The 66,188-nt window shown below is 30.8% G+C and overlaps 2 protein-coding genes across 2 annotated transcripts; both read left to right on the top strand.

The window, feature by feature from the left end:
* The first annotated feature begins 29,780 nt into the window (after positions 1–29,780).
* LOC130821612 (uncharacterized) lies at positions 29,781–30,879 on the top strand. The gene is made up of 3 exons (XM_057687401.1): positions 29,781–30,132; positions 30,194–30,597; positions 30,682–30,879. The coding sequence occupies exons 1-3, from the start codon at positions 29,781–29,783 to the stop codon at positions 30,877–30,879; spliced, it is 954 nt and encodes a 317-aa protein (XP_057543384.1).
* An 8,719-nt stretch (positions 30,880–39,598) lies between these two features.
* Positions 39,599–42,608, top strand: LOC130821613 (protein FAR1-RELATED SEQUENCE 2-like). Its single transcript, XM_057687402.1, has 3 exons — positions 39,599–40,148; positions 40,231–40,436; positions 42,564–42,608. Exons 1-3 carry the CDS (start codon positions 39,599–39,601, stop codon positions 42,606–42,608), a joined length of 801 nt encoding a protein of 266 aa, XP_057543385.1.
* The last annotated feature ends 23,580 nt before the right edge of the window (positions 42,609–66,188 follow it).

A 66,188-nucleotide genomic window follows, 5' to 3' on the forward strand; every position in this document is an offset into this window, starting at 1 on the left:
AATCACCCTAATTGTTCACATATTTTGTAATTAGAAATGAATACTTTATTTAACTAAAAATTTAACATTTTTCCTACCACATGGAAAAATTAGAAGCTCAGGGTAACTACGTGGATTTATTATATACCACGTGGAGAAGGCAAAAACTCAGGTTCATCGTATGAAATTTTCTTACATTATAATTATAAATTGAGCTGAAAATGTTGTCATTGTCAGCTTGTAATCGGAGAAATACTAGATGAATACAATTCATAAGCCATGTTGCATATTATCCCAAAACCATAAGGCAATGGAAGAAAAGACGTACATTATTTTTAATATATCGGTTTAAGATAAATTATTCCAACTTGTATTATAAAAGAATCTCTCATAAAAGCTCAGAACAATTTTCAAAATTTTTTAGGAGGTTAAAGAATTAACATCTGAGTGAAATCAGGGAATTGCAGCAACTAAACAAAAAAACTAGGAATATAAGATAGAATATACTCATAATATATCTAACTAGGATAGAAACCCGTGCAATGCATGAATTTTTGAATATATTAATATTTTACTGAAATTTTAGATTGCAAACCATACTTTACATTTTTTCTAAAATTCAAAATTATAATTATGGTAGTACAACAATATAAATGATTGATTTTAATGATCAATTAATTGAATTTTATGTCATTTTAGTTTTAAATAACAATTGATGGAAAAAGAAGCTATTATGTAGTTCAAGTAATATCCTAAATTGCTGTATAATTTTATATACAGTGTAATTTTTCAGTATAATTTTCTAAATTGTGTAATTCCAATTACACTGGAATAAATGTAATTTATTCTGTAGTATAATTTTCTACGCGTGTAATTCCATAATTTTATCGGACAATATATAATGTTCTACGCAGTACATTATATATTTCCCGTTATAATTTTTTAAACAATGCATTTATATACAACAGTGTAATTAGAATAATTGTGATTTATTCCATCCATTAATATATGAGGTTTTTCAAAATTTCCCTACATTATAATTATAAATTGAGTTGGAAGTATTGTTAGTGTCAGCATGTAATCGGAGAAATACTAGATGAACACACTTCATAAGCCATGCTGCATATTATTCTAAAACCATAAGGCAATGGGAGAAAGGAATTTAATAACTTTTAAAGCGTAAACGTCTTTTTAATATATCGGTTTAAGATAAATTATTCAACTTATATTATAAAAGAATCTCTCATAAAAGCTCAGAACAATTTTCAAAATTTTTTAAGAGGTTAAAGAATAGCATCTGAGTGAAATCAAGGAATTGCAGCAACTAAACAAAAAAACTAGGAATATAAGATAGAATGTACTCATAATATATCTAATTTTAGGTTGCATGAACCATCATTACATCTTGGGTGTTATTTGGTCTTAATTTAATCCCAATTGTCATTTATGGTGTACTATAAGGCGCTTATGCTCAATAGATAGAGCATTAGTATATGAAGTAGAAGATTTGGGGTTTGACTCTTACTAGGTGCAGGTATCAGTTGGAGGGTTTCTTAACTGCGTGCATCTTTCTTTACTCCATCTTTGAAAAACGGGTAAGATTTATCCGCATCTTTCAAGAATAAAAAACCCTACCCGAATCCTGACTTGGGCGGAATATTGAAATTTGTCATTTATGGTGAGTTATACACTTTGTTATACTTGGGTAGGTTTGGAGAGAATCTTTAGTAAAGAAAAGAGAAAAAGAAAATAATATGGTGAAAATTAAATTGTTGCTAGAAAAGTTAAAATATACCTTAATTATTAGAATAAATTATAATTGTCGTAAGTTGTATACACTTATACTACCCCAACCTAGCTAGATATTGGAATTGGTGTCGTTGCAAAAAATAGATCTTAATCCAATTTTTTGTCATTAAGTTCTATAAACAATGTTTTTTAAATTTGTAGAAGAGATTAAGCTATGTTAAGTTAACCTAATTTTTTTTATTGAATTAAATTTAACTATTTTAAATTAATTCAATAATTTTTTTACTTTTTCGTAGAAAGTGTGAGAGGTGGAAATGGATGGTGGCCACTGAAATGTTATGTGATTAAAATATACTCCTAAAGTTAAAGAGCAAATTTTTTCTTAGTTTAAATAAAAACGAATAAATTCGTAAAAATACATGGTACAAATAGTCCCGATGGTGACATATATGATTTCGAAGTAACATATCTTCTTATAGGGGTGAAATTTACACTTAAATATGAATATTCACACCTCAAATTTTCATGTTCTTTTTTGGCTGAAACATGAGTGATACCTTTAACAAAGTATGACATTGTCAAAACAATATTTGTCACCCCTAAAACACTCTAGCCTACTATTTGTACGTTTTTACCAACTTAGGTACTCCCTCAAGATGAATCTAATAAAATTCTACTTGATTAGTACTCCTCTATTTTATTTAATCTTCTCATATATTTTTTTGCAGATCCCAATGCAAATTTAATAGTCAATTATATATATATATATATATATATATATGAGAATCATACTTAAAGTTTAACATTAAACTATTTTTACAATTTGGTGAAAAAGTTTGAGATAAAACTAACCAATCAATAAAGTTTAAAATATTTTTTCTCCATACAAAATTTCCTAAAATCAACTGGGCCAAAATTTTCGCCAAAAAAGAATACGTAATTGAATGTTGATAGGAGGAAATTAGGAGACAATAGACATGGCACACATGGGGGCATTAAATAAAGAGTACCATAACGGCGTAACAGTCTGGTTAAGTTATGGGATTCAATGCATGCAATTGCCTCCCCCTCACTATTTAACTACTCACTTATGCTTCATTCATTGTTTTTTGGACTATAAATTATACTTCCACTCCCTACCAAAAACATCTTTCACTTAACACTAGTGATTGTCTAATCAATTATTTATACATATAAAATTTCATCTGATTGATTTTTTTACGACAAATATTTTTTTAATCTATATGGTGACTTTTAGCTTTTAACTTTTTTACATGGTAAACAAAAAGAAATATTTTTTGTTAACTTTATTCTATTTTTTCTAAATATAATGAATTTTTTTCAAAAAAGTAGACATCCAATCACCCTAATTGACCATATAATTCGTATTCCAGTCGAAATGAATGCTTATTTAACTAAAAAATTAACATTCTTTTTGGAAAAATAGAAAAGTTAAAAGCTCAGGATCACCACGTGGATTTATTGTCTACCACGTGAGCCAAAAACTTACGTATTTTCTTTTTTGAGTGTTTTTTTTTGGTTGCCTTTAGAATCTTTTCTTTTATAAAAAACTTTTCTAATTGGTTAGAGAAAATAAATGATGGAATCTCATTGGTCTATTAATTTAATAAAAGATAGGAAAATTTTTTAAAATTCCTTATCCAAATAACAAAATCAAAAATTAATAAATTTTATGTCAAACTTAATTTCTAATTCCAATATAAAACATGTGCCTTAACACTTTAATCTTAAGGCTTTATAGAAAAGTTAGATGCATGCTAGAGTAGTAAAAAAACCCAATCCTTAAAGTTCGCCACCCCTTTTCATTTTTTCGCCACCCCCCTCCCCCCTAAAATTACGTATTTGCCCCTGTAGTTTAAAAAATTACAAAAATCCCACTCCTTACAAATTTCTTATTTATAATAATAATAATAATAATAATAATAATAATAACAACAATAATAAAATTAAATAATAATAATAAATAAAATTAATAATAATAATAACAGTAATAATAATAATAATAATAATAATAATAATAATAATAATAAAAACAACAATAATAAAATTAAATAATAATAATTATTATTCAAAAAAAAAAAAAAAAGTTGAGTCGCCCAAAATTGGGCGACTGAACCATGGTCGAGTCGCCCAAAATTGGGCGACTGAACCATGGTCCAGTCGCCCAATTTTGGGCGACTCAATTTTTTTTTTCTTTTTGGATAATAATAATAATAATAATAATAATAATAATAATAATAATAATTTATAGATTAATGTGGTCTATTAGCTCAGTTGGTTAGAGCGTTGTACTAATAACGTGAAAGTCACAGGTTCGAGACCTGAACAAGGCATTATTTAATAATTATTAATTTTTTATCATATTGTTCGAGACCTGAACAAGCCATTATTTAATAATTATTAATTTTTTATTATAAATATGATAAAAAATTAATAATTATTAAATAATGGCTTGTGCAGGTCTCGAACCTGTGACCTTCACGTTAATAGTACAACGCTCTAACCAACTGAGCTAATAGACCACATTAATCTATAAATTATTATTATTATTATTATTATTATTATTATTATTTTCCAAAAAAGAAAAAAAAAATTGAGTCGCCCAAAATTGGGCGACTGAACCATGGTCGAGTCGCCCAGATCTGGGCGACTCGACCATGGTTCAGTCGCCCAATTTTGGGCGACTCAATTTTTTTTTCTTGAATAATAATTATTATTATTTAATTTTATTATTGTTGTTTTTATTATTATTATTATTATTATTATAAATAAAAAATTTGAAATGAGTGGCAAAATTGTAATTTTTAAAAAATCAGGGGCAAATTCGTAATTTCATTTGGAGGGGGTGGCGAAAAAATAAAAAGGGTGGCGAAGTTTAGCAACACCCTAAAAAAATATGGGATTATAGGCTCCATTTAGTTTATGTCTTAAGCCTATATATAGAAAGCTAGATGGTAACTGCACGTAAAATATAAATATAAATATAATTGTACATAAGAGAAATAAAAAAATATGAATTCTTTTTTAAGATCATTTTATCGTGAGACGGCTTAATATGAACTGGTCCAAAAGCTAAAAATGTTGGCTATCTTTTCAATTCTATTAATTTTTTCTTTAAATTATTATAGTTTAATGTTTTGGGTTGTTTGTATGGACATATCTCACGATGAAACGGTCTCATATAAAAATTGTCGTTAAAATAAATAAAGTGGTAGATAAATTACCTAAATTGAAATATTGCAAAACAAAAAAAAATATATTAATATAAATGTCGGCTAATTCATAAGTAACGATCGAGTAAGTTTATGTATTTTTAATAAATAAAGGCGTGGGATTATGTATATTAATATAGATCATTGGATTCTTGTAAGATGTAAGATTAATGAAAATCCCAAAGGACAAATGCAAACAACATATAAGTCATCCTTTTTGCATGGAATGGCAAGTTAAAAGACCTAAAATATCCAAAACAAGTAAAAAGGATAGTAGTAGTACAAATGCCATAAATTCGATGCCGTATATGGTTAAACTATAAAAAGAGCAACATTTCACGTGTTAATGTTATCATTCTCTATAGTATCATAAAATGATCATTTTTCCATCATTATTCAATGAAAAATTCTTAAATGAGACGGTATATTATAAGATTATTTTTATTAGATTGACCTAATATACATTTATAATTTCAAATTAATTACTTATATTCTTAAAGTGATCACTTATAATCTTAAAATGATTGGTTATAGCTTAGTAATCACTTACAATCGCTCAGTGATCAATCAAAGAAATAGGTTGATTATACGAGCTCGTCTCATGGTGAAATAATCTCATACAAGATTTGTTGTTATCTATTTATACTTCTCTATTTATCCCTCCACCTATGTCTTTTAGCATTATTTTTCATTTCAGGTTGCTCCTGATCTTTTTCATCATTTTTATTTTTAGACAAAGGTAGTGGCGAAGTGAAGGTGTCATGGTAGTCAAGTGAAATCACTTAAATTTGAAAAACAAATAGTAAAAGTATTGAAGTCTAAATGGACTGAGTTGGTTGACTATCTATTTTTTAGCCATTTGATCGGTGGTTCAAGCCCCAACAACTACCTTTATTTTTTTCTTTCTCCCTTCCTTTACTTACATTACTTTTGCTCTTAAAAACCGAAGAAACCATTAACCCATTTTGCCATTCACCTATTTTTACCCTTTTAAGTGATATTAATTATTTTTTTTCTTAATCCGCCCCTGGACAAAGATCTACTATTTTCCTTCAATTTCAATAATATATTTTAACCGTCTTTTAATTTCATCAAATCTTTTTTCATTAAATTATTCCCATATATTACATTTTTCTTAAAAACAACTCAATTTTTTTTACTATCATAAAGTTACCGAGAGACAATGGAGTGGTAATTAGTAATGGGAGGAGTATATAATTCGTGCAATGCAATAATGGATGTAGGTCGTTGTCAATCTTAACAAAGTACAATAATGATGCATGTAAATGTGTTGTGTTTCTGTCAACACAAGTATATTTTGTTGCCTTATGTACAATTAGTACCACTCTTTATATTATTGCATAAGGACTTAAATTCACTTGGCCGAAAAAATAAATTATTCAAAGGGTAGGTGGAATTTGCAAGGAAGAAATTACAATAATTATTTTATATCCCACGAAGGATGGATAAAAATTTTTTGTAACTTTTTAGATTCCGTTTATTTTACTATATCTTCTCATAAATTTTGGGAGAAAAATAAGTAATTAGATTATTAAAATTAAATTTATCATATAAAATAATAGAGTATAAATTAATATTTTTGATGTTTGTTTATTAGTGTTCTAAGCCATCAAACACTTTAAATGTTCAAAGTGAATGTCAATTATATGGAACTTTTTCTATCAATGAAACATCAAATGTGAAAAGATTTGTTTCCCAATCAGATTGGATCTACTCATATTTAATCAGTGCTAATGGCTTGTTTCCTTTCATCATTGGTCAATCATAATCATCTCTATAAACATTACTTATTAGTACTAAACATAATTAAGTTGTTTTTTTTTCTATATATAGCTATCAATTATCTAATGAAATAAATTGTTTTTTTTGGCTAAACTAAACTTATTTTGTAATTTTTTTTTATTAAATTTTTTATTAGTATAAAACTTATTTATGAAATCTGATATTTTCAACAAGAATAATGTTGTCATTTAAAGCCTATAATAGTTATCGAAAATGATGAATCAATTAAATCAAATTAATTAATTAAATAAATAATTTATTGGAAATATCAGAGTAGGTGTTTGTGGGCTGTGGGGGGAGGTACCATGTTTTGATCACCCAAAAATAAACAAAGTTTTAACTTATTCCACTATGATATTAATGTTATTTGTCATGATTTAGACAAACGTGTAAACGGTATAGTTTAAAGATACTCATATTTGTGATGTTTAAGCCAAAGTTGTGCACAAACAATCTAGTCTGATTGACAAGTGGCTTGTATAAAGTATTGATAGTCGAGTGTAACTTTGATAATGCTATGACATCTAATTGAGGCAAAGCCGAAAATTAGTGTTTATCAAAGAAGGGATCCCATTTATTGACTATGTAAACAAAGTTTAAAGTTAGACAAAGTATTCATACTAAGTCTAGGAATTTCTAGGTTTAATAAAATTGGTACATGCCCATTCTTCAACACCGTGAGTGAAACCCAATTCGACGCTAGAAGAAACATCTAGTCTTGAAATCAATGTGGATTGATCACTTATCAGATGTTCGGAAGCAACACTTAAGTGATCCTTAGTTGCTTTGTTCGTGATGTTGAAAAACGAGGCAGTAGAGTAGTCCCTCGAGGTCTCAAGTTTGTAGAGTTTTGAAGATCTAGATTGAGTGCTTTATTCACAAAAGCATGGTAAGCAGGAGAAACTACCTAGATAAGTTCGGGGTTTGGCCGCCTCAACAAAGTCAAGGGGCATACTTATGACCTCATTGGACTTATGAATAGATATGGACACATGGCCTTTAAGGTGTCACAGATGTGAGTATAATGAATTATTTTATGTGTACTACTCCTTCAATTGTTTGGATATACCTGCTTAATTCAATTCGGTAAGGACATTAGGGGATATGATCGATAGTAAAGATGTGTAGTACTAGCTGTCAATTCAAATCCTAGGAACATTGGCATTGATGCATGAAATGGGTTGAAGATTATGGATCGCAAAAGAGGAAAAGGATTATACACTCTAAATGGGGGAGGATTGTTGTCATTTAGAGCGTATAATGGTCATCAGAAATGATAAATCAATGAAATCAAATAAATAATTAATTGAAAATATCCCAAAATTGCAAAAGTTTCTGTTTTGGTATATGCTCAAGTCGTGGCTCGCGACATAGCGACATTACTCACGGCTCGCTACTTTTGTCGCAGCCCGTGACTTTTGCGTTGGTTTTTGCAATGTTCATTTTATTCGGTTTTGTTAGTTATGCTATAACCACGCACCTACGGTTAATATGGTTATATTAACTGAATGTGTTGGGATGAATTGATTTATGATCGACATTGATTCGTGAATCAATGTTGCGGTTCATGAAGTGAAATATTACTTCATAAATGGTTGTATACATTTCTATAAATATAGAAGGCTTGGGTAAGTTATTCTTACATGAAACATACATGGAAAATACATGCATATTTTCTGAATTCTTCTCCTCTTTAGCACTTTACATAGAGAACTTTTGCAATCATCGATTGTAAATTTCCGTTTCTTCTTCCGTTTATGTTTTCTCATGTCGTTCTAATTTCCTTGTGCTAGGAATTTAGTGAAATTCTTTGTATCTCAAAATATATTTCCGGTATACATTCCTAATCATCGTAGTAGGGAGAAAATGATGTTTCAGGAAGAGAGTCTCGCCTAGAATTTATATCAAGTCACATACAAAATCTTCTTGTTACTATGTTCAATATATGGTGATTTCCGATGCTGAAGTTCACATTTGGTGTATGTTAAGCAAAGGTTTGAACTTGTCATATGTTTTTGTAACCTGTTATGTTTATGTAACTTTATTTTATAAGTTTGATTATTGATTTAAAGTCACAATATACAACAAATAATACTCCTTGTTTTGTTGTGAAACTTAGAACACAAATAAAAGGCGTGAAAGTAAATTGTACTTGACTAAATTAAAGGTTGAATTATAAAACAAAAGATTGAGATATTGATTGAAGAAGACCCATGATTGATGGTATGAGCTCCAAAGTTTAAGAGATATGTTCCAAATGTCGGATATCAATGATATGTCTTAGACCTGAAATCGCAAGGGAAAACTTGCTTAGGAGAAGATCTCCTTGAAAACCCTATCGACGCTCAAGTCAGTTTGAGAATCCGAATGACAAATAAGGAGATATAAAGAGAGATGATTCAACTTTCTAGGTGATGGTCAAGTTTCTTGACTTGGGATCACTTTTTGGCATGAGGTCTTTAAAGAGAAAGAACATAAACCAAAGCTTTGTGTATGATTAGATCATATTAAGTAGGTCAAATGTTACCTCAAGATGAGTATTTATTGATGTACAAAAAGGAAATATTTTGGATTAATGATGATGATATGGCGAGCTTTGAATGGTTAAAAGGGAGAATGTCGGGTTTCATTTGATGTTGCCAATTGTTGGAAAATTATTGGTTGTCAGCTATCATGTCAAACCTAGGAATTAGACCCCAATGATTACCTCTATGTTAACACAAATTCTCAAATGAGACTTAAAGTGATCGATTAAAGAAATTAGCCAATTTTATGGGCTCATCTCATAGTGAGACGATGATCTTTCAGACAAGACGAGTTGTTAAGGTAATATCCTTTTCAGATGGGCTTTCAATGCTTATCTAATGATGTATTTTGGATTTGGTATTACTTATAACCTTACGACCCGTTTGGTTAGTGGTACTAAATAGTGGTAGTGGGGATGATTTATAGTGTAAACTTTCATTAAAAGTTCCATGTCATTCCCATGGTGATGAAACTTTGATCACAAAAAATTTTTTGTTTACAAATTTTCATTGTCACCTAATACCACCTCTCCTAATGGTAATATACTGGAATGAATTTTACGAAGAAAATGAGATTTGTCAACTAAAATTACACTAGTTTTTCATTCCTATTATCATCATTTATTACCACCTACTAAACGGGCCGTTAAAATAACTACCTCCCTTTCTCTATCTCTTCTCCTCCATTACTTTGACCTACTATGTAAAAAAGTGAATAATAAACATATAATTCAAAATATTATTAGAATAGAAGAACACAGAAAGCACTTAATTATTATTATTAATCCTTGAATTCTCATCATCTACAGTCTATCGATATCTCATTGATTAATAGAAGTATAGAACTCATTAGTGAAGAAAAAAAGTACATATATATTTCTTAATTAGGAGTATATGCAATTATTATGTGTCCTGCTAATAATCTTATCTTATTAGAGAAATCTAGTCTAGTAGGATAAAATAATTACAGAGTACTTCCTGCATTACACTATATTTGCTAGGTTTTAGTTTATTACGCAATCAATGTATTATTTTAATCATTTAAATTTTGAGTTATGCATAAGTACAAATTATAAAAAATGTTATTATGAATATACATAATTAGACGATTTAAAAAAATCTCACTTGACTATATTTTTCTTATATATTAACCATAATATATAAAATAAGCTTGAATAATAAACAATACAGAGAGTATTTAAGACATAATTTTCTTTCGTTTTAAAATATAAAAAAAACTCATTTCAGGGAATGACACTTGATTAAATATAGTTGTGATAATTAGGACTGGAGTATATATAACTATCATGCCTATTGTTCAGACAAACATGGCCCAGCTGAATTGAGACACATTCGTCCCAGCAAAATTTAGCCTCGGTACGAGTACGACCCACCACTATTTTGCATTTTTGCTATTTATTTAGTCATGGACAGATTCGTGTTAACTATTACTTTCATGAAAATTATAAAATAAAGTTACAATTTCTTATTCACTATCTATTTTAGATTTCAATTAAAAATGATTAACTTAAAAAATATTTCAAAAAAAAATATTTTTATTTTTATCATAGGTGTATAGAATTATACTAAAAAAAAATTACCTAGAATAATCCAATTTTTCCTTGATTTTTCTACAATAATCTCACAAATTGATTAACCATGAATAATCCAATTTTAGGGGTATTTGCCTAAAACAAAATTTGGGTAACCAGATGACCTATGTAGGTAATTTACCAAAAATGTAATCTGAAAATTAATTTAAATTAGAAAAAAACTTTGAAAATTTACATAAAGAATTCTGAATAATAAAAAAAATAGGAAAAAAATTTTTAATATTTTTTTTTACATTTTTTGACATTTTATATTAATTATCTTTTTGTTTTTTTTAAAAAAATAAAAATTGTTATAGCAAGTCATCCAATTACCGGGTTTACTGTAGCAAATACCCTAAAGTTGGGATTATTTATGGCTAATCAATAGGTGAGATTATTGTATAAAAATCATGAAATGGTTGGATTATTCTAAACAAATTTTCCTATTAAAAATATACTCCGTCTGCCTAACTCATTTTGCATTAATTGTCATTTTTGTTCGTCCCACTCATTTTGCACCATTTCTATTTTTGAACAATGATTCATTATTTTCTTTTGATCTGATCCATATATTTTAACTGTCTTTTAATTTAATCGACACAAGTCATTCAATTACTATTCATTTATTACCAATTTCTTAAAAACTCTACGATTTAACTTTGCTTTAAATTTATTGGAACAGGAGTATGTAACCCTCCTTTAAATTAGAGGCTCTTAGGGATTCTGTTAACGCACATGCCTCTGAAATTCTTTACATATTTGGTCATGGAGTTTTTGTTAAAAGTAATTCTAAAATAAAGCAAATTCCCCAAATGACCTTCACCACAATTTTAATTCCTAAAATATTTTCCATTTACGATATTTTCTGGGATGAAATAAAATATTCTTTTCACATTGTGAGTGGTTCTATAGAAGCTTAGAATCATTTACATTGTCAACGTTTTGTGCTATTTAAAAATGTCCAATATTTGCTTGTATTTACATAATTGAAAGAATAATTTTCCCATTATAGGGAAAGATAGTAGTGTTAAATTAACGCATATGTAAGTGGATATTTTACTTATTGAAACCCACATTTATTAAGTCGAAATCTCCATCTATGAAACAAAATATACTTCAAGTAAAAACCTCTAATAGAAACTCTTGTAAGAACTTGGTGCACATTAAAATAGTATGGACTAAGTTTTAATATTTCTGTTCCTATTCTTTTCATTTTTTATTACATACTCTACTCAAAGTAACCGGAAAAAAACTAGTTTTTTAAAAAATAATTTGATTTTAATTTTTAAAATTTTTAATTTTAATTTTGATTTTTAATTTTTAAAATTTGTTAATTTTTTATTTTAAATTTTTTAAGAGTAAAGTGAAGTAAAGTCTAATAATATAACAGTAAAGTAAATTAGAATGAAGTAAAATAGAATAAAGTGTAAGAATATAAGAGTGGAATAGAGAGAAGTGGACTAAGTGATATTAGACTTTTTCATAGAAAGAAAAACTTGCAAGTGATGTAGTGTTGAAACAGCAAAAGAAATGTTGGAAATTTTATTAATTAAACTGGCCGCATTTAAGTGGATTTCTCGATCAATGAAAGAAAATGATCTTTAAATAGGATATAGTGTTTAATTAAATCAAAAGAAAATTCGAGAAACTTATTAAATAAACCAACAATTAAGTCCAACAATTACGTGGATATCTCCATCCATAAAAGAAAATCTTTAAATTATATAATGCATTCTTAAAGAAAGAATTTGGCGTTAATTTATTGATTAAACATCAAGAAATTGTGTGAAAGGTTTTGCTTATATATATGTCGTTAGAATAATTCATGTAAAAAGTGAAGGAAAATGTTCGACATGATTATATTAATTTAATCTATATTTAACAACAACAACAAAACAATAATAATAATAATAATAATAATAATAATAATAATAATAATACGCTTTTTCTTTTTAAACTCAAAACAGCACGAAATCGCTAACAATGTCAATGGCTCTATGCTGCTTCTAGTTTCGTCATCTGATTTAAGCCTATTTAAATTGTCTATTGATAATTATAAATTGAAAATTTTGATATAAATGCTATCAATTTTCACTAGTCTACTGAAAATAATTCCAACTTTTAATTATTTCTAAATTTTAACCTTTTGTTTTTTCAACTATTTTATTCAAATTCATTTAAAAAAGAGAATTAAAATTTGACTCATTTTCATTGTTTTACAGTCAAAAATCAATCCAATGGCATGAAATCAGATAACACATATGGACCCTCCTTGTGTCCATTTCAGTTGGAAGACAACCAACTGTTTCCATTTCTAAATTTATTTAAAAATAAATAACATCAATCAAATAATAATTATTTAATTATTAAACAATAAATTCAAATGAAAATGAAAATGAAAATTATAACAAAATTAATATAATTTACATTAATGATAAAAAAATTAATTTTCAAATTATAAATAATAAAAATTGTTCAAATGTATCATGTTGCTCTCGAGTAGCTGGTTTTGCTAGATCACACGTATCACACAAACTAGAACATATTGGTCACTTAGCAACCAGTTTTTATACTCGACCAAAAAAAAAATACTTTTATAAGACAAAATAATCCATAAAATTTTGGTAGAGACATCCCAATAAAATTAATTAACACATCAAATTAAGATCAATACGAAATACTCCTTCCGTTCTTTTTTGATCTTTCACATTACTATAACGGGTACTTTTAAAAGTTCTTCCACTTTAGAATACTTTTTATGTTTAGAAAGTTTTTATCCCACTTTTACCCCTTAAAACCCCCCTTTTCTTTTATTTATAATTATTTTCTCTCTCATACTTTCAATACAATCATTACTTCACACTATTATTTTAAAAAAATAATACCCACTACAACCTCATACTTCCAATACAATTATTACTTCACACTACTATTTAATTAAAATAATACCCACTACAACCCAAAGATTCTATCTTCCTTAATATGTGTGAAAAACCCAAAATAAAATATCAAAAAAGAGCGGACAGAGTATAATTCATTTTGATCTGTTGTCAACAACAACTAATCAACCAACGATTACTCAAAATCTTCAACAAAAGTTAGTCTATCCAAATTATCAACTAAAAGCCATAATCTATTCCTAATTTTTTATCCTAAAATAAGATATATATTAAAACTTTATACTAATAATCTCGGCTTTCTTGCTTGTCCACGGCAAACCATCTAGGTTGCACTTAATGTTAACCAGTATATAACTCTTACGAGTATGGCGTCCTTTAACGTTGTTGCTCTTGAAAAAAATAATTAATCAAATATTTACACAATTAAGTTTTATAAAACTTACACAAATAAAATATTTAACAAGACAAAAATATTCCAACTGACACGAGGTTATTAGCAAGGAAGCCTAAAAGATCAAATTCGTGCGAACTCGACCTAGAGCCGACAATATCATATTAATATGGATCATTCACGACCTATATGGACCCAACAAGTTAGTTACAACCACGATATTTATCTAGAAGCTGGCTAGCTAGGCATGGCACGTAAAATACATAAACATAATTTTCAAGAAACCAACTCAACCAAAAGCTTAAACTGATGGTTGAGACTCTAGGATATGTTATATACTCTAACACGCCCCCTCACATGGAAGCCCTTTGGGCTAAAAGTGTGGATGTAACACAGGCTGTAACACCCTGAGATTTTCTGACGTCATTAACTAATATTTTAATAACTTTTGGGGATTTTATAATTATGTTAAATTAATTTAAAAGTAGTTTTAATAAACTCCTTTCATATACGAATTTAAATATTAACATATGTTTATTTAAAATAATTACTTTATTTAAAATGTGTGAGCACACGAAAGTGAGTTTTTTTAGTTGAGCCTCGCAAGAAAATGAACCTAGGTAAATAAATAAATAAATAAGTGTATAAATAATATAAAAGAATGGATTACGGTTGTAAGTACTCCTTCCTCACTCACAAAGAATCACGCCCCTTGTGACTGTCGGCCAGTTGCACGGCACCTCCTGTAAGATTCCTCAATTCCTGGCCTTGGATCATGACCCTCACCACAGCAGCTGCGCTGCGTTTTTCCCAACCGACAGCCACTCCATAGTGAACAAGCATCCACCCTTCCACCACCAGCAACCGCTTCACTCCCTGCGGCCAGCAACTAGCTGTTGTGACAGCAGCAGCCTTGAGCTGTGACTTCATCCACCACTACACTTACCCTCTTCACCATTTTTGCTAGTTTTAACATTGTAAGCCATCTCTTCTATTTTCTCTAATTAATTTTCTAGTTTTAATTGGAGTTTTATTAAGTGTATTGAGTTTGATGTTGGTTTTGTGTTAATTTCATTGAATCTTGTTGGGGTAAGAATTTGATTGATAAATTGAACATGTTTATGATTTAGGGTTTGAGGTGTGATTTGAAATTATAGGTGATGTGTTGGTTTTGTATTAGTTTCTTTGAATCTTAGTATGGGTACTAATTAAATATGTTATCTTTGAACGCGAAATGACTAGGGTTTGAATTTAGAAATGTAATCACTAATGATGTGTGTTTTATGCTATATTTTGGATGGTGCGATGATTGATTAAATAACCTTAAAAGTTGTTTTGAAACTTAGTCGACTGATTGTTGTTGTGATAATTAGTAATGATGAGGATTGTAGCTGATTATGAAAGTGATTTTGGTTGTTAATTGGGAATAATAGTTGCTAATTATTGTGGTTTGATTGTTGCGAATTACAAGTACCCTTATTAGATTGTTATTGAAGTTATAATGCATAATGTTAGTAAGTCTATGAACATAGTGTCAACTTGTTGAGAATTATTAAAGTTACTTGTTATGATGTTTTGATTATAGTTCTTCCTAACCTTGAAGAATATAATAGATGATATTGTGATGTGATAAACTTAAAATTCGTCATTGTCGTCATATTAGCACTACATTAACATCACAAGATTTAAGTGTGAATTGATATGTTATCTTAAAGTAAGGTGGATCGATATAACTCAAATTGGTTAATGTAAAAGAATGATTCACACGATCCCTTTTTCTCTTAAATTGATGGGAAGACTTATGTTGTGTTGAGTTAATGATTTTTGACTTGTATTGAATGAGTTGTGTGTGTGCTAGAGTAATCAAAAACTCATGTTGAATGGGTGATAGTGGTTACTTGGGCATTTAGTTTGGTATGGCAAAGTAGTTAAGGGAACTTATTAGTTCTACTCATAACTTATAGAAGTGCCCATTTCGTAAGAGGAAAGTAGAGCCTTAGTTGGGTGATTTTGTGACTTTTGATCGTGCAGTGACGCTTACATGTTACGTACACGCAGTAACGAATCCTTATATACAATTTTCTTTAAGACATTATTGTTTATTATGATAATATGCATTGTATCGAAACTATGAGATACTAGTGAATACACTTTATATGAAGATGTATCGATTATAAAATCCTTGCGCTTAGAATAGCTATAAAAAATGAGAGTGTTAGTAGGAGGCGGGGACCACTCCCTTATTTATCTAAGAATTGGATTATGCCTTACTTAGAGTTAGAATGACTCCTTTAGAGGTGAATTTCATATTTTGTTGAGGGGCTCAGTGGGTTTTGGCGTGCTGCTATCCCAAGGCGCTCATTAATAGTCGAAAGTGGAAGTTATCCCCATTTGATAAAGTATCAGATTATGATTAACTAGCGTGACTCAACTGGATTATGTCCGGTTGATTTAGTAGTCCCCTAGGTGAGGTTCGAAGGGAACTTCGTAAGGGGGGTATGAGCATGCTTGGGTCACTGGGCGCCAGATGGCCGATACCACCCCTTGACCAAGGTGTTACCATGTGGGCCTTGCAAATGCTAATATGGTGGCCTCTTCACTGATTTAGTACCCCAGTATGTTAGTTTTTCCCGAAGGTAGGACCCGAGAGGTTCAGCTGGACGGGGCATGAGCTCATACTTTGTCATGGGCGCCGGATGGCCGATAACGCTCTTGGCCGTGTCACTATGCCAGAAAGTAGAGAAAGATCCACTGATAGAAAGTTATTCAATGATAGATAGTTTATTCATTGATCGAAAGTTATTTAATGATAGAAGGTTCATTCTTTGATAGAAAGCTTACACATTGATAGAACGTTTACTCTTTGATAGAATATTTACTCATTGATAGAACATCTACTTATTGATAGAATAGTTTATGCTAGGGAGAAGTGTGCCTAAGTTAAGTTACCTCAACGGTATTACAGACTATGATCACACTTACCTTAAGATACAAGCTCTATAAGGTCATGTGTTAGGTATTCTGTTAATGCCTTAGTCGAGTTGATACTATGCGTGTTTTGCAAGAGTTTATGTTTTGAAAAGAGGAGCGTGAAGACCTACATTTTACCCAAGAACACATGGTTCGGGTTGGAAAGAACGTAATGAAATTAAGAAGTATAAGTGGCCGATTAACGGTTACTATCTGTGTTTGTGTCTTATGAATATCTTATGTTGTTTTATAATATAATGTTATCTAGTAGTTGGCCTTATTATATTTGATGCTAGTTACTGATGTGTACGTGTTTGAGTTTATGTTTGATTTTTGATGACATTCTATGGTTGTCTTGCTATGACACATTGGCCTTTGGTCTAATGTCGAGCAGCAGGAGGATCATAGACAGGCATAGCAGGTATTGGAGCTTCTTTTGCATTGCATTGCATTGGGGGAGAGTGATGAGGGCGAAGCATAACCTGTGTCATATCGTTATCTTTCGATTTTGTAGCTCTTGTTATCTTTTGTAAACTTTGGTTGTATATGTTTTGTTATGAGGCCTTGTCCTCCTTCGTGTAATTGTATTTCCGCTGCGTAGTTTATAACTCTATATGGTTTTAAGGAGTTAAGTCATTTTAAAACGCAAACGTCGACACTGGAACCACGATCCATGTTTTTATTTTGTAATTGTAAACTTTGGTTGAGAAGCCGACGACGAATCATTCCACCGTGGTGTGAGATTTTAAAGGCAATGATGCCTTAGATTAGTTTAATGTTTTTATTTTGTTAAGTGCTCTACCACATGTTTGATTTTTAGAAGAGATGCTGTCGAAATTTCTACTCACCTTTTTAAAGTTAATAATTAACATTTATCCAAATTCTTTTCCTTTTCTTTTATGTAACACCCAAATTTCTTCCCGTTCTTTACGGTTTTGATTTTTTTAAGGGGTTCGAAATTCAGGGGTATTACACAGGCGCTCCTCATACCTGACGTCAAATATTCCAATTTAAATGAGGGGTGGTTGAGACTCGAACCCGTGATCTCTTGTCACTTTGGCTTCTAATACTATGTCTAGGAACCAACTCAACCAAATGCTTATACTGATGGTTGAGGCTCCAAGATAGGTTATATACTTTAAGAATAGTCATTATTAATATTGTTATTTATGGCTATAAGTAATTTCCTATTCACATTTAAGTTAATTTGGCAGAACTTGAGCAATTCCGCTTGGAGCTATGGAAACAGCCAGCAGATAGAGACCCTTTAGATTGAAAGGGGACCCGGCCATGCTTTGGCGGAAGCCAAAAATAGGTAGAAAATTCCCTTGCAGTTGCAAGAAAAATGAGCAGAGAATTTGTTGGTTTGCACGTAGGGAAGGAGCCTGGTTTTGTGGCGTTTTTATTTTCTCAACCGTCAAAAAGTAAGACCCACTTTCACAAATTTAATGAGCTTTTCATTCCTTCTTTTTCTCGTAAAAAAAATAATAATAATATAATAATAATAATAATAATAATAATAATAATAATAATAATGTGCTAAAAAAGCAGCTCTTATCTCTGAATTCTGATGTTAGCATGGGATAATGGGAATGGATCCCATTGGAAATTCACCACTTTCAACAATCATTTGTGACATTTTTCAGATGCTCGTATATACTCATTTCATGTGTTTTCATCATTTCTGAGTACTTTTAACATATTTTTTGGGCTTTTTCAGTTTTTATGTTTGATCATTTAAATTTTCAATTGGATATAGCTGAATTTTGACACTAAAACAAGGTAATTGGATATATATATATATATATATATATATATATATATATATATATATATATATATATATATATATATATATATATATATATATATATATATATATATATATATATATATATATATATATATATATATATATATATAAGATTTAGATAATGTGAAAACCAATTAAAGTGATAAAAACTGAAAACATGTGTATATACAAGCTTAAAGGGTGTACATATTTCAGTGGCAATTTTGTAGATAATTGGACATTTGCTAAAAGTTGTACATACATGCTTATAAGGTGTACATATTCGAATGATAATTTTGTATATCATATGAACTTTTTCTTTTACAAAACTATTTACGCCTTATAAAATAGTATGTTTAATTTTTGACAAAATGTGTATATTTCAGTCTGCTTTTCAATTTTTACCACTTTAATAATTTCCAGTGTCTTACCCCTAGCCCTAGGTACAAATAACACTATATCTCATTTCCTTTTAAATGATATGTTGCTTCAAGGGTGAGAAGGGTTATATACCGCACAGACTAAACATTTCACTTACAAATTAAAATGAAGGGTGAATCACTGTATCTAAAATAGTTGGGATGGAATGGAACATTACCCCTTTATAACTTTTTTTTAATGTATTAAGTATATCATAATACAATTTTTAAGCATAATATCAAGTGGCTAACTCTTTAAAAAAAAAAAAAAAAACTTATATATATTAATGACTGATTTTCCATGACATGATATAACTGTCTTTTTTGCCAATTTTAGTGTTGAAGATTTATACGTCACCTTTTCGTTTCTTGGTTTTCTACAAAATGGGAGTATGTCTAAAGGAAACTGAACAACGTAAGAATGAATGACGAGTAAGAGCACAATTTTGCCAATCTAAGTCATACCATCCGTTCAAACATAAATCACAATTTGAACATAGAATAATGTCTTGACAAGGACAACCTTTGAAATATCGAACCACACGAGCAACAACATCCCATCTAATGGTCTTGGCAGGAGCACTAAGAAATTGCTAAAGTATGCACGGAATAAGCTAAATCAAGTATAATAAAAAAATCGGATAACACAACCAACCACCTAACCTACGATACTGCTCATTATTATTAAGAAGACGATTGATATAATTGGCTTACTTATGGTTTTGCTCAATAGGAAAAAGAGCAGACAGTTTTGAATCAAGATTACCGCATTTATGGATAATATCAAAAATATTCTTTCTTTTTAACACAAATAAATACCCTATGAATTTCTAGTGACTTAACACCAAAAAAATTTTGACACATTGGTATCCTTTAATTTATATGGAAACATTAAGAGTAGGGGAATTAATTATTCCCATTAATGTGAATATGAAGTTGTATATGACCTTTTTGATAAATAAAAACTGAATAATCAAAATAGAATTGTCGAAAATCATAATTTCGAGAAGAAGTAGCCAATTTAGCAATCCAACATCCCCCATTCCCTCCAAACTTTTCGAGGTCATAATTTTGCTTGTGATTGAACGAGAATGCCACCGGCCACGCATTGTTTTTTGAAATGTTGATGTTTGGCGACCAAGTCATAATTTACGTTTATGGTTTATGTTTCTAATCACAACCGAAAAAATATACTTTGCAATTTGGTCTATTTCAAATGAGGAAGGCAAAATCGTAATTTTATGTAGGAGAAGTCAAAATTTTTCTTATCAACATGATAAAGAGAATTATAAGTAAGACTCTGAAATTATTATGATTTTACTTCAGCAATTTTGTAATACTGACAGTAGGGTCAGACTCTCGAATATATAGTATATTACTTTTTAATGAGTTTTAATGAGGTCACATGGGGCTTCAATACGAGGAGTATTGTCTAGTGTGCCGGAAAGCATACCTAGACAAAAGGTCCGATTTTGGAGTGAAATTATTCTTCTTTTACTATCTTGTGATATTTCTCTTATTGTTGATGCTTGATGGTGGGTAGTGTACTTTGGTGATTAACTTATTAATGCTTGTATTCTCATTTAATCATTATAATAGTGACTTAGGTGGACTTCCTTGATTAATCCTGTGGTTTTTATTCTTCACACAAAAGGTAATTTTCATGTAAAAATCAGTGTGTGTTGTTATGGTTTATTGTACATTATTGTTATTATTTGTGTCTTTTATGCTCACTATTGTTATAATTGGTGATTGAAGTGCATTAGAATTTTGTCTTGATTTGGTTGGCTGTCTTGCTTAAGTTAATCTGAGAGTGAGTGTTGTTGGCGTTGTAACCGATATTATTGTGCCCGACAAGTCTAACTCAGCATGTACTCCCATAAATCCCGCTCCGTAGTCCATGATCTCTTATTTATCATTAAATCAAGGATAATTTAGGTCTTGTCTAGTTCACCTTAAAAATATTAGTAATCTCTAAAAAAAAATATAATTAATAAAAATCAATTTAAGTAGTTAAAACTCAGTTGTAAGTTATAACTAAAAATTAATTACAGTTAATAAAAATAGTTACAATAATAAAAATTAATTTTAATTAATATAAATTAGTTATAATCATAAATCAATAAAAATCTAGTAAACTCAAACAAGGTCTTATTTAGCAATTAAGAGTTCATAAACCTCTAGATTCATTGGAGTAGAAATTAAAAGATGTCACCAACCCTTAATTAAGGTTCTCCTTCCAAGAGCGTTGATACAAAATCCATCTTCATTGTTTAAGGACAAAATTTGCTACTCACAAAAGCAACAAATTAATTCAATTGTAGGGACAAAATGTTAAAATTAAAGGTAATAAACCAAGATGATTGGTCTTAATTATCCAATAAAAGATAAAAAGATAAATTTTTAAGATTCCAATCCAAAGTAATGAAATGAAACAAAGTAATTATAAAAGGTCAAAAAAAGTCGCATGATCAATACATTATTGTACCATTTTTAGTGTTCTAGTTAAGCTCGGAAAACTAGAGTAAATTTGTTACTAAAAAAATGCCCTAATTTAATTACCTTTCAACTTTAATTATATCCAAAATATGCTTTTTAAAACTTAGATTTTATGAATTTTAATTCCTTTTACTATTGTTTTTTCTCCTACCTTTCCCCACTTTTTCTATCCTTTTAATTCTTATGTCAATTTGAATATATTTATGATTACAAAAGTTATTGTTTGCATAATTAAGGATGTCCAACATAAAAATATTCCATAAGATCTCTATTACCTCATTTGATTTTTCTTTTTCGAACTTTGAATCTACATCAATTTCTTAAGGCTACAATCATTTCATGTTTTCTAGAAGTATTTTGGTTTGGCGCCTTGGAAGTAATTATAACAACTGTATCTGTGTTGCATGTAGAACTAGCCACCCATCGGTACCCGTTTATCAATGAATATAATATCATGTCGTGCACTTGCCTAAATCATCTTAAATATTTCTTTTGTATGTTCTTGTCTAAAAACCAATTGAACCAAAACTTTATTAGTTGAGTAAGTTCCTTGACATGGTATCAGAAACCAACATGATAAGAGGTTACAGGTTCCAATCTCAACTACCCCTCATTTAAAATGCAATATTCAACGCCTATGCGCACCAAACACATCTAATCCAATGAGCTCTCATGTAAGGGTGCATATTAGAGTATATAACATATCCTGCTCGAAACCTCAACCATCAGCTAAAATTTTTGGTTGAGTTAATTGGTTCCTTAATAGTTCTCTTTAATATTTGCGGCTTTTAAACCCTTTTTATTGTTGAGTAAATATGTTCATGTCTTTTGTGTTATTCTACATCATATACTTATTTAGTTAGAATTATATTTTTTAATTTCTATGGGATATTTTTGATGTTATTCTAATTTCATTAACTTGTATTTTTGTTTTAGTAATAGTTTGATCTTAATCATGTGTCAGAGCCCTTTTGTGGCTATATCTCTAACTCTCTCTAGTCAACGTGAATTGAGCAAAACAATTAATCAATCCTTAAACATGGTCGCCCATTTCATTTTATCGTCACCTCTATTTTAATAAATTTACGAATTTGCCTCTGAACTTAAAATTTCTTATATATACTCCAATCTCACTAAAATAACACCCTTATCACTCTTTAAACATTAAATTACAACATAAAATTCATGGATCAAAAGCTAAGAAATTCAAACCGCAAACAAATAATCGAGGTAATTTTCATTCGAATTTAATTAATCGTAAAAAAATAGTTATTATTATTATTATTATTATTATTATTATTATTATTATTGTTATTATTATTATTATTATTGTTATTGTTATTATTATTATTATTATTATTATTATTATTATTATTATTATTATTATTATTATTATTATTATTATTATTGTTATTGTTATTATTATTGATGTTATTATTTGTTTTATTATTATTGGTTTTAATTTTTTTTAAAATGTTATTATTATTACTCCCTCCGTTCTTTTTTGATCTTCCACATTACTATAACGGGTAGTTTCAAAAATTCTTCCACTTTAGAATACTTTTTATTTTTAGAAAGTTTTTATCCCATTTTTACCACTTAAACCCCCCCCCCCCCCTTTTCTTTTAGTGTACCCATTTTTTTATTTATAATTATTTTCTCTCTCATACTTTCAATACAATTATTACTTCAAACTACTATTTAATTAAAATAATATCCACTACAATCTCATACTTCCAATACAATCATTACTTCACACTACTATTTAATTAAAATAATACCCATTATAACCCAAAGATTCCATCTTCCTTAATATGTGTGAAAAACCAAAGTGGAAGATCAAAAAAGAACGAAGGGTGTATTATTTTCTTCTTCTTCTTCTTCTTATTATTATTATTATTATTATTATTATTATTATTATTATTTTATTATTACTGTTATTGTTATTATTGTTGTTGTTGTTGTTGTTGTTGTTGTTGTTGTTGTTGTTGTTATTATTATTATTAACTTAAATAATTTTTAATTTATACTCCCTCTGTTCTTATTTGATCTTCCACTTTGTGTTTTTCACACAAATTAAGGAAGATTAAGGAAGATGAAATCTTTGGTTGTAGTGGGTATATTTTAATTAAATAGTAGTGTGAAGTAATGATTGTATTGAAAGTATGAAAGATAAAATAATTATAAATAAAACTAAATGAAAAAAAAATTATGATTTATTAATGAAGAGAGAGAACTTTACATTTTGGAGGGAAATTAACAAACTTTCCAAATTAGGAAAATTTGGAGCTTCGCAAACAGAAATCAGCCCTTCATTCCAAAAAAAAGAGCCTTGTATTGGGCATTCTATAATTACATGGATTGACATTAATTTTTCATCAAATCTGAAATTACAAGCTTGTAATTCAAAAAAAATGACTTTACATATTCCTAATGACACTATATTAACAGCTCACAGAACAATAAACCAAAATCAAAAGCAAAACTTGTTCACACAGCCTCAAATCAGTAGCCAAAATTCTTCAAACAGTAAACCAAAATCAGTAGCTAACACTTATTCACACAGCCTCAAATCAGTGCCCAAAATTCTTCAAACAGTAAACCAAAATCAGTAGCCAACACTTATTCACACAGCCTCAAATCAGTAGCCAAAATTCTTCAAACAGTAAACCAAAATCAGTAGCCAACACTTATTCACACAGCCTCAAATCTGTAGCCAAAAATTGTTCATTAGCAACATTAGCCCTGCAAAACACGGACACGGCACTCAACTCGCGTGTCGGACACGGACACGCGAAAATCCGTGTCCGACACGCCAAATTAAGTGTCCAATATTTTAATATTTTTTCGGACACGTGGACACGGCACAAGGACACGCGACGGACACGGCAAGAGACACGGCAAGGACACGTGTGTTATTTAAAAAAAAAAAAAAAAAAAAAAAAAAAAAAAAACTGAATTCATAAGAATCAAACATCAATTCAGACACTCACCTTAACTAAAACCCTTCCAAGAAAAACCCAATAAAAATTTTCAAAGAAAAAATGAAAACCATCTTGAGTTCCATAAATTGGATTACCTTTTCTTGAAATGGGTAGCGAGATTGTTAGAGATGAACTTGTTAGAAAGAGAAAAAATGAGAGAAGTAAAACAGTAGGGAAGATGAGAACAAGAAAGAGTAAAAGAGTTAAAGAAAGAGGCCCCAGTTTTTTAGGGCACCTGTTTTGCCGCCCTTCCTGTCTAATCAAATATTTTGTGATGTTCAAAACAGATTCAATAATTTAATATTTATCTGACTTTAAAATTGACTTTGATTTTAACTTAAGATAAAAAATATAATTTTAAAATTAACATAGTCTTAAAGTTTATTTTAAAACTAATCAGAAATATTTGATTCGAAATATGGAGCCATTTGTTTGTTGAAAAACCTTAGAATTTTCTAGTTTGATGAGCAAATTGGGTTTAAAAATCTACGTGAAATAATGTTTAGTTTTGGTAAAAACTAGAAACATTATTTGATGAGCAAACTTGCTGTGATGGAGTTATAGCTGTGTAGTTAATTGACTTTGATTTCAATTCAATAAATTTGTTGGCGTTTTTAAAGTGTTTATGTTTTAAAAACCTAGAGTTATAACTGTGATGGAGTTATGTGATTTTTATGTTTTTAAAGTGTTTATTTACAAATATCAAATAAAAGATTGTAAAATTATCTTTAATTTGATATATTTATTATATTACCATTTTCTTGTCCCCGTGTCCGCCATTTTTAAGTTGGCGTTTTCCCGTACCCGTGTCGTGTCCGTGCCCGTTTTAGTGCAACCTAGCATTAGCCTTCAATGGCTTCAGGAATTGAAGATGAGCAACAGGGGGCTTGGTACTTTGGATTGAATTCATATGTTCCTGAGTATAGTTCTGAATCTTAAGAAGAGCCACAGAATGTGGAAGAAATAGGACTACAACAACAAAATCAGTATAAGCGAAGACTAACGAATGAGTTAAGGCAACTTATTTTGCAAGACTTATTGTCACTAAAAGTTTGTGACTCACTTTGTAACACCCCGAGATTTTAATAATGAAATTATTTAATATTTTAATAACTTTTAAAGATTTTACAATTATATTAAATTATTTCTGAATTAGTTTAATAAATTTCTTGCATACATGAATGTAAATGTTAACTTATATATATATATATTAAAAATATAGTTACGATTTCTTAAATAAAGAGGTTCAAATCAAAATAATTATTTTATTAATATGTGTGAGTACACAAAGGCGAGTCTCTTAGTTGAGCCTCGTAAGAAAATGAATTTAGATTTAATAAATAAATAAAACGTAATAATAATAATAATAATAATAATAATAATAATAATAATAATAATAATAATAATAATAATAATAATAATGAGTAGGAGGCTTTAAAACCCTACATGCCAAAAATCAGCCGCCACTCTCCTCTTCTTCTTTCTCTTCTTTCTTTCTCTCCTCCCTTTCCCCTTGCTGTGCCGCTAGCAGCTGGCTTCGATAAGCCACTCACGACCAGCAGCCACGACCACCAGCACAGGCACCAAGGACAGCAGCCGGCAGCACCTTCCCTTTCCCCTGCAGCAGTCGTGACTCCCCCAAGCAGCAGGCGGCAACAGCTGCGTTCTCGGAGGTGCCACAGCAGCAGCCGTGTCTGGCTGTCCACCTTCGTGCTCCACCACCACCACAACACCACCTATACCCTCACCCTTTTCTAGTTTCTCCATTGTAAGCCATATCTCTTTTATTCTCTAATTAATTTTCTAGTTTTAATTGGAGTTCTATTAAGTGTATTGAGTTTGATGTTGGTTTTGTATTAATTTCATTGAATCTTTTTGGTGAGTAAGAATTGGATTGATGAATTAAACATGTTTATAACTTAGGGTTTGAAGTGTGATTGAAATTATGGGTTGTGTGTTGATTTTTGTATTAGTTTCTTCGAATCTTAGTATGTGTAGTGATTAAATATGTTATCTTTGAACACGAAACGATTAGGGGTTGGATTTAGAAATGAAATTACTAATAATGTGTGTTTTATACTATATCTTGGTGATGATTGATTAAACTACTTTAAAAGTTGTTTTAAGATTGGTCGATTGGTTATTATTGTGAATAATTAGTAATGGTGAAGATGTTAGTTGACTATGGAAGTGATTTTTGATTGATTAAATTGAGAATAATAGCTACTAATTGTTGTGGTTTGATTGTTTTGAATTACAAATACCTTTATTAGGATGTTATCGAAGTTATAGATACATGATATTAGTAAGCTAAGAGCATGATGTCAACTTATCGTCGATGGTTGCTAAAGTTAATTGTCGTGTTGTTTTGACTATAGTTCTTATAGTTTTGGAGAATGAACAAATGATATCTCAACATGATAACTCTACGATTTGTCTTATCATTATATTAATGTTATATTAGAATTGTAAGATTTAGTTGTGATTAGTTATTTTTGGGTAACGCGAGCCGATATGCTCAAAATTAGTTAATGTAAAGGAACGATTCACACATAATTCTACTTTAAATGGATGGAAAGACTTATGTTGCGTTGAGTTGATGATTTTGACTTGTATTGAATGAGTTGTGTGCGTGCTAGAGTGATCGAAAACTCATGTTGAATGGGTGATGGCGGTTACTTGGATATTTAGTTTGTTATGTCAAGTAGTTAAGGGAACTTATTAGTTCTACTCATAACTTATATAGGTGCCTATTTCGTAAGAGGAAAGTAGAGCCTTAGTTGGGGTGATTTTGTGACTTTTGATCGTGCAGTGACGCTTGCAGGTACGTACACGCAGTAACGAACTCTTATACGCAATTTCTATTTAAGACATTATTGTTCATTGTAATACTATGCACTGCATCAAAATTGAGATACTAGCGAGTATGCCTTATACGAAACGCCGCCGATTAGGAAATTCTTGCGCTTAGAATAGTTATAGAGAATGAAAGTGTTAGTAGGAGGTGGGGACCACCCCTCTTATTTATTTAAGAATTAGATTATGCCTAATTGGAGTTAGAATGATTCCTTTATAAGTGAATTTTATATTCTATTGAGTGGCTCAGTGGGTTTTGGCGCGCTGCTATCCCAGGGAGCTCATTAATAGTTGAGAGTGGAAGTTATTCCCATCTGATAAGGTACTATATTATGATTAGCTGGCGTGACTTAACTGGATTATGTCCGATTGTTTCATTAGTCCCCTAGGTGAGGTTCGACGGGACCACCGTAAGGGGGGTATGAGCATGCTTGGGTCATTGGGCGCCGGGAGGCCGATAACGCCCCTTGACCGAGGTGTTACCATGCGGGCCTTGCAAACCCCAATATGGTGGCCTCTTCACTGGTTTAGTACCCCAGTGTGTTAGGTTTTACCCAAAGGTAGGACCCGAGAGGGTCAGCTGGAGGGGGCATGAGCTCATACTTTGCCAATGGGCGCCGGGAGGCCGATAACGCCCTTGGCCGTGTCACTATGCCAGGAAGTAGAGAAAAGATCCACAGATAGAAAACTATTCAGTGATAGAAAATTTATTCATTGATCGAAAGGTATTTATTGATAGTAGGTTCATTCTTTGGTAGAAAGCTTACGCGTTGATAAAACGTTTACTCTTTGATAGAATATTTACTCATTGATAGAACATCTACTTATTGATAGAATAGTTTATGCTAGCGAGAAGTGTGCCTAAGTTAAGTTACCTCAAGAATATTACGGACTACGATCAAACTTACCTTAAGATAGACAAGCTCTATAAGGTCATGCGTTAGGTATTCTTTTAATGCCTTGGTCGAGTTGATACTATACGTGTTTGCAGGAGTTATGTTTAAAAAGAGGAGCGTGAAGACCTGCATTCTACCCAAGAACACATGGTTCGGGTTAGAAAGCACATAGTGAAATTAAGAAGTATAAGTGGCCGATAAACGGTTACAACATGTGCTGGTGTCTTATGAAATCGTCTTATGTTGTTTTATAATATAATGTTATCTAGTAGTTGGCCTTATTATATTTGATGCTAGTTACTGACGTGTACATGTTTGTGTTTATGTTTGATTGTTGATGACTTTCTATGATTGTCCTGCTATGACACATTGGCCTTTGGTCTAATGTCGAGTAGCAGGAGGATCATAGACAAGCGTAGCAGGTACTGGAGCTTCTTATGTATTGCATTGCATTTGGGAAAAGTGATGAGGGCGAAGCATAACCTGTGTCCTTACCGTTATCTTTCGATTTTGAATCTCTTGTTATCTTTTGTAAATTTTGATTGTATATGTTTTGTTATGAGGCTTTGTGTCCTCCCACGTGTATTTGTATTTCCGCTGCGTAGTCTATAACTATGTATGGTTTTAAGGAGTTAAGTCTTTTTAAAACGCAAACGTCGACACTGGAACCACGATCCATGTTTGGCATGTTGATTTGAGAGGCCGGCGACGAATCATTCCGCCGTGACATAGTTTTGATAGGCCGTTAGTGCCTTTACTTTATTAGCTTCTTAATTAACTTTTGTTTTTCTACAAAGACGCACAGTTTTAAGGCAGATGCTGCCAAAATTTCCACTCACCTTTTTTTTAAAGTCAATAGTTAATGTTCATCTAAATTCATTTCCTTTTTCTTTTATGTAACACCCGAATTTCCTTCCGTCCTTTACGGTTTTGGTTTCGTTAAGAGGTCGGAAATTCTGGGGTGTTACACACTTTCTCATGGTACATTCAAACGCATAGCTCAAAAATACGGCTACACACATACAACCATCCGAGATTTATGGAAACGAGCAATACAAACCAAGGAACCAAACAAACCATACAATGTGGAATCCAAGTTCAAAAATTGTGGAAGAAAAAGAGTGGTCGTACCACCAAACTTACTTGAGTCTAGACCCATTGGCGAATGCACTTGCATTAGAGGTGTTGTAACATGTTTAAATTGGCACCGTCAACGGTGTGGAGGTTGATAAAAAGAGGCGAGATAAAGGCTCATTCAAATCCATTACACCCGGCTTTAACCGATGCCAACAAAATAAGGAGGGTGGAGTGGATTTTGAGCCTTATCCAAGAAGACATGATTCAAAGACACACGATTTACAAAGGAATGTACGATTATATTCACATTGACGAGAAGTGGTTTTATTTAACCAAGAAAACACAAAGGGTTTATTTAGCACACAAAGAAAAGGTCCCATATAGGGCAGCGAAGTCATCAAAGTTCATACCTAAGGCCATGTTCTTAGGGGCCGTTGCTAGGCCTAGATGGAATCGTTTTGGTCAATGTACGTTTGATGGGAAAATTGGAATTTTCCCTTTTTTTCCCTTTTATTAATATGGTGTCAGTACAAAGAGATTCAAAGAATCGACCAAGGAGTTCAATTGAAATTAAACCAACCGAATCAGTTAATCAAGAAGTTTATAGGAGTATGCTCATACAACAATTGATTTCGGCTATACTAAGAAAATGGCCAAGTGATGGACCTTCTATTATTTTTATTCAACAAGATAATGCAAGGGTTCATATCACAGACGATGATCCAATATGGCAACAACACAATAGGCAAGGGGGTTTAACTTTCATTCTTACTCAACAACCTCCAAATAGTCCGGATTGGAATATTCTAGACTTGGGTTTCTTTAGGAGCATGCAATCACTTATGCATAAAAAGATGCTCAAAAACGGTACAGAATTAATCACAGCAGTTGAGGATGCATTCGGAGAGTTACATCCAAAGACCTTAACTAATGTGTGGATCTCATTATAACACCATTTGAATGAGATTTTAAAAGTTAATGGGTCTAATGACTACATACAACCCCACTTTGGAAAGAAAGTTGAAGAAGACAATGGCAGGTTAAGGATTCAAGTGAGAATCCCAACACAATTGGTTAGAGAAGCTGTAGCTTTTCTTAACCCAAACAGGGATCAGCAACAAACACAAGCATTAACAGAAAATGAGGATGCTGCACAAACAACAGAGATCATTCAAGAAGCTTATGATCAGGCAGTTGAAGACACTCAAGGATGACAAACATGAAAGCCCCTCAGTTTATTTTGTTCAAATCATCATTAAAATTGTAGCTTTAAAAACTTAGGAGCAAACAATTGTTAATCACAACCCATGTTAATGATTAGCAAGTCACTCATTATTTTACATAATTTCAGAAAAAAAGCCCCCTGATTCTTCATAGAAGTTATGAAACCTCTCAGATTATAATTGATCATCAACAAATGAAGTATTTGAACATGCTAAAAAATCAAGTGACGGGTAATGGTTTACCAAATGCTACTCAACCAAGTAATCAAAGTAAATTTTTCAGAATTTAAAGGTTCAACAATTTGACATCACAGGGGCTTGTACACATAAAACCAACGACAAATTCATATCCTAAAACCAGCAACATAATACCAAAAGTAGAACAAAAAAAACCCCAAACCAGAAGAACACAATATCAACAACAACATATAAAAAATAAACGAAAAAACAAACATCAAACATAAATACAAGATCATCATAATCCAACATCAAACAACAACAGATAAAACCAGCTCCAATAATTTCAAATTTAATTAACAAAAAAAAAAACGAAAAATCAGAACAACCATACAATCATTAAGCACGTTTTTTGGGGTTCCATTTTGCCCTAGACGCAATAACATCTTCAAGAGTGTCAGGGACAACCAAATTGATGTCATCTTCTTCAAGTACCTTTTCAACAATAGGAGAAGTTGGTGGAGATTCATTATACACAGAAGTTGCATCATCTTCAAGTACCTTTTGATATGTCTCAAGATCTTTTTTTGACCACCTCAAAATTTCATTGGAGTAGGAATGGGAACGACCATTGAGGGAACAAGAACACAACTCACCATAATCGCATAGGCTGTCATAAAGATATGAAGGAATTGTGGAGTCACTCTTAGACTCGTTGTTTTCCAATGAAAATACTTAAAGATTCAACAGGAAGTTAATGGAGGATTCAAGAACATGGGGAAAGAATAGGGGGCTTAAATTTCGAACCTTTGCCAGAACAAACAAAACGAACCTCAAAATGATGAGAATAAACCGATCTACATTTTAATGCAGTTAAAATGCACTAAAAATGAAGAAGAAACAGGGGGAAAAGCCATGAAAATGGCGTTCATGAAGAGAGAGAATGGATCGTTTAAGAGGAAGAAGGAAGAAATGACCGTTCATGAAGGCAGTAGGCGTCATAATGAAAAATGCAAAGACCAAGAATGAGTAATAAATGTATCTGGATGATTCCAGGTACATTAAGATAAAAGAGGGTATTTTAAGGGGTAAAAGTGGGATAAAAACTTTTCAAAAATAGAAAGTATTCTAAAGTGGAAGAACTTTTGAAACTACCCGTTATAGTAATGTGGAAGATCAAAAAAGAACGGAGGGAGTAATATTAATAATATAAATTATAAATTATTTAAATTAATAATAATAATAATAATAATAATAATAATAATAATAATAATAATGATAATAATAATAATAATAATAATAATAATAATAATAATAATAATAATAATAACAATAATAACAATAATAATAATAATAATAATAATAATAATAATAATAATAATAATAATAACAATAATAACAATAATAAAAAAAAAAAATAATAATAATAATAATAATAAGAAAATAATAATATTAATAATATAAATTATAAATTATTTAAATTAATAATAATAATAATAATAATAATAATAATAATAATAATAATATTATAATAATAATAATAATATAAATTATAATAACAATAATTATAAAAATAATAATAATAATATAAATTACTAAATAAATAAATAAATAAAATAAAAATAAAAAAATTGGGTCGCGTGCGACTGAACCACGGATGAGTCGCACAAAATGTGGAACTGGACCGCGGTTCAGTCGCACGTTTTGTGCGACTCATCCGTGGTTCAGTCGCACATTTTTTGCGACTTTAATTTTTTTTTAAAAGAAAAACACCCATTCGAATCGATTAAAGTACATACCCAATCGGATTTGTAATCGCTTTCGTTAGCCATTGTATATCGATTCCAACTTTTAGCTTGTTTAAAGTCAAAGAACATTTTTAGAGAGATATTACCGTATTTGAGTTCGTATATTATTCATGGGTGCTACTGAAAATTCAATATATATAGGGCTGACTTTTTATTTAATGTTTTTAAAGTGATAATAGTGTTATAATTGAGATTTAAGTGTGTTAAACATATTTAAAGTCCAGGGGCATTTTCGTCATTTCATTAAGGAAGGGGTGGCGATAAAATGAAAAGGGGTGGCGATGAATAATAATGCCCTACAATTATTCTTATTCTTCACTTATGTGTTTGTTTTAAATTCTATCTTTTAAAGTAGGTCTGCTCATCAATTTAAGAATTCGCACTTAACTCCGTCTTCCGATAGTAATATATTCTAAAATTCAGATATTTTGATTCAATAAGAGCGATGGTCTAATATAATGGTCAAGATAAGAGTTGTCTTTCAGCTTTAAGGGTACACCTCAATTAAATAATCAGTGTTCTTCCTGAGATTTCATGTACCCTAGGCAAAAGGAAAAGATGAGGCTTTTTATAGAAATTCTAATACGTAATCTTAAAACAAATTAAAAATAAAGATGTTTATAAAAATTTGAATTCTTTGTATAGGATACAAACTAATTTTCCTATGGTTGTTAGGTTCTTGAACTATTAAAAATTAAGAAGCAAAAATATTTTCATAAAGATATTACAATGAGCTCGAAAACACTAATGAGATAATTAGCAATGATCATAATGTCTATAATCACATCTTAGTTGATATCTAATAATTTTTGTAAACTCTCAATCGTAACTAAGAGACCAATAACAAGCTTAATCATAGTTTATTTAAAGAAATTTAGAAAAATTTAAATTGTATAAATTATATAGTTTCAATTAAAATTACATTTTCTAGAACACAAATTTTTACTTGAGACTGGCTTTATAAAAGATGCGTCTTAATGGGTCGGCCCATTATTACTTAAAAAAACAACTACAAAAAAAACGTGCGCTATGTAATTCTAGTTGGAGTTGGTGTTACAACCTATTGAAATTGGTATTGTAACCTATTAGAGTTTGTATTATAACGTATTAAAGTTGGTATTTAGAGTTAGTATTATAACTCATTAAAGTTGGTATTTAGAATTGGTATTATAACCTATTTGGAATTGGTGTTATAACCTATTGAAGTTCATAATATAACCTATTAGAGTTGGTATTTCAACCTATTAAAGTTGGTTATAATACCAACTCTAATAGGTTATAATAGGTTAAAGTGCCAACTTCAAATACCAACTTTAGTAGGTTATATTACCAACTCGAATAGGTTATAATACCAATTTCAATAGGTTACCAACTCCAAATAGGTTATAATACCAACTTCAATAGGTTATATCACCAACTCCAAATAGGGTCAAATGCACGAGTTAGTTTTTACGTTTTTCTCTTTTTTTTAATTGTTGGGTCTGGGCCTGGAGAACAATCTCTTATAAAGGCGGTCTCTCGGAAGAGGTGTTGTTCTTAGAAAAGTTTCCTATTGTCAGACAAATGACAGCTATTGTCTATTAATCTTATATTCCCCTAATTATTCTACAGCAATAAAATTATAATTGTCCAACTCACTCGTTATTCACTCTTTTAGTTCTTTTGAATATATTTAAATTTTTTAATTGTATAAAAGTTAATAAATCAGATTCTTAGAATATAAGGTCTAGGGCCATTGCCCCACTTACCTTGGCTTAGATATGGGCCTATAAATAATATCTTAGTAGTAATTCTACTTTTTAATTGCTCACACTTAATTTTATGAGTCAAATCTTATTGAATATATTTTCACTACTTTCGATTTTGGAAACAGTATTTAAAAAAATTTTCTTTCACCTCTAACTTGATAATGTCTCTGTTTTTCTCATTTGTAATAAAATGACACTAAATGTACTATGTCTTACCCCGTCATAAATTCATAATAACAGTCGTGGGCTCGTGGCAGTGCCAGGCCTGGCATTTATGAGCTTTAGGAAATAAAAATGAGCCCTTTTTATAAAGGGTTGATTTTGGTCTTAAACGGGTGTTTGGCAAAAAGTATAGTTATAATATTACACGCAATGTATTACATCCTACATGAGAACTGAGAACATGCAGAAGAAACGCGAAGCAGAAGAAGGAGAAGAAGAAAGCAAAAGGAAAACAGAAGAAGAAAGAACTCAGAGGAAAAATAAGAAAATGATTTTATTTTTATTTTATCTTACTTATCCAAATACAAAAGGCACCCAATACAATATATATACAATTACATTATATTCAACACCCCCCCCTCAAGCTGGGGGTGGAAACATTCCCAGCTTGAATAGAAGAGACTTGAAGTGTGTTGGAGGTAAAATCTTTGTGACCACATCAGCTAATTGGTTTTGAGTAGGTAAATAAGTTAATTGAATAAGCCCTTCCATGAGCTTGTCTCTTGTGAAATGGCAATCGATCTCAAAGTGTTTTGTCCTTTCATGGTATACTGGATTTTTGGCTATTTGTATTGCGGATTGATTATCACAGTGTAGGGTAACTGGTTTTAATGAAGTGACATTAAGTTCTTCAAGCAAGTTGACGAGCCAGGTGATTTCTGAAGTTATTGATCTTAGAAAAATCGTGGCTCTGATACCATGAGAACATGCAGAAGAAACGCGAAGCAGAAGAAGGAGAAGAAGAAAGCAAAAGGAAAACAGAAGAAGAAAGAACTCAGAGGAAAAATAAGAAAATGATTTTATTTTTATTTTATCTTACTTATCCAAATACAAAAGGCACCCAATACAATATATATACAATTACATTATATTCAACAAGAACATTGATGCATTAACATATTGGTTGCACTCTAAATCCTCTAGGCAAATGCCTACCTTACATAGAATTAGGAACGACCTTGAATCGTAATTTAGCGTTTAGAGTTTAGAAAACATAGCTTAGAATTGAGGGTAAAGGTAGGGATGACAATTCAGTCCGAATCCGACCCTAGTCCGACTCGACCCGAAGAAAATAATTCGATTCGAGTTCGAGGAAAAAGTTATTGACTTCAACTCCGAGTTTACAATCCGAGTCCGAGTTAGAGACAGACCGGAGCTGGACCTTATTAAAAATTCGACACTTCGACCCGACTTCAACCTTGAAGGAAATTCGACTTTAAATTTGACTTTTACCCACAATATTTTGTTTCCTTTTACACTTTAGACGTGACTAATTCAAGCTCTTTCATATACTAATTGTAATTTTCGATTTTGAAAAACTATTTGGTATTTTTATTTAGATTAATCAATCAAAATACGACAAATCAGATCAAAAGAAATAAAATATGCCAAATCAAAATGCGAGAAATTTTTGTTAAATTGTAGTAGTAGGACTGTTTCTCTTGTTAAACTTCAATTCAAAGTACATATTTTTTTATTAAATTGTATTTGAAAAATATATTTGTTAATTTTGTATGCTTTAAAATCATTAGTACAATATTACAACGATAAACTTTGATAATAATCTGACTTTGTTGGAGGACTGAGAGTCCGAGTCGAGGCAAACTTGGAGTATGCATAATTCGACTCCGAGTGGAGGTGGATTGAAAAAAAAAGTCCGACTATTATCCGGAACAAAGTCGGAGTATGTATAATCTAAGCCGAGTCGAATCCATTGCCAATAGCGATGTTATTTTTATTAGATTAATCCATGTACATTTATTGTGTTAAATTGATTATTTAAAGTGATCAATCAGAGAAATAAACTAATACAAGACGAATTAAAATATTAAATTCTAAAAAGTTGGATTGGAATTGCCGTAAGTTTTTTGTTTAAGATTAGATCGGTTTAGAGTTAAGTTATAAGGTTGACCCGGCTAGATACCATCTCTAATTGCATTTTTTCAAATTTTATTTAAAAATTTATCTATGTTTTAAACTCGAGATGAAATGATGGACTCTAAAGTAGTAATTATTTGTTGTAAATTTAAATATAAGAATAAAAATTAATATTTTATGTCTAGTTATTGATTAGTAAAGTTATTAATTGACAAAATTTGTTATAAATTTAGGTGCAAACTAACAAAAAAACAAAAAAACACAAGAAATGACTTGTAATTTTATTTTTTGCGTGAAGTTATTCGGAAAAACAAACAAAAAAAATTACTTAGCATAATACAAATATTCTATAGAAAAGTATACCCCTCAAGATTTTAATTAATTTTAGCATGTCTTCTTTTGATTTCTTTCCAAGCAATCATGTTAGGAGTTATTAACAAATTTTGCTTTAACAATTTGCTTATAAATTTATAATTTACATTAGAGCGGTCTTCAAAAAATGTAGGGTCTCTGTACAAAATTTTTATTTTCTGCCTTATTTATAGTAAATATATTTATTCTATTAATAATTTTAAAATATTTTTATTTTTATTAACTTTTTCATGTACAGAAGAAAGAGAAGATCCTATATAATTGATCACCTTGCACACCCCTCAAAGCTTGTGATTTACATTTCCTCCATTTTCTAGTATTGTTCACATCGATATAACATCTTTCGTCAATCATTCAGGTCTAACTGTCTAACCATCAAAGTGTAACGATTCCCTCAACCTCATTGCTAACAAAATTGAAGGAATTTTTAAAATCAAGATCAAAATAATTGAGAAATTCTATATATTGACTTTTAAGTTTATGGCATTTTAATTTACGGGATTTTTTTAAATTTTTAACTTTTTCACTTGATAAGAAAAAGGTTAAGATTTTTTAAAATTTACGTTTTTATTAACTATTAAAATAACTTTTTTCATAAAAACATAAGTCACGCACCATCATTTAACATATTTTTCGAAAATTTTTTTGAAATGAGCATTTAATTTATCGAAGAACTTATAATCTTTTGTCTACTACATAAAAGTTGAATGCTCCAAGTCATGATGCAGATAAAAAAAAGGTTTGCTTACACATGAAAAAATTAAAATTTCAAAGTTACCCCATAAAATTTTCCAAAATAATTTCTTACAAGCTAGACAGGAAAGGATTGATTTTTTAATATTTGATGAAGATCTAACCCTATCATAAGAGTGTAAGAGAAATAAAAATTCCTAACTAATCACCTTGATTTATAAATCACCACAGAAAGACAAAAAGAATAATAATAAATTAAAAAAAACCAAAAAAATATATTAAAATAACAAAACTCTCATCCTATCAAATCTTACCACATAAGAGTTGTTTGTTATTTTCACAAATAATCGTTAATAACTAAAACCTTCTCTAACAGAAAATTTTAAACAACAAAATTGGGAAAACTAACACAGTTTATCATCTAAGACGGTCTCCTATAAGATGATCATGAAATAGTTAAATAGGCAAGCTAAAATTATTGAATATATCAACTTTTGCACATAATATATTTTCTCTAATTATTTAATATTTAATATTTTATTATATTTTAAATATTAAAATTGACACTTTAATTTAAAGTCCTTAAATAGATCTATCTCACTCTAATACGTTGTCATACAAAAATTATAAGGGAATTATTATTTGTCGCCACTTTTTTCATTTTATCGCCACCCCCCTTCTAACAAAATTACCATATTACCCCTACATTAAAAAAAAATTACAAAAATGCCACTTAAGTTAAAAAATGTTTAAGAAATGTAAATGGCACTTAATAACATTGTTATCGCTTAATAACATTATTATCGGAATTATATATATATTGAATTTTCAGAGGCTTTATGGTAGTATATTCGAATTCAAACACGATACATTCTCTCTAAAAACTCTCTAAAAACAATACGTAAAGTTAAACAAGCTAGAACTCTAGATCGAACATCAATGGCATACCAAGACGTGCATGATAACGATCCGGTAAGTAATTAATCGGTTGGATTTTTGCAAAAAAAAAAAAAAAAGGAACGAAGTCGCACAAACCAGTCGCACAAAACGTGCGACTGGGAGTCGCACGTTTTGTGCGACTGGCTTGTGCGACTGCTTCATAATTATTATTTTTTTTTGTATTTGAATAAAAAAAAAATAAATAAATAGAAGTCGCACAAAACGTGCGACTGTGCGTCGCACGTTTTGTGCGACTGTGCGTCGCACGTTTTGTGCGACTTCTATTTATTTATTTATTTTTTTTAACTTCGAATTATAAAATTTATTTTGTTTAATTAAATTATTTATTTTGATCTATTGTTGTGCTATAATAATGGTATTTTATTATAATTATTTTGTAGAAATAATTATTTTTTAAGTTATTATTATTTTGATATATTATGATAATGTTATTATAATTATTATTTGCAAGACTTTGAAAATTTAGGAGATAATATAGATTATTCTGATAGATTTGTTACCGATAGAGAATTTGATTCTGTAGATGATTTACATACTTGGGCTAATGAGATAGCACTAACAATTGGATTTCAATTTACACGTGCTTCATATAAAAAAAAAGAAGGGCGTTCTAGAGTGAGTCTGTACTTAAGATGTCACCGTTACGATAAAAGAAGTGTTGATTTGCATAACTTAGACAATGCTCCCCGACCAGGTTCCAAAAGTAGGGGTTGTGGGTGTAAATTTATGATTTTAGGAACTAGTCGTAACCCAAAGGAAAGACCTTGGACGGTTAGAGTGTTTCCTGGTGAAAAAGGAATATATAACCACCCGTTCTTCATGTACATAGATGGTCAAATAAGAGTAAATAGGATGACTGTGGATATCAGGCAGCACATACGAGATCTAAGTGCAACTGGCATGCAACCAGCATTTATAATGTCTTCAATTAGAAGAAATTTTCCTCGTTTTTATGCTAGTATGAATCAAATTTACAATGAGAGACAGTCAATCAGGAGAGAAGAGATGGATGGTAGGACTCCTCTTCAACACTGTCTGTATATGGCCACGGAGCATAATTATGTAGTTTGGAGGGACTTGGATAGTGAGGATCAGTTGACTAGATTATTGATTGCAAATCCAACTTCTATCCAGATGCTACGTTCGTGGCCCCATGTTGTGTTGATAGACACAACGTACAAAACGAATAAGCAAAAGTGGCCCCTTTGCGAAATCATTGGAATGACGCCAACGAATCATAATTTCTTGGTTGCATTATGTTTGATGCGAGATGAGGCGGCTGTGTCTTATTCTTGGGTGTTGGAGAGGTTGAGGGATATTTACGGGACAGTGCAGACGCCGGATATAATCGTAACGGATCGGGATGAGGGTTTGTCTGCAGCTATTCATGCTGTCTTTCCAGGTAAACATGTTTTAATTATTAATTATCGTCGATCTATGTATTATATATTTCTGAATTAATTTTATATTTATGTTTAATGCAGATGTACGACATCTATTATGCGTATGGCATATTGGCAATGACGTGGAGAACATGGTCGATAAATTGTGTGGCGGCAAGAAAAATCAACAGGGCCAGTTATTCAGGCAAACAAAATGGAACCCCTTGGTTAACAGTATGACGATCGCCGATTTTGAAAACAGATGGGAAGGGATTGTGTCCACTTGGTCGACTAGGAACCGGAGAGTGGTGCAATATTTGGCAGGAACATGGATTCCTCACAAAGAGAAATTTGTGCGTGCGTGGACGAATGATTGTTTGCACTTGGGTAACCAGACTACCAGTAGAGTTGAAAGTCAACACTCTTCGTTCAAGTACTACTTGGGTAGCGGTAATAGCTCATTCGATACGCTGTTTAAAAGGGCGCACGCACAAATTACGAATCAACAATCAAAAATAAGACAAGCTCTTGAGGAATCTAAGGATTCCATTTCAAGGACGTCGCGACTAAATTTTCTACGACCGTTGTATCGTCATGTTTCTATATTTGCCTTGGAACTATTGATGATGGAGCACAACCGGATGCTAACCCTGGGCAGTTGTCTTTTAGAAAAATGCGGTTGTGTCATTCAAATAACCCACGGATTACCATGCGCGTGTTACTGTTACTTGTCTATCAGGTCTAATGGTGCTTTGTACTTGGACGATATACATCCGTTTTGGAAAACGTTAAAGTATTTAGATGCAGAAGAAGACGCCAACGAAGAAGTACGGCACGCAAACGCCGATGATAAAGAGTACTTTCAATCGTTGGTGGATGAAGTTTTAAAATCCGACCCCTCAGTACTACGACGCGTCTCTCAGGTACTTGAACATGAGCTACACCCCGATGGTGACGACATACCTGAGCCCGAAGCAAGTCCACCGAGGAAAGGAAGACCAATGACAAGCAGAACCTTGAGGAGAAACAAAAGTGCGTTTGAGTACAGTAGATCGTCCTCAAGGGGTCGCGGATCAAGATCATCATCACGCGGGAGATCCAATGGTAGAACAAGCAGCCGGTGCATCAATCGTCAGTTGGAATTAACTTCAGTTTCAACTTATCAGGTACCCTTATTTCTTTTCATTTAATCTTATATGTTTTATATCAATATTGGCGTAATGATATATTGTTATTTTTTCAGATGGTGCAGCAGGTCGTGATTTTTCACTTTTTCCGTGGCCAGATCACATTCCATTTATTCTTCCCCCATATCTGTTTGATTGGATTGATGTTATAGGTGACGGTAATTGTGGATTTAGAGCTATTGCCGCCACAGAGTTAGGGGGTGAGGAAGCATGGCCTCTGTTACGACGTGCAATGAGTTTGGAAATGGAAACGCATAGAGAACAATATGCACGCTTATATTTATCAGCAGATTCGGTGGAGGAAGCTATATTCAGGCAACATCTCTGCCCTTGTCTTGTTCGGCATGTCAGCTTGACGCGGATGGGGGCGGAAGGCTGGGAAGTACTCGTAAATCCATGTCTGCAACAGTGTCAGACAACCAGCAATAGTCTTGCACCCAGTCCTTGTCGCCATACCCAGTTGGCGATACATGTGAGCAAGCGTCACTGCACCCCAAGCAATATCAGCCTGATCAGCGGTAACAGTAACAACAGGGTGAGGAGCATCCCGACTCTAGTCTTATCCACGAGCAACGTGGAACCTACTATAGCCATGTAGTAGGCGGTACGTTGAGTATCCATAGACTGAGAACGGTGGCATAGCTGCAACATTGCACCAACATTAATGCTGCCGCTTGTGAAGTGCCCCTTCGCACGCAGCTCCGACAATGGCATACCAAAAAGGCCAACCGTCAATGCCAATTCCCAAGATGCGTTGCACGTCGTGCAACATTATGGTCATCTCCCCCCACGGCATGTGGAAGGTGTTGGTGTCAGGCTGCCACCTTTCCACAAATGCCGTATTAAGAGCACTGTCGATGTGCTGGTGCATTATATACGGCAGCCGACCAAGGGGAGTACTAGGTAACACTCTGTACAATTCATCAGACATGTCCTGAAGTCTAATGATTGAATCCAACGTTTTCTTCCGAGCACGACATTCCAAAATCGGAGGGGTGCGCTCCGATCCCTCAAATATAGCCTTTGCTACGTGCCCACCGTAGCTGGGTATTAAAGTAGTATCAACAGGGCCCCCGGGCTGGGCTGATGTGATTAACCAGTCCGTGTCCGCGGACTGCGATCGCCTCCTCCCCCGTGGAGCCGCATCCTCAGCCTGGCTTACTCCTGCCTGATCAGAAGTGCCACTCGAGCCCTGCCCTCTAATCTTGAACTTAATAGCATGGCCTCTTACGATCGTCTAATCAATAGGATGACATGCAGACTCATCCTGACCAAGAGACTCTTCCCGACTAAGAGACTCGTCGTAATCAGTATCATCGTCACCTGAGCCGACCGTATGACTATGTAGGCTACTTTGGCGCTCAAAGCGACTACGCACTTGCTCTAGGGTACTTGAACGTTGGGCCTGACTATGTATGGCCGCTTGTTCTTGCCTTGCTCGCCTTGCAGATCCCGTAACCCCCCTCTCATGGGGATCACCTCTCAGTAAAGTAAGCCTAGATCTATTGCCGCTTAATAAACCTCTAAAAAACCCTTTTCCTTTACCTTGATTTCCAGCCATTTACTAGAATTTTCATAATTTAAATTGTACAACATTTTAAATTACTTAAAATCAAATAAATTAAAAACAAGCAACACGTAAAATATTTCACATTTACAAACAATTAAACAATTATTATATTCATAAATATTTAAACAACTCAAATTTAATAAATTAATTACACTAAACAAATTCATTACAATAAAAAAAAAAAAAATTCAAAAACCGGTCGCACGAACCGGTCGCACAAAATGTGCGACTGTACAGTCGCACATTTTGTGCGACTGTACAGTCGCACATTTTGTGCGACCGGTTTCAATTATTTTTTTTTCTTTTTCGAATTCGTAAATTAATAACTACTTCTTACAACAACATTATCATAATATTTATTATTACAACATTTACTAAATAACATTAACTAACAACACACTCTTTCAAAAATAAAAAAATAAAAAAAAATAAAAAAAAATTTTTGGAATCGGCACAGTCGCACGTTTTGTGCGACTGTGCCGATTCCAAAAATTTTTTTTTTTTCCTTCGATTGATTTAAAAAAAACTTACCTCGAATTTTTGTTGACGATTTCGATTCCAAAGTTTTAGCTCCGCTTAATTTTATGTGAAGAATTTGATTTTATGGAAGTGATGAAAGTGTTATTGAGTGGATTTGAAGTGTTTTTATAGAAGTTATAAGCTTAGTGGCATTTTCGTAATTTTTTAAATTTCAGGGGTAAAGTCGTAATTTCATTCGAGGGGGGGTGGCGATAAAATGAAATTGGTGGCGACAAATAAGAAATGGGAATTATGATTGCTTAAAATCGAGAGATGTGAAAGAGTGGGAGGAGGAGGAATGGAGGTTGGGCAAAGGTCTAGTCTAGAATTATAACGTTGGAAATGGTGATTGATAGAAAAAGCCGGCCCATTTAACATTTAGAGGTGAACTTCGTTCGGTTTGATCTGGTCTGATACTTAAATCAGATCAAATTAGAAATTTCGGTCTGAAAAATTTTTAAACTGGATCGGACCGTTTAAAACACCAGACCGGACAGGACCGTTTAAAACACCAGACCGGACCGGACCAAATCGTTTTACAACGGTCCGATCTGGTCTGGTCTACGGTTTTTTATTTTTATATTTTCATCCAAATTAATACATGTATTTATGCAAATATTTCACACCTACAATTAATAAATATAATAATTTGTAATTAGTTGATAACATCAACATCATTCAAGTATATATTGCTATATAAAAATAACTACATCTTAAAATATCTAGGTAGCAACTTAATTTTTTAAATAAAAAATTATGTCTTTTGACCATAGTATGGTTTGCGGTCCAATCTGGTTTGAAAAATAAAAAAACCGAGACCAGATCGTAAACTGTAATTTAAATTAAAAAACTAGACCAGACCATTTAAACCGTAGATTAGACCAAATACTAAAATTCCAATTTAATCCTGTTTGGTTTAAGGTATAGACCAAATTTTATTCAGCCCTGGGGCCATTGCCATTATATTAGTTGTGTTATCTTAGGCTTGCTTTTCAGGTTTTAGAAAAACACAATGTTGCTGTAAAGAAAAAGGCTAGCTTTTATAAATTGGGTCCGAATATGTATGTGGATTCAAAAATGATAAGGGTGGACCACTAATTTTATGGTCGATTCATTACTGAATCCACAAGGATGCTAGTTGGGATTTGGGCTCAACTACTTACTTCTTTCAACTTTTAAAGGTGGTTTAAATTTGCTATACTTGGTTGTCTAAATTTTTAACATTACAAGCTTTTTTTTAAAACAAAAAAATTAAGCTTCTTTGCAAAGTTATTCTCAAAATTAGTGTTTTTTAGTCTGAATATGTGATATGACATGTTCACAGTTAAGAACAAAGGAAAGAAAACTATGATAAAAAGAAAGTATAGTCAAAAAACCCTTTTATCAACTATTTTAGTTAACTAATGTTGAAGAGCTTTATGTTTAGATGTCAAACATTGTTATTGATAAAGAGAAGTGAATTTGTGGTTACAAAGTTCAATATGATTGGGATAGGAGCAACTTTGATCCAGGTCGTTACTTTGTTGAATGTCCATTCTTCCTTAATGCAGCATTAGGTTGTAGTTACTTAAATGGGTTGATCCTGAAGGCACAAAATGGCAAAATAGATCATTATTACACTCGATTATAAAGAGAAAGAAAAGTTACAAAGCAAGTTAGTTAGCTTGGAGAAGCAATTTGATGAAGTTTTGACTTCTCACAAGAGGGAAGAAACAAAGAGAACCATAAGAAAGTTTTAAAAGTAATGTTAGATAGTGCATTACGTTTTATTGCATATAAGTTTTTTTTTTTCACATAAACTTTTCTACTTTGATATATTAAAGAACCGAAGCAAATGTGATGTAGTAGATAACATAAATGCTTGTGTTGTAAAATGTTACTTTAATTTATTAAATAAACAATAAAATAAAGTTACAAGAGTTTTTAGTAGAAAAAGAAATTACATATAACAATCAAGAACTATGCTTATGTACATCACCGAGAATTGCAAGATACCAATCTTCAAACCCGAGCAAAGGAACAAGAAGATTTTGTATTGAACTTGAATTTTAGGTGAGATGCTCTATCCTAAAACGTCATTTCCTCCCTACTACGGTGCTTGGGAATATAAATGGGAAATATGTTCTGAGATACAAAGAATTACACTAAATTCCTTGCATAAGGAATTTAGAATGATGTAAGAGAAACTTAAATGGAAGAAAAAACATAAAATTACAATCGAGGTTTGCAAGTTCTCTATGTAAATTGCTAGAGAGGAAAAGAAATTCAGAAATTGCATGTAGTGAATAACCACACAAGCCTTCTATATTTATAGAAGAACTTATACCATTTCACGAAGTAACATGCTACTCCATGAAATACAAAATCAATTCACAAACCAATGTCGTCTTTCAATCAATCCATCCTAATATATCTGGTTAATATAACCATATTAATAATAGGTAGTTGTATTATAACCAACAAAACCGAATAAAACGAAATTCGCAAAAACCAGCGCGAAAGTCGCGGACCGCGACTTGAGCCGCGACCTGAGCAATTTCTAAAACATAAACTTTGTCTTGAAATCTCACGATCAGCGAGTCTTTTTACAATCCGCAAAAATACTTTTGCACAAAAAACAATTTTGCAATATTGAGATATTTAACTTAATTAATAAAATAATTTATTTATTTGATTTAATTAATTATTAATTTTAAAAACCATTATACACTCTAAATGATAATAATCCTCCCCCATATAGAATGTATAATCTTTTTCCTATTTCGCGATCTATAATCTCGAACCCATTTCATGCATCAATGCCAATGTTCTTACTAATTAAATTGATAGCTAGTGCCACACATCTTTACAATCTATCATATCCCCTAATGTCCTTAAGGATTAAATTAAGCAGATATATCCAACCAATTGAAAGAGAAGTACACACGAAATAACTCATTCAACTCACATCTGTGACACTTTAAAGGCTATATGTCCATATCTATTCATAAGTTCAATGAAATCATAAGTATGCCCCTTGATTTCGTTGAGGCGCCAAACATCGAACTTATATAGGTAGCTTCTCCTAGTTACCATGCTTTTGTGAATAAAGCACTCAATCTAGAGATCTTCAAAACTCTAGAAACTGGAGACCTCGAGGGACTACTCTACTACCTCGTTATTCAATATCACGAACAAAGCAACTAAAGGGTCTCAAAGTTGCTTCCCAACATCTGATGAGCGATTAATCCACATTGAATTCAAGACTAGATGTTTCTTCTAGCGTTGAATTGGGTTTCGCTCATGGTGTTAAAAATGGGCGTAAACCAATTCCTTGAGCCGAAAACTCAATGGAATTCCTACTCAATTGCTTAGTAAACTGATCCGCCATATTGAGTTTAGTATTAACATAGTCAACAGAAATGACCCTTCCTTTGATAAGATCATGCACAAGACTATGTCTTAGTGCAGTATGTCTAGATTTACCATTGTATGTTTGACTATACGCTCTGTTCAAAGCCGAATCACTATCACTATGGATAGCCATCGATGAAATTGGCTTCACGAATAGAGGGATCTCATACATGAGATTTCTTAACCATTCTCCTTCCTTGCTAGAAGATGCTAAAGCAATAAACTCAGAACACATCGTAGAGTCTGCAACACATGTTTGTTTCTTGGAAGCCCATGATATGGCACCTCCCCCAAACATGAACACCCATCCACTTGTAGAAGAATTATCGTCTTTATTGGATACCCAAGTTGCATCAGAATATCCTTCCAAAACTGGAGGATCTCCACGATAATACAAACCATAATTCTCGGTTCTCATCAAGTATCTAAGTACTCTTCTCACAGCTTTCCAATGGGAAGGACCAGATTTTTGAGTAAACCTACTTAACTGACCCTTTGCAAAAGCTATATCTGGCTTTGTACAGGTCATTGCATACATCAAAGATCCAATGATCTTTGAATATTCCAATTGAGAAATAGTTTCTCTTTTATAAGGTACTAGTTTCTCACATTGATCCATGGGAGTAGAACCTGGAGATTTATCAACATATTAAACCGTTTGAGAATCTTCTCAATATAATGAGATTGGTTCAACATAAGACCTCCATTATGTAATATTATCTTAATGCCTAAGATAACGTCAGCCTCCCCCAAATCCTTCATAGAAAAGGATGATGACAAAAATTTGTCATTTCCACTTGCTCTATACTTGTACCAAATATGAGCATGTCATTGACATAAAGACAAATGATAACCCCGTTTCCTTTATTATCGAACTTGCTATAAACACACTTGTCGGCCTCATTGACAATGAAACCAAAAGACAACACAGTGACATCAAACTTTTGATGCCACTGCTTTGGTGCTTATTTAAGTCCATAGAGGGACTTAATCAATTTACACACCTTCTTTTCTGGTCCTTTAACAACAAACCCTTTAGGTTGTTTAATATACACTTCCTCCTCCAAATCACCATAAAGGAATGTCGTCTTGACATCCATTTGATGAATCAATAAATTATGGATAGAAGCTAAGGCAATCAAGAGCCAAATAGTAGTAGTATTAGCAACCGGTGCATAAGTATCGATATAATCAATACCCTTCTTTTTTCTAAAGCGTTGCATCACTAATCTTTCTTTAAACCGAATCACGGACACATCAGGTCTACGTTTAATTGTAAATATCCATTTACATCCAAGTGGAGTACAACTTGGAGTTAGGTCGGTTAAGACTCAAGTGTTATTCCCCATGATGGAATCCATTTCATCATTAATTGCTTCTTCCCAAAAAGCCTTATCACGAGAAGACATTGCTTCTTCGTATGTTGATGGATTGTCCTCCATATTTAAATAATAAAGTGTGGATGTACAAAGAAAATCTCTTGTACCCTCTACTAAGTAGACTTCAAAATCTGGACCAAAAGATCTGGCAATCCTTCCTCTCTTACTTCTCCTAAAAGAAATATCAACATGTTCATCATTTGATGGAACGTTTTGAGATTCAATTTGATCTTCATCGGCTTCTTGAACATTGGTACTAACTTGTAGGTCTTTAGGCCTACCAATTGATGAAAATCGAGTTTCGTCAAAAATAGCATCTCTAGACTCGATTATCGAATTAAACGATATGTAGTCATTAGGCTCTATTACATAAAACCTATAAGCATGACTATGATGTGCATAGCCAACAACGATGCAATCGAAACCTCTTTTACCAAGTTTCTTCCTTTTATTACCGGGCACTCTTACAATTGCCCTACATCCCCAAACTCGAAGATAGTACAAGTTTGGTTTTCTCTTGTACCAAAGTTCATAAGGAATAGCCTTTTTCCCTCTGGTGGGAACCCAGTTAAGGATGTGACATGCGATCAATATCGCTTCACACAAAAATCCTTCACTCAATCCCGAGTAGGATAACATGGAGTTAACCATTTCTTGTAATGTCCGATTTTTCCTTTCGGCGACACCATTTGATTGTGGTGAATAACCCGCCGTAGTTTCATAGACAATTCCCATTTCTTTGAAATAACAAGGGTTATAATATTCCGCTCCTTTATCCGTTCGAAGTCGTTTGATCTTAGAATCCAATTGTACTTCAACTTCATTCATTAAAATTTTAAACATGCTTAATGCCTTATCTGTAGAATGCAAAAAATGCACATTAAAAAATCTAGAATAATCATTAATAAAAGTGATCGTGTACTTTTTGTTACCTAAAGATGGAGTGCTATGGAAATCACACAAGCCACTATGAATTAAATCAAGAATGTTTGAAGATCTTTCTACTTTCCTAGATGGATTTCTAGTGATCTTATTTAACATGCAAGTACTGCATTTTTGTTTATCAATCACACACATAAGAATAACATCTAATTTACCCATATATTTTATACTATCATAATTTACATGACATAGTCTATTGTGCCATAATTCATACATATGTACATCATTATCATAAACATGAAATAAACTATTATCTAAATATGTCTTGATAGAAAGCTTAAATAAATTACAATTCAAATAAACTAATAAATACACCACCCCTACTAATAACACATCAATCACATTTGAATACTAATTTATATCCCATGCGATTCAAGGTCGGCCCCAACACTAAATTCCTTGCAATCTTAGGAGCAAACATCACTTCCTTCAAAGTAAGAAATCCCCCCAAGTGAAATGTAATTCAACCGAACCTTTTCCAAGAACTTGAATAGTAGAATTATTTTCCATATAGAGAAACTCATCACCATCACACTTGTGGAAGGTCTTAAACCATCTCCTATCCATGCAAACGTGCTTTGAGGCACCCGAATTGATGTACCATGATAGATCATCCTGCACACAACAAATATTATTATTTGTTCCATTTAAATCCAAAATTTAATTAATTGTGAGGAAATACCTTCATTCATGGGATCTTGGCTATTAGAAGCCTCACCCTTGTTAGCATTCTTTTTCTTGAAAAGAAAACAATCTTTCTTGCGATGTCCCGGTTTTTCGCAAAACCAACATCCACCAACCGTAGGTTTCTTGAAAAAATTAGTAGATTTTCCTTTAAAAGAACTAGAGCCCCTTTTATTATTTTTCACAAACTTAGACTTGTTTGAATTTTCTCCTACCATGTTAATGGTAGAAACTGAGGATGGATCCTTTCCTTTCTCTTGCTCACGGATCCAACTTCTATGAGAAAATGGTTGGCAAGTTGGGTAAGACCGATTTCCTCCCTTTTATGCTTGAGCGTAGTTGTTATATTTTTCCATGTTTGTGGCATTTTATCAATAATACTAGAGACAACAAAGAGTTCATCCATTTTTATGTCATGCCTTTTAAGATTATCATACATCCTTTGTATTTTATGAATCGTTCCATAATTGGACGATTGTCATCAAACTTAAAATTATTGAAATTACTTATGAGAAACTTTTTGCTTCAAGCATCTTCGACCATGTATTTAGTTTTAAGTAAGGACCATATTTCTTGAGCAGATTCAACATTTTGATACACATCGAAGAGAGTATCATTCATACCATTGAGGATGTGCCCCCTGCATATGAAGTCTTCATTATCCCATTTACTTCTAGGACGGATATCCTTCGGAGTCTCTATAACACCCCGAGATTTTCTGACGTCATTAATTAATATTTTAATAACTTTTGGGTATTTTATAATTATATTATATTAAATTAATTTGGAAGTATTTTAATAAATTCCTTTCATATACGAATTTAAATATTCACATATATTTTTATTAAAAAATACAATTACGATTTCTAAATAAAGAGGTTCGAATCAAATTATTATTTTAATAAAATGTGGGAGCACATGAAGGTGAGTTTCTTAGTTGAGCCTCGAAAGAACATGAATCTAAGTAAATAAATGAATAAATAAATAAGTAAATAAATAAAATTAAAAGGATGGGTTAGGGTTTTAAGTGAGGTACCCCTTTCCTCACACTAAAAAACCCACGGTATCCCTTCTCTCTTCTTTCCTTTCCCTCTCTTCTCCCTCTCCCTTTGTGGGTGTGCCGCCAGTGCTTGCTGCCCCAGACAGCTGTCACGGAATCTCAACAGCACCACCACTTTATTCCCCTTCTCCCACGACCAACCACCAGTGCCCCAGCCCACTCGCTGGCCGTGAGTCACACCCACAGTCATGCAGCAACATTGTGCTGCCAGCAACCGGCTGTTGGGCAGCCATGTCTCCCCTCCACCACTACACTTACCACTCCTCTCTTCACCCCTTTTCTCTTGTTCACCTAAGTAAGCCATGTCCTCTTCCCAAATTGATTTTTTTCTTGTCTTTAATTGAAATTGTTATTAAGTTTATGAGTTTAGTATTGATTTTTGTATTATATTCATTGAATCTTTTTGTGGGTAAGAGTTTAATGGATGAATTGAACATATTTATGACTTAGGGTTTGAAGTGTGATTAGAAATTATGGGTTGTGTTGATTGAGTGTTAGTTTCTTTGAATTTTACTGTGAGCAACAATTAAAGGTATTATCTTTGAAATTAGTAATAGTGTGGGCTTTCATGTACATTATGGTGGTGTATTAGTTTAATGATTCTCTCTATGGATAATGGTTAAAAGTATTATCTTTGAACATGAAATGACTAGGGTTTATATTTAGAAATGAAATTACTAATGATGTGTGTTTTATGCTATATTTTGGTGATAATTGATTAAATAACCTTCAAAGTTGTTTTAAAACGTAGTCGATTGGTTATTGTTGCGATAATTAGTAATGGTCATGATTTTAGTTGACTATGGAAGTGATTTTTGGTTGTTAAATTGGGAATAATAGTTACTAATTGTTGTGGTTTGATCGTTGCGGATTACAAGTACTCTTATTAGGTTGTTATTAAAGTCATAATGCATAATATTAGTAAGCCAAGAGCATAACGTCAACTTATCGTCGATGGTTGCTAAAGTTACTTGTTGTGTTTTGATTAAAATTTTTTCTAGCTTTGGAGAATGTGAAAAATGATATCGCGATTCGATAACTCTAAAATTTGCCTTATTTTTGTATAAGTGTTATATTAAAATTGTAAGGCTTAGTTGTGATTAGTTATTTATGGGTAACGCGAACCGATATACTCAAAATTTGTTGATAAAAAGGAACGATTCAAATATGTTTTTACTTTTAAATTGGTAAAAAGACTTATGTCGTGTTGAGTTAATGATTTTGACTTGTATTGAATGAGTTGTGTACGTGCTAGAGTAATCGAAAACTCATGTTGAATAGGTGATAGTGGTTACTATGGTATTTAGGTTGTATGACAAAGTAGTTAAGGGGATTTATTAGTTTTATTCCTATCTTGTATAGGTTTCCAATTCATAAGAGGAAAATAGAACCTTAGTTGGGTGAATTTTGTAACTTTTGGTCGTGCAATGACGCTTACAGGTACGTACACGCAGTAACGAATCCTTATATGCAATTTTATTTAAGACATCATTGTTTATTCATTGATAGAAAGTTTATTCATTGATCGAAAGTTATTTAATGATAGAAGGTTCATTCTTTGATAGAAAGCTTACGCATTGATAGAATAGTTTATGCTAGTAAGAAGTGTGCCTAAGTTAAGTTACCTCACGGGTATTACAGACAATGATCACACTTACCCTAAGATAGACAAGCTCTATAAGGTCATGTCTTAGGTATTCTGTTAATGACTTGGTTGAGTTGATACTATGCGTGTTTTGCAAGAGTTTATGTTTTGAAAAGAGGAGCGTGAAGACCTACATTCTACCCAAGAACACATGGTTCAGGTTGGAAAGGACGTAATGAGATCAAGAAGTATAAGTGGACAATAAAAGAATACTATCTGTGCTTGTGTCTTATGAAATCATCTTATGTTGTTGTATAACATAATGTTATCTAGTAGTTGGCCTTATTATATTTGATGCTAGTTACTGACGTGTACGTGTTTGTGTTTATGTTTGATTGTTGACCTTCTATGATTGTCCTGCTATGACACATTGGTCTTTGGTCTAATGTCGAGCAGCAGGAGGATCATAGACAATAAAAGGATCGATTTTGTAGCTCTTGTTATCCTTTGTAAACTTTGGTTGTATATGTTTTATTATGAGGCCTTGTGTCCTCCCTTGTATATTTGTATTTCCGTTGCGTAGTTTATAACTTCGTATGGTTTTAAAGAGTTAAGTCATCTTAAAACGCAAGTGTCGACATTGGAACCACGATCCATGCTTGGCATGTTGATTTGAGAAACCGGCGATGAATCATCCCGCCGTGGTGTGAGATTTTAAAGGCAATGATGCCTTAGATTAGTTTAATGTTTTTATTGTGCTAATTGTTCTACCACATGTTCAAGTTTTAGTAGAGATGCTGCCGAAATTTTCACTCACGTATTTAAAGTTAATATTTAACGTTTATCTAAATTCTTTTTCTTTTCTTTTATGTAACACCTGAATTTCCTCGCCTCTTTTACGGTTTTGGTTTCGTTAAGGGGTTAAAAATTCAGGGGTGTTACAGTCTCATCTTCCTTTCCACTAGGCCTGGGTGTACTTATCACATAAGCAACTTTTAAAGTAGTTAAGAGAAAAAGCATTTTCTTTTGCTATCTCCTAAACTCATTGCCTACATACTTGTCAAGTTTGACAAAGTTGGTAGTCAATTCCTTGAGACTAGCCATTTTGTAATTATAAGAAATATGATGTTTTAGAATGTTGTAAAATGTTACTTTAATTTATTAAATAAACAATAAAATAAAGTTACAAGTTTGTAGTAGAAAAACAAATTACATATGACAATCAAGAACTATGCTTATGTACACCACTGAGAACTCTAAGATACCGATCTTCAAACCCGAACAAAGTAACAAGAAGAATTTGTATTGAACTTGATATTAATTCTAGGCGAAATGCTCTATCCCACAACATTATTTCCTCCCTACTACGGTGCTTGGGAATATAAACCGAAAATATGTTCTGAAATACAAAGAATTACACTAAAGTCCTTGCACAAGGAATTTAGAACGATGTAAGAGATAGAACAAACGGAAAATTACAATCGAGGATTACAAGTTCTCTATGTAAAGTGCTAGAGAGGAAAAGAATCCAGAAATTACATGTAGTGAACAATCACACAAGCTTTCTATATTTATAGAAGAGCTTACACCATTTCACGAAGTAACATGTTAATCCATGAAACACAAGATCGATTCACGAAGCAATGTCGGCTTTCAATCAATCCATCCCAATATATCTGGTTAACATATCCATATTAATCATAGGTAGTTATATTATAACTAACAAAATCGAATAAAAAGAAATTTGCAAAAACCAACGCAAAAGCCGCGAACCGCGACCAAAGTCGTGTGCGAGACCCGAACAATTTCCAAAACAGAAAATTTTCCTTGAAATCTCGCGATCTGCAAAAATACTTTTGCACAAAACAACAATTTTGCTATATTGGAATATTTAACTTAATTAATAAATTAATTTATTTATTTGATTTAATTAACTATTAATTTCCCTAACCATTACACGCTCTAAATGACAATAGCTTGAGGAGAAATGAAAATTTTGAGAAACACTGTTTTAGAGTTAAGTTGCTTTAACTCGATCATGGGAAGGATATAGTTTGATTGTGGATACTACCTAATACTAACTACTGAGAGGAAAATTATACACGATGAGATTTTTAATTATTGTGATGCTAATTCAGTTATTGATTCGAAGAAGGCATATGACAAAGAAAAAATAGAAGTGCTCTAGTGGGTTATGACTTATGAGTCCTTTCTTCTTTGAGTCCATTCTTATTTTCCAATTCAGTTCTTGTGATGCCAATTCAGTTATTGATTTTCAGTTGATGATTTGTCTACGTTAAGATTCTTATTTGAGTCCTTTCTTATTTTCAATAAGATCTTATATTAGATAAAGAAACCTATCTAGGGAGAAGTTTCAAAGTACATTTTATTTGCTAATGAGGATGGGGCCAATGCGAAGCTAAGATTAGAGATGTGTCACTTTTAAACAAGTTATTAATGGGTTGGGTCATTATCGAGCTTTTATGTAAAGGGTTAGAAGGGATTATTATTGGATCTAGTTTTCATAAAAATATTCGGGAAATTTCACACGGTAAGTTCCCAACAACCAATTTTAGGAAAACGCGAATGATAGTATTTTTTTAAGTTTTTCCACATGGTAGCAACTAGGTTTCAACTCTACAAAATCCGTACCAAATTCCAATAAAAGTTATCAAATTCCGTTAACTTTAATTATATATATATATATATATATATATATATATATTTTTGTGTTTGATTACACTAATTTTCTTTCTTTTTTAAAAAAAAAATCTTTCATCACTTCAACCCTCCTACCACACCACCACCCCCCAACCCCACACACCACAACACCCACCAGGCCGCGCCGCCATAATCAACCTACCTATATGCTCGACCCATCATTGTAACCTAGGAGTCAATGACTTCCTCTGACCACCAACTGTAAATTTTCCTAACTTCATCGCGACCATCCTTCTCCACCCAAGCCAACACCCGTTATCTTATCCCTTCCTTTCAACCACCAAACCCAATCGAAAACGACACCCTTCACTACCACTGTTTTTCAATCACAAAACCCAATCTTTTAACCACTAATTGAGGCTTTGTAATGGAAAAATATTATATCTATGGCCACTAATAGAGGTTTGGTTTAGGATTTCGAGGGGGGAGGGTGGTGGTGCGGTGGGGCAAATTAGATTTGTGGGGTTGGGAATTGGTGCATGAGGAAAGTAAGGGGTGGTGTGGTGAGCCTATGGGATACAGAATGTGCTACGGGATACAAAATTCGACTAAAGGATCATTCAAACAAAATGAGAAAAAGACCATTAACGGTTGTTTGTGCAAAAAAGATTGAAAAATGATCCAGTAACTTTGCAGAGCTTAGAAGCAAAGGGCAAAGCCACACCGGGGCCCAGGCCCTTATAAAAAATGCAATCTTTTATAGTTTTAGCTTTGGTCTTCCTACTAATATATAGTTTTAAGAGTGCAAATATATAACAAAAATTACTATAGATCAATTGTTAGAGTAACACTTTTGTCACTTAAGGTTAAGGGATCAAATTCCACTATAAAACAATTGTTTTTTAATAAACTAATAAATTTATATTATAATGTCATTATTCTTTATCTTTTATAATTTTACATTCATCTTTTTCGTGTGTGTGTTTATATTTTTGCTTTCTTTACTTTAATAGTATTTGTTTTGGAGACTTACTAGGTGAATAATAGAGTCAAAAACACTTGGTTCATTTTAGTCTAATGTATACAATTGATTGTTAATAAACTAATGTATACAATTGTTCATTTCAGTCAAAAACACTTGGTTCTTTTCAGTCTAATGTATACAATTTATACTATGATATCATTACTCTTTTTCTTTTATTATTTTACATTCATTCGTTTTGTGTATATGTGTTTATATTTTTGCTTTATTAATTTTGATAGTATTTCTTTTGGAGACTTATTAGACGAATAATAGAGTAAAAAACACTTGATATTTTCAAAATAGATAAATATAAAGAAGCTTCAACTTTATTTGCTGAATATGATTTTTGTTATGATTCAAGTTTATTTCAGTTTATATGATTTTAAAATTTTATAATTTAACTAGTTTTTATTCGTAATAATTTTGCTAGTATATCAACTATTTGACCCCTTAATTCAAAATTCTAATTTCTCTCTTACTTAAAAAAACAGGAGCAAGTATGCCAATAATAACTTACAAAAGCATAAGTCAGTAGAAAAGAATAAATGGAGAATGAGAATATATGTAGTCGAGTTAGAATTTACAAAAAATATTAATGTTCAATTGTGATTTGAAATTATGTTTGCCGAGTTCATTAAATCAATTGCGTGGATTGTTTTAAGACAAAATACGTAGATTAGTACGAGTATAGATCCAACGATGCGACTTTATAAATCATGGCAGGTTTTTGGCCCATTCGGATTATCCAACTATATAGGTATTAAGTGGTCCATATTATTATTATTGTCAAGTGAAGTAGTCGCTAAAAGTTTTACATTCCAATTCCAAAGTGTTGGGTTTAAGACCCACTAATTATATTTTGCAAATTACACCGATTACCTATTTAATTGCACAACTTTTATATTAATCTCTAGTGTCCATAACGGCTTCATTTCACTTTACCAAAACTTTATTTCCCAATTATTATTGCTATTTTCAATTTCCTATACATCTTAAATAATTTTAAATTCTTACAATTCATCTTCTCAATTAGTCAATTTCCTTATCTAATTTTATAACAATGGAGGACATTAAAGCTAATATTCACCAACTAAAAGTAAATTATAGAAGATGAAGATTAAACCTTGACTTTGGGCCTTATTCCAAGTCTTTATTGGTGGTTCGACGTCTTCGATTAAACAAGTTTCTTAATTCTTTCTTTGAGCCAACATGTAAAGGATTTTGTTTTGTTTTTCTTTATATTTTGTTGGGCAATTGGTTTGTTTTTATTTTTTATGTGTATTTTTCTATACAAATTCATACCATAATGCTTAATATTTAAGTATATTATATGTAATTCGAGTGGAAATTTTATTTTGTGGTTAGTGATGGAGTCTCCGAAAAAAATCAGTTCTTTTATTATTAAAAGAATAGAAAAGGTAAAAATGACAATAATTAATCACTGAAACAAATTATCTTACTTTTTAGAACCATATAATTTTTCTCTTTTATATAATTATTATAAAAAGGGCCTTTAACTTTAAAACAAAATTTTAAATTAAATAGGGCTTTAACTTTAAAACAAAATGTAAAATTAAATAGGCCCTTCACTAACTTGGTTTCGGCCCTATTATAAATGCTTGATAAAATGCAGGCTAAACATGTTTTGAAATGTGAGAATATTATGGAATTGAATTCCAGCACTAAACATGTGGCCTAGGCTTTTAGGGTATGATATCATACTAGTAGCTTACGCAAGTAACGATACAATTTTAGTGGATTTTTACTTCCACTTGAATCTAATCTTGCTATTTTGAAACCATTTGGGCTATCGATGGACGGTGGAGAAGTTGCATGCCTATTATGGTCGCTACTTGGACTTGATTTTGTGATTGTGATATCATTTTCATTATGAATGAATAGTGGGGGTGTTGAATATCCATTAGCGCCACTACTTGAACTTGATTTTGTGATTGTAATATCATTCTCGTTAAGAACGAATGGTGGCGGTGTTGAATGTCCACCACCGCCACTACTTGGACCTGATTTTGTGATTGTGATATCATTCTCGTTATGAACGACTGGTGGCGGTGTTGAATGTCCACCATCGCCACTACTTGGACCTGATTTTCTGATTGTGATATCATTCTCGTTATGAACGAATGGTGGCGGTGTTGAATGTCCAGCACCGCCACTACTTGGACCTGATTTTCTGATTGTGATATCATTCTCGTTATGAACGAATGGTGGCGGTGTTAAATGCCCAGCACCGCCACTACTTGGACCTGATTCAGCGATTGTGAAGTCGTTTGTGTTTTGGAGGGATGGCGGGGGTGTTGAATGTCTAGCACCGCCCCTGCTTGGACTTAATCTTGTGATTGTAAAATCGTTTGTGTTATGGACGAATAATAGAGGTGTTGAATGTCTAATAATAAACTCATTCATGTGATTTTGTGATGTTTCTTGAAACTTTTGAAACCCTATAACTTTCTCAAGTGATAGTTGTCCTTTGGCAAATTTAATTTCTTGGTGAAAAAGAATGGCTAGAGTGAACCAAGAAAATATCAATTTATTGAAGCTCATATTGAAAGCTTCAAAATAGTAAGACGAAAAGAGAGAGTTACGGTTTCAATGTTAGAAAGCAAGACAAGATGCTCTTTCACATTAAATGTTGGTGCTATTTATAGTCCTTGTTGAAGGCCAAACTAAAACGTGTTGGAAATATAGAGAATCACTGAATATAGAATTGCATATGTTTAATTGGAAAGATTTGATTGTTAATATTTATTTATTCATCAAATCATCGAGATATGATTATTTTTGAAACCTTCTATATTTATGTATTATTATTATTATTATTTCAAATGAACTATTTCAAGTAAAGTTTTTCATATATTACAGGCAAAAAAATTTTGTAATATTCAATATGATTATTTTAAAATCTCGTGTGTTTATGTATTATTATCATGTATTCAAATGAACCATTTAAAGTACAACAATTTCATATATTATAGGCAAATAAGTTTTAAAATATTCAATATGAGTATTTTGAGTATTATTATAATATATTCAAATAAACTATTTCAAGTAAATCAAATTTGTATATTATACGCAAATAAATTTTTTAATATTCAATATGATTATTTCGAAACCTTGTGTTTTATGTATTATTATCATATTCATATAAACCATTTCAAGTAAACTATAATTTATATATTTTAGGCAAATAAATTTTGTAATATTCAATATGATTATTTTGAAATCTTGTGTGTTCATGGATTATTATGATATATTCAAATGAATCATTTCAATTAAAGCAAATCCATATATTCTAGGGAACTAAATTTTGTAATATTCAGTATATTTATTTTGAAAGCTTGTATGTCTATGTATTATTATCATATATTCAAATAAACCATTTCAAATAAAGCGATTTCATATTTTATAGGCAAATAAATTTTTTAATATTCAATAAGATTATTTTGAAACCTTGTGTGATTAAGTATTATTATTATATATTTCAATGAACTATTTCAAGTAAGGCAATTTTATATATTATATGCAAATAAATTTTGTAATATTTAATATGATTATTTTGGAAGCTTGTGTGATTATGTATCATCATCATATATTCCCATGAACTATTTCAAATAAAGCAATTTTATATATTATAGGCAAATAAGTTTTTTAATATTTAATATGATTATTTTAAAACCTTTTGTGTTTGTATATTATTAATATATATTCCAATGAACTATTTCAAGTAAAGCAATTTTATATATTATAAACAAACAAATTTTGTAATACACAATATGGTTATTTTGAAACCTTGTGTGTTTATGCATTATTATCATATATTCAAATGAACCATTTCAAGTAAAAGTAATTTCATATACTTTAGGTAAATACATTTTGAAATATTCAATATGATTATTTTGAAACCTTGTGTGCTTATGTATTATTATCATATATTCAAATGAACCATTTCAAGTAAAGCAATCTCTTATATTTTAAGCAAATATGTAACATCTCGGAATGACTTGGGTCGTACGAAAAGAGAAGATGACCTTTTAAAAAAACGAAATAAATATTGTCCGAGTCAAACCGGGATGTTAGAGGGCAGTTAAAACGAATTTGAAGTTAAGAGAAACTTGCAGATCGAGTTCTATAAGTAAAGAAGTTTCTTATATTATAATCAAATAAATTTCGTAATATTCAGTGTGATTATTTGGAAACCTCGTGTGATTATTTAAGGTAAAGAAATTTCATGTATTATAAGAAAATAATTTTGTAATATTCAATATGATTATTATGAAACCTTGTGTGTTTATGTATTATTATCATTTAATCAAATGAACCATTTCAAGTATAGCAGTTTCATATATTATAAGCAAATAAATTTTATAATATTCAATATGATTATTTTGAAACCTTGTGTTTTTATGTATTATTATAATATATTCAAATGAACCATTTCAAGTAAATCAATTTTATTTATTATATGAAAATAAAAAATGTAATATTCAATATTATTATTTTAAAACCTTGTATTTTTATGTATTATAGTCAAACAATCATATGAACAATTTCATGTAAACGATAGTTTTATATATTTTAGCCAAATAAATTTGGTAATGTTTGATATGATTATTTTCAAACCTTGTGTGTTCATGTTATATATTCAAATGAATCATTTCAATTTAAACAATTTCATGGAGTATATGTTAGGAAACTAAATTTTGTAATATTGAATATATTTATTTTGAAACTTTGTATGTTTATGTATTAATATCATATATTTAAATGAATCATTCCAACGAAAGCGATTTTATATTTTAAGGCAAATAAATTTTGTAATATTTAATAAGATTATTTTTAAACCTTGTGTGATTATGTATTATTATCATATGTTCCAATTAACTATTTCAAGTAAAGCAATTTCATATATTATAGGCATATAAATTTTGTAAAATTTGATATGATTATTTTTAAACCTTGTGTATTTATATATTATTATCATATATTCCAATGAACAATTTCAAGTAAATTAATTCTATATATTACACGCAAATAAATATTGTTATATTCAATAAAGTTATTTTGAAATCTTGTTTGTTTATGTATTATTATCATATATTCAAATGAACCATTTTATGTAAAACAATTTCATATATTTTTGGCTAATAAATTTTGTAATATTTAATATGATTATTTTGAAATCTTATGTGTTTATGTATTATTATCATATATTCAAATAAACCATTTCAAGTAAACTAATTTTATATTATAGGCAAATATATTTTGTAACATTCAATATGATTCTTTTGAAACCGTGTGTTTATGTATTATTATGATATATTCAAATGAACCATTTTAAGTAAAGCAATTTTACATATTATAGGCAAATAAATTTTGTAATATTTAATATATTTATTTTGAAACTTTGTGTGTTTACGTATTATTATCATATATTCAAATGAACTATTTCATGTAAAGAGATATCATATATTATAGGCAAATAAATTTTGTGATATTCAATACGATTATTTTGAAAATTTGTGTGTTTATGTATCATTATCATATATTCAAATGAACCATTTAAATTAAAGCAATTTCATGTATTTTAGGTAAATAAATTTTTAGATATTCAATATGATTATTTTGCAATCCTGTGTGTTATGCATTATTATCATATATTCAAATGAACCATTTCAAGTAAATAAATTTCATATATTTTAAGCAAATAAATTTTGTAATATTCAATAAGATTATTTTGAAAACTTGTGTGTTTATGTATTATAATCATATATTTAAAAGAACCATTTCAAGTAAATCAATTTCATTTATTAGAGGCAAATAAGTTTTGTAATATTCAATATGATTATTTTTAAAACTTTTGCGTTTATATATATTCTAATAAACCATTGCATGTAAAATATATTATAGGCAAATAATTTTAGAATATTTATCATGATTATTTTGAAATCTTGTGTGTTTATGTATTTTTATCATATATTCAAATAAACCATTTTAAGTAAAGAAATTTCATACATTATACGCAAAGAAAATTAGTAATATTCAATATGATTATTCTTATTTTTTTTTTTTGTATTGGGGAAAAAAATTCCGGGGTAATATTTTTATAAAAATATACTATATAATTTATTATAAGAAAATTATGTGTAGATGGACATTTGAGTTTGCTAATAATTGTCCTAAGTCATAGTGTAATCCGGTAGCGAACTCAGAATTGTCAAAATATAGGTGCGACATAGGTTAGTGATTTTCATACAATCATAAGTATTAGTTTTTGTATTATTATTATATTGCATGACAATAATATTATGATACATAAAATAAAAATCGATACTCATATAAAAGTAAATATCCTATTTTGTATTTTTTTGATTGTTTCCAACATATATTATATCCTTATGATATTCTTTGGCTGTTTTGTTTCTATTTCCACATAGAGAGATTAACTTAACTTAGACGATACTAATTAATTTGTTTCTATTATATATTGATTGAGATTGCTGTTATTAGACGAGAATGATAAATTTTTCCTCATTTTATAAAGATTGAGAATATCTTTTTTTTAATTAATACCCAATTCGTTAATAAAGAGTCATACGACATCTATATTAGAAATAAAAATTAGCCAGTACATAATAACTTTAACCAAATATAATTCAAAATTAACAAAACTACGTGTTAGGCCTTGTATATTATTTAGTGTTTATGTTTGGGCTATTGTACAGGTTAGGGCCAAATATGTTTATACTAGGTTGTATATAAACCTTTTTATGCTATTGAATGGAGAAGGGAAAAAGTGGAAATCAATTCCTAACATGGTAATATAAGAAACTTCTTTACATGAGATGATCCGTTTGAATATATGCTAATAATATATAAACACACAAGATTTCAAAATAATTTTATTGAATATTATAAAATTTATTGCCTTAAATATATGAAATTGCTTTACTTGAAATAGTTTATTTCAATATATGATAATAATTCATAAACACACAAGATTTCAAAATAATGATATCCAATATTACATAATATATTTTCCTATATTATATGAAATTACTTTGCTTGAAATGATTCATTTGAAAATATGATAATAATAGATAAACACACAAGGTTTCAAATATAATCAAATCGAATATTACAAAATTTATTTGTCTATTATGTACAAAATTGTTTTTTTTTTGAAATGGTTCATTTGAATATATGATTAATACATACACACAAGGTTTCAAAATAATTATATTTGATATTACAAAATTTATACGCCTATATGTGAAATTGCTTAACTTGAAATGGTTCATTTGAATATATAATAATAAGTCATAAACACACAATGTTTCAAAATAATCAAATTGAATATTACAAAATTTATTTAGCTATAAGATATGATATCTCTTTACTTGAAATGGTTTATTTGAATATATGATAATAATACATAAACACAAAAGGTTTCAAAATAATCTTATTGAATATTACAAAATTTATTTGCTTAAAATATAAGAAATTGTTTTAAATTGCTTTACGTGAAATGGTTCATTTGAATATATGATAATAATACATAAGCACACAAGGTTTCAAAATAATCATATTGAATATTTCAAAATGTATTTACCTAAAATATATGAAATTGCTTTACTTGAAATGGTTCATTTGAATATATGATAATAATGCATAAACACACAAGGTTTCAAATAACCATATTGTGTATTACAAAATTTGTTTGCTTATAATATATAAAATTGCTTTACTTGAAATAGTTCATTGGAATATATGATAATAATATACAAACACAAAAGGTTTTAAAATACTCATATTAAATATTAAAAAATTATTTGCCTATAATATATAAAATTGCTTTATTTGAATAGTTCATGGGAATATATGATGATAATACATAATCACACAAGCTTCCAAAATAATCATATTAAATATTACAAAATTTATTTGCATATAATATAGAAATTTGCCTTACTTGAAATAGTTCATTGGAATATATGATAATAATACTTAATCACACAAGGTTTCAAAATAATTTTATTGAATATTACAAAATTTATTTGCCTATAAAATATGAAATCGCTTTATTTGAAATGGTTCATTTGAATATATGATAATAATACATAAACATACAAGGTTTCAAAATAAATATATTGAATATTACAAAATTTAGTTCCCTAGAATATATGAAATTGCTTTAATTGAAATGATTCATTTGAATATATCATAATAATACATAAACACACAAGGTTTCAAAATAATCATATCGAATATTACAAAATTTATTTGCCTAAAATATATAAATTATAGTTTACTTGAAATGGCTTATATGAATATGATAATAATACATAAAACACAAGGTTTCGAAATAATCATATTGAACATTAAAAAATTTATTTTCGTATAATATACAAATTTGATTTACATGAAATGGTTTATTTGAATATTATAATAATACTCAAAATACTCATATTGAATATTTTAAAATTTATTTGCCTATAATATATGAAATTGTTGTACTTGAAATGATTCATTTGAATACATGATAATAATACATAAACACAAAAGGTTTTAAAATAATCATATTGAATATTACAAAATTTTTTTGCCTGTAATATATGAAAAACTTTACTTGAAATAGTTCATTTGAAATAATAATAATAATAATACATAAATATAGAAGGTTTCAAAAATAATCATATCTCGATGATTTGATGAATAAATAAATATTAACAATCAAATCTTTCCAATTAAACATATGCAATTCTATATTCAGTGATTCTCTATATTTCCAACACGTTTTAGTTTGGCCTTCAACAAGGACTATAAATAGCACCAACATTTGATGTGAAAGAGCATCTTGTCTTGCTTTCTAACATTGAAACCCTAACTCTCTTTTTTCGTCTTCCTATTTTGAAGCTTTGAATATGAGCTTCAATAAATTGATATTTTCTTGGTTCACTCTAGCCATTCTTTTTTACCAAGAAATTCAATTTGCCAAAGGACAACTATCACTTGAGAAAGTTATAGGTTTTCAAAAGTTTCAAGAAACATCACAAAATCACATGAATGAGTTTATTATTAGACATTCAACACCTCTATTATTCGTCCATAACACAAACGATTTCACAATCACAAGATTATGTCCAAGCAGAGGCGGTGCTAGACATTCAACACCTCCGCCATCCCTCCAAAACACAAACGATTTCACAATCGCTGAATCAGGTCCAAGTAGTGGCGGTGCTGGACATTCAACACCGCCACCATTCGTTCATAACGAGAATGATATCACAATCAGAAAATCAGGTCCAAGTAGTGGCGATGGTGGACATTCAACACCGCCACCAGTCGTTCATAACGAGAATGATATCACAATCACAAAATCAGGTCCAAGTAGTGGCGGTGGTGGACATTCAACACCGCCACCATTCGTTCTTAACGAGAATGATATTACAATCACAAAATCAAGTTCAAGTAGTGGCGCTAATGGATATTCAACACCCCCACTATTCATTCATAATGAAAATGATATCACAATCACAAAATCAAGTCCAAGTAGCGACCATAATAGGCATGCAACTTCTCCACCGTCCATCGATAGCCCAAATGGTTTCAAAATAGCAAGATTAGATTCAAGTGGAAGTAAAAATCCACTAAAATTGTATCGTTACTTGCGTAAGCTACTAGTATGATATCATACCCTAAAAGCCTAGGCCACATGTTTAGTGCTGGAATTCAATTCCATAATATTCTCACATTTCAAAACATGTTTAGCCTGCATTTTATCAAGCATTTATAATAGGGCCGAAACCAAGTTAGTGAAGGGCCTATTTAATTTTACATTTTGTTTTAAAGTTAAAGCCCTATTTAATTTAAAATTTTGTTTTAAAGTTAAAGGCCCTTTTTATAATAATTATATAAAAGAGAAAAATTATATGGTTCTAAAAAGTAAGATAATTTGTTTCAGTGATTAATTATTGTCATTTTTACCTTTTCTATTCTTTTAATAATAAAAGAACTGATTTTTTTCGGAGACTCCATCAC

Source organism: Amaranthus tricolor, chromosome 8 (assembly GCF_026212465.1).
Source record: "Amaranthus tricolor cultivar Red isolate AtriRed21 chromosome 8, ASM2621246v1, whole genome shotgun sequence".
Classification (NCBI taxonomy): Eukaryota; Viridiplantae; Streptophyta; class Magnoliopsida; order Caryophyllales; family Amaranthaceae; genus Amaranthus; species Amaranthus tricolor.

Excerpts from the sequence above, each read along its gene's own strand:
- LOC130821612 (XM_057687401.1), top strand. The coding sequence starts at position 29,781 with ATGTTTAAATTGGCACCGTCAACGGTGTGGAGGTTGATAAAAAGAGGC. Across the intron at positions 30,133-30,193 it reads ATGGAATCGTTTTGGTCAAT|TACAAAGAGATTCAAAGAAT; the intron begins GTACGTTTGATG and ends ATATGGTGTCAG. Across the intron at positions 30,598-30,681 it reads ATCCAAAGACCTTAACTAAT|AAAGTTGAAGAAGACAATGG; the intron begins GTGTGGATCTCA and ends CACTTTGGAAAG.
- LOC130821613 (XM_057687402.1), top strand. The coding sequence starts at position 39,599 with ATGACTGTGGATATCAGGCAGCACATACGAGATCTAAGTGCAACTGGC. Across the intron at positions 40,149-40,230 it reads TATTCATGCTGTCTTTCCAG|ATGTACGACATCTATTATGC; the intron begins GTAAACATGTTT and ends TGTTTAATGCAG. Across the intron at positions 40,437-42,563 it reads CGACTAGGAACCGGAGAGTG|GATGACATGCAGACTCATCC; the intron begins GTGCAATATTTG and ends TCTAATCAATAG.